The following is a 72,089-nucleotide window of genomic DNA, read 5'->3' as shown; positions in this document are numbered from 1 at the left end:
AGGAACAGCAGTGATGGAGCTTTTCATCAACTTGCCATTGTAGACGTTAAACAAGGTGACACCCAGCAGAGCATTGCCGGACCTCTGTAAGTGCCCTCCAGTAACTACCCATCAGAGTGCACACCCTGACTTATGGGGTGGGGGCACCACAGTTGCCAGTGGGCCACCCACACAACCAGCAGACTGGGGCCAGACACATCCCAGATGGCTGTGGCTCCTGGCATGCAGGAACAGCTGCTGGTGACATTCAGCACCCATCCCCATGCACAGTACAGAGAACCACAGGCATGGGGGAGGGTGTACGAGGTTGGACTGTGCCCAGGGCCTGCCCCACATGTGCAGGGACCTGCTCAGCACTTGCGATCCCCCATGGCTGCCGTCCCATTGGATGGGAGCTGGTGCCCACAGGAGGGTAGGGGGCATATGGCCCTTGGTCCAGTACTAAGGGACTGAGGTCTCTCCCTCTCCATCCTTGCAGCCATGCCACAAGAGGGCAGGGAGGCAGCGACCTGTCTGTGGTCCTGGACAGCCTAGTGGAGGCAGGGGAGAGGGCCCAGTCATTCCCCCCCAACTCCCTCCAGCAGCACGATGGGGCAACACCAGTAGGGCATGGCAGTGGACTGCAGATGAGGAAGACATTTGCCACCAGTTGGTGGCAGCAGATTGGTATCTCTGTCTAGAGGAGGCAGATGTGGCAAGGTTGAGGGCAGCCTGGGAGGATCTCGTGGCAAATCAGTGGGACATCGCATCAGTCCTAAGGGAGCACCTGTCCCACTTGTAGCATAGAAGTAGCTATAGTGTCTAATGAATAGATTTAAGGTGTAACATGTTAATCATTTTAAAATGTTATGTATAAATTATTTTTTTCAAATATTTATTTTAGATTTGTAAATGATTTAAAATATTTCAAACTAATTTGGTCTGTATCCAGACACATTAGTATCTGAGGGGTTGCCACTTTAATCTGTATCCACACTGGTATGTGGCAAGTAATTCTGGAGATATTTAGCTAAATTTTCTTTCCAGTTCTGAATTACAGGTATTTTAATACCAGTTTAAATACAAGTTTGATTGATACACCTTTAAAGAAATGAGCAAACGCAAATTGTTTCGAGTGTTATGCCATGTTCTATTTTCATTGGTAATTAGTTACATGTATTTTTTGTTCAGAGATCTTACAGAACAGCTTCCAATTTGATGAACCCTCAGGCACAAAAACATCAGGCAAATATTGGATGTTAACTGAAGAGAAAACATAATTTTCATTTATCTTTTTAGTAGCTTAAAAATACTCCCCCCCCACCCCAAAAAAAAAAAAAGTCCCCATTGTTTTTCAAGTACTGTGTATACCAAAGCTTATAGTGCACAAGAATAAATAGCTTCAGGAGACGATGAAAAATGCTGCACAGTAAAATGAAATGGTTTGGTCTTAACAGGTCACTAAAGTAAGCAATACCAATGCATGTGATATTTTGAGTGAAAATAAAATAGGTCTTAGTATTTATGAAGATTTCACTAGTTTTCAGGCGTAAGGTTCGTGGAAGGAGGAACTAATATACATGAATGTGCTGTTAGTTTTTAGAAGCAGTTTCATGTTCAGAAGTATTCTGTGGCTAATTTTAATACAAAACCCAAACAATCTCATTGTCCAACATGTTGGAGATCTCATTTACTTTTCTTATTTTATAATATGTTTCACAGATAAATACTTCTTTATTGAGGAGTATTTGACTATTACATGTGAAGGAGAGACAAAACTCCATTAAATTAGAAGACAACTGTTCATACAACAAATGCTGTCTTGCAGAGTACACATTCTTTTTTTTGTGCTTAATTCCTAAGTACCTTGAGGAATCAGTCATTTCCTTTCCCCTTTTTAATTCAGTCTCCACCCTGCAAGACTGCACAACTTTTTTGTTTTCAGCTGCCATGTCATCAGAAGGAGAGGACGTCTGTTTTGATTACAAGCCTCATAAGTCTGTTGGCTTTCTTGTAAACTTTTTTAAAAAATATTACACTCCGTATACATAAGTATGCAGATACTGTATACAGGATGCAGAATTTGTCTAATTATCCAGGCCTCTTCTGGAGAAAGTATAAGGCAGTTAATGGATCCAAGTATGTGAAACCAACTTAATCTGTTATTTTACTACTTGTCAGCAGGTGGTGCTGGAATGCAGTTTTGAAGCCAAGAGACTGACACACATAAGTGGCATGAACAAAGAAAGTCTGAGTGAGAGAACTCTGTTTTCCTTTTCTTGCATTTTAGAATTTTCTTTTGTTCATCAGAGCACCTTTTAGTTAGAATTTAAAGAACAAATCAATTAATAATTATCCCTCTCTTGAGCAGTAGCAGACGATAAAACCTGTAGGGCAGATTTATGTTGAAGGAGACTTCAGTGATGTGAAACTAAATACACCATACATATATATAATTTTTTTTTTTAGTTGTTAGTTAGTGAGCCAATGTTAGTCGTAGAGCCAAGAGGGCCGTGAACATTGTGGAGTCAACCTCTCCTTCCAGTGTCTTAACCCATATAGCAATGCATAGTTCTCTGTGCGAAACTCTGCAACAATTGATCAGTTAGGAGGATAAATGCAGTAAACAAAGAATATACAATAAGCAAACTGCCACCAGCTTGCCCAGCTAACTCAAGAGATCTACATCAGAAACGCATCAGATTTTCTTCCCAGGCTAAAAACTTTTTTTCCCCTACACAAAAACTATTTACAACTTTGTGAATCATCAAAGGCTCTTAAGCAAAGTCATGGAATAAGAAGGGAAGGTCATTTCAACCTCGCTACAAGTATACACATTTTTAGTATATAAGGCAACACTTCCTCCCTTTTTTTTTTCCCTGCCTCTCCTTCCTTGCCAAACTATCGCTTTATGTACCAACTTTCCAATCAATGCAAGTCCCCTGTGGACTTAGCTTAAAGCTTTCCTCATGAAGTTAACCAGTCTGTGTCCAAATACTTCTTTACCTGTCCTAGATAGGTGAATCCCATCTCCGCTTAGCAAGTGATATGTCAGTCTTTCAATGTGGAGAGAGAAAACAAGGTTATAGTAATCAAGATCAAAGGGCATTTTATACGTATCCAAAGACTTTTACTGTGGGCATGTTGAAAATATGGACTTTGGTGGATTTTTATAACCAAACAGTGAGATGCTGGGTAGAGAGCAGGGCATAAGAAAAAAGTGACATATTGCCTTTGGATTCCAGGTCTAGAATACAGGAAAGATGCAGGAGCTGTGAATTGAAATAGAGAAGACCAGGGAAGAGGTAGAAGGGATAGCTATGCATGGAATAAGAATTAACAACATGAGGTTTGCGGACAATATAGTTATCATTGAGGAAGATGAGGACAGGCTAGTGAAAATGGTGCAGGTGCACTGAAGGAGAACTCAGAAACAAGGAGAGTACACAGCTGTAGTAGTCCCATTTTGAGCGAAAGTAGAAAAGTAAGGGATCAGTAAAGCTGAAGGTGTCAGAAATCTCTGACAGTACAGGTAGGTATTCGCTGCATTAAATGCAAGCTTAGCTGGTTAAAAAATCTATTATTCTGTACCCACTAGATTTAATGTTCTTCAAAAGCATAGCTAATTAAAGTGCAATGGATGTTGCCTCAAAATACAGCCTCATCAAAGAGTAGCAGGCCAAGTAGTTTTGTAACTTACTAGCTACCCAGAGTGCATGCTGTTCTTCTCGATAAGATACTCAAGAGGTTGATTAAAAATATTCTCCCATTATTGCATGAAATCAGCTAAGGGAAGAAAGAATTGTGTACTTGTGAAATTACCTATAATCTAAACATCATATATCCTGCTGTATTTTATAAATATTAGGGACATAATGAACTTGATTGAAGCAGTTTAATCACAGTGTGTAGTTTGTTGTGCAGCTACTACCTACCATTAAACATAATAGTTCAGTGAACAGGTAGTAGGTCCCTAGTGAACTGCAGACATCAAAGTTTGAAAACTTCTTCATTTTAATGAGCTGCATTTTTAGAGACCAGACCTCTCCCTGTTGGAATGGCTGTGGGAGGTAAAAATGAAAGTAGTAACCTCCCTCCCCCCTGCAGTTGAGACATTGGCTGCTAAATGCTGTGAATTTCAAAACTACAATGATTGCATAGAATTACTAGAAGGTTTCTAGTCTCAGAGGAGTAACCATGTTAGTCTGTAGCTTCACCAAAAACAAGCAGTCCTATAGCACCTAAGATGAACGAATTTATGTAATTTAGGTAATATATTAGGCTCCTTTTTCTGTACTTGCCTTTTGGCAGAAAATTATTTAAAAAATAGTTCATGAAGTATACCTAGTCTCAGGTAGAAAACAGTTTCTCCTTCTGCATATACAATCCAATCTAGTCATAAGACAAGTCCAGAACCATGCTTTTAAAATATTTGTAATGTAGAGTGTTACTGTATCATTCAATTTACAAGAAACATTCAATGGTTGAATTCTCAAGCATTTAGCCATGTACAATGGAGATTTTAATCCATCCCACCTTTTTCAATAAGAGTTGGACCACTGATATCCCATGGCTCAATATTTTTTTTTCAAAAGGGATCAATAATTCTGCTGATTGCACAGAATAAAACACACGTAAAAGATGTATGCCATTTGCATACGTTATAGTCATTAAAATCCATGAGGTGAAGCTTGTAAAAATTCATTTTGCTTCACTGTAGTAGGAAACATTACACTTTCTTGTTTCAGTGAATGGAAGATCATATCATTTAATCAGCCCTTTGTGAAACTCTATTTGAAACACTTGTCAAATTGCATCACAAATACTTGCCTTGATTACAAATGTTAATATGTTATAGCACTGAGCTACAGACATCGCACACAATCTTGTCATGGAAATTCTAAAGCATAACAAATATTCAAGCAGCAACATTGACAAAAAGTATACTTTTTTGTTATCTCAGATCTTTTCTCAGACAGTGCTTCTGAATTTGATCTGAAGCAATTCCTGCAGAATATCTTCACTCCCATCATGACAGTCTACATACCAAATATTCCAGAAATCACAAAGTTGCACAGCTGAACAGTTGTAAAAATCACACACAAATCCCCACACAGAACACAAATTAAGTGCAGCTCCCTAAAGCTCTATCTGGCTTGGACTGCTGCTGTTTTATTTTAACTTTTACTATTAATTCCTAGCATACTCTTCTTCGTACATTGTTAAAAATGCTGTTGTATAATTCCTTCACAGGGACATCAGATTCTTGCTGCTCGTAAGCACAAGATCCCATCCTTTTTCCCCGGCTGTCTCTATTGGGCTGCATTTGTGCCCTCGGCTACATCAACACTGGGAAATGAAGTCGAGCTTAAGGTCAATTTTTTAGCACCCAATTTTGTAAAGTTGAGTGTGTATGTCAGCACTGGTACATGAAGTTGATGGTGGATGTTCCCATTAGGGTGGGTAGCTTCAACTTTTGTCAGCAGTGCTCTGTGCGCACCTATCCCCCAAGTTCCTGCTGCCCCCTTGCGTTGTGAGTTAAGCTGTCAGTGTCTCACAAAATAAAAAAGTCCCATGGGTGGTTCTAGGTGTGTGTTGCCAGCCTCCCATAGTGCACTTATCTCCTCCCACTTTCTTTGGAATGCAATGGAAAAAGTGTTTTCATGCTTTTCTTTCTCACTGGAAATCAGTGCAGATGCAAGGCTAACATGGAACCCATCCAGCTTCAAACTGTTGTGGCAAGTATTGTAAACACCCCTTTCACATTGTACTGCAGTAAGGGCAGACCTGAAGTATCCTTCAGAGTAGTGAAGACTCCAAGGAGGATGCAGACGTATACGAAAGGGAGACACGAGAGAAGAGGAATTGGGAGATGCTGGCTGCGCTCAATGCTTTGCATTCAGTGGAGCACCAGTTGTGGTGCCGTGAAACAAACTCAGACTGGTGGGACTGTGTTGTTCTGCAGGTATGAGATGATCAGCAGGGGCTACGAAGCTTCCACGTGCATTTGGTTGCATTCATAGAACTTTGTGAATTACTTTTCCTTCCACACTAAAGTGCTATGATACCAAAATGAGACTTGCTCTGACTGTTCACAAGCAAGTGACAATAACTCTGTGGATGCTTGCAGCACCAGACAGCTTACACTTTAGAGAGACCAAAACCTTCATGCAATGAGGCCATCAGAGCAGTTAAGTCCCCTTCCAGTTAGCTGAAGGGGACAGAAAGAAACATAATTCCCACAGCAAGCAAACCCACATTCTGGGCATACGTTTCCTCAGACTCTGCCAAAAGGTAGAGTCCACAGTCCAAATTAAGTTCTTCCGACACATGGACAAAAGCCAGTCACTGAGTACATAAGTACTGTCTGAGAAAGCAGCCTGTTCCAGTGACCCCTGCAGCCACAAGTCAGATGACAAACCATGCTGCTCAGGTGCTCTGAGCACAAGTGTTCATGGCTCTTAGAGTTCTTTAAAAATGACTGATCTTGCCGTGACCATAAACCTGAGTCACCAACCTTGAGCTGTTACCAAAGTACAGAGCACTCGATCAGTACTTCTGTGGACAGCTCCCTGGCTGTCACGGTGATTGAGGTCCACTTGAGACTCCGAGTATCCTCCACCCATCTCCTTGTTCCGTTTCAAGGTCTGACAGGGAATACAGGACTCATCCCTATAAGCATAGGCTCATGAAATCTTATTTTCTGGTAATGTAAAGCTACCTACCTGGTCCATGAGGTTCTCTCTAAGATTATACCACTGAATCTGGGTAGTCAAAATAGCCCTGTACTGTGGCCTAGTTGGGTCAAAACACTTTAATTCATTTATACATGTAATTTCTGAGAATTGTAGTCTCTTTGAAGAGTTGTGGAATCTATTAATAGTCTAGCAAAATTCATCTGCACTTTAGAGTTTGCATATATACGCCTGTGGGATTAAAACACCAGTAATGATTGATCAAAAGGGATAGACTAACATACTCATAAAATACACTCCATGCTAAAATATTTCCTTGTAATATAGTTCATTCTGACTTTTATTTCAAAGAATAAGAGGGAAAAATTCTGTAATTTTACACCTAAGCAATATGTCTTCTGAATCTTCTATTTGCTAATTCTCTCTTCCATAATCATGCTTATGATTCTCATTCTTTTAATACCTTGTTCTCCATTTCCCATTTTTGTTCTCTTTTCTTTTATTTCATTAGTATGCAGTTTAGTCACATCTCAGTATGACTGGAATATGAATAAATGGAAGAGCCTGAGGCTACCCCAGGTACAATCTGAATATTCTGTATGCTATTACCATATAGTTTGAGTTGCTGTTCTATGCCACCAAGATTGTGAGTAGCCATCATGTTGGGTATCCAGGTAAGGCTACATGAAGAGTCCTATTTTCCCCTTCCTCCTCACCATATGTAGTCAGTGCAAAGTCTGTCACAGTCCCTGAGAACAGGCACTGCTCATCTCTTTTCTCCATGCAACAAAGTCAGATTTGGTAGCTGTGAGGAGCTCTGCATCCATACAAAAGGTGCTCTGGGAATTTATATTGAAACCAAGGTGGAATGTACAGCAGACAGACAGTGCCAGGTGTTGGACTAGAAGGGATCAAAGTGTCCACTTTTATGGACATAGGTTATGCCTGTTAGTATGTACCTGTACCAATGTACAAATCCTCTTTTATTTTAAAGATTTGGCCCCAAAAGAGGTTGTGCACCAATTTCCAGCCATATTATTCATCTTTTACTATGTTACAACACTCAGGACTTCAGATGATCCCCTGGTGTTCTATAAAAGAAGAGAGAGTGCCAGTTGTAAAAACCTGGAAGATTTACCCAGCGTTGCTCAGGCCCTTCAAGGCAGGGAACTGTGGATGGTGAGAGGGCAGGGATAAGGGCAAGAAGGTTGACATCCAGGAGTCAGTGCAGGAGTTGGGGGATGCAGGAGGTGGTGGGGTGACTCAGAACCAGGGGTTACGGTATTCAAGGTGGGAGGTCGGGGGTGGGGAGACTTATCGTGACTGCCCGTGGGGCTGCTTTGATGGCACCTAGTTCCAGAGGTCCGTAATGTCTTGGTGGCTCCCAGTACAGCAGGAGTGGCCAATAATTTTGGTGTGGGGGGAGCACTCCAAGAATTGTATAAGTAGTTAAAGGCCCCACTCTTATGCCTTAATGGAAGAGTTGCGAGTTTGGGGATGGAGGTTGGGTGCAGAAGGGAGCTCAGATAGAATATTGGGGTGTAGAATTGGTGTGGACTCTGCGAGGGAGTTTGAGTGGATGAGGGAGCTGTGACCTGGCTCAGGGGATTAGGGTGCAAGGTCCAGGAGGGGGTATGGGTTCAGGAGAGCATTCAGAGGTTGGGGTGTGTGTAGGAGGGAGTACAGGGTCCATGAGGGAGTTGTGACTAGGGATAGGGGTACAGGATTGGGTTCAGAGGGTATGGATTGTGACCTGAACAGGGGTGTGTGTTGTGGGGCACGGTGCTGGAGATTGGATTGTGACCTGAGACACGGGTGCAGGAGGATATGGAGTACGACTGGAGTCAGGAAGTTAAGGGGGGTGATGTTCCAAGTGCAAGTTTTGCCTGTGAGGTGCTAACTTAGGTCACTCCCAGCCTGCAGCCCAGAAGGACCCTCAGGACCCTTTCTGCCACACCAGCCAAAGCAAGCAGCTCCTGGGCCATGTGCATGTGTTAGTCACATGCCTTTGGGAGATGGGCAGACTTTGCACGCTGTGCAGCCCAGGCAGCTCTCATTGACTAGTTTCTGGCCAATGTGAGCTGAGAGGATTGTGCTGGGATCGGGACACGGAGATGCACACGACCCCAGCAGGCAGCTGCTTTGAGCAGTGTGTGGTGCTACATCAGGCAGGAAGCCTACATGAGTATCCGGCTAAGGTGTGGAACATTGGAGGCTCAGAGTATCCAGGTAAGCTGGATCCAAAGGGTTGGTGGCCTGGGTCTGCCCTGCAGGGTGTATTTTTGCTCTCAGCTAGAGTCTCACTGGCAATACTGTATGTGCATTAGGGAAAGGCAAATTTACCATCATTTAGGTATTTTTCTTACTTTATGGTGTGTTTGGGGGGAGTATCACCTTTAACCAATTTTAACCCCTTTTCAATAACTGTTGTTCATGGATTAAATCTCAGTCCAAGTCCATCCACAAGGGACGTGGTTGGCATATGAATTGCACTCTTCCACGTCCGTAGTGACAGCTGTGCTCTAGAGTAGACTGATCTCACAGGAGAGCTGGTATTGATATCCTTTGAGTCTTAGTTTGGGTTTTGTTGGTATTCTGACAACTGAGGCTTCCTAGGAGATCCCCACAAGTGGCACATGCCTCAACAATCCTATTCTGACCTTCTTCCTTGCTGTACTGGATCACTCTGTACTTAGAACTATTTGTCAAATTTAGAAATAGAGTAAACTACAGTTACTATATAGTAACCCATCAAACAACGTGTACGATTAAGGACTCAATATCCACCACTGGAGGTAATTGCAACATTGGGTACCAGTAATCATCATGGAACAGATAAATGCTAAGCTCATAATACCATGCTGTGCTTCACTGTACTTCTAAGCATAATTCATAAAGTATTTTATTTTTAAAGTGAATTCCCTCTCTTCTTTGAGATGCCCAGTTTCTACAGTTGTAATTTATACAAGGTACAACACTGAGTTTGCATGCACAGTTGGATGTGGCATACCCAATGTCTTTATGAATGCAGTTGCACATTTGAGCTCCTGGAAACTAGATTGTTTCTATGTAGGCAACTGAAGGAGCTCAGTTTAATGGAAAATAATTTTATACTTGTATTCATGATGTTAGAAGCCTTATGTTACCTGAAATGAAAGGCGGGGGGGGGGGGGGTGGAACTTCTGTTTATATCTAAATTTTGTTAACACATTTAATGAATTTTATAAGCAGTTTGTAGGAGACACTTCTATCACCAAAGTCAGTAGAATTTTATTTCTATTCTGTAGCTTACTGCTAAGAATTAGGGCTATTTTAAAAAAAAAAAATCAAAACACTTCCTCCTAAAGGATTTTTTCCAATGGAAATTGGCTTTGGAGGAAACACTTTCAAACAATATTTGCTTTTACAAAAAATGTTTTAATTGAAAACCCAAAATCCCAAACCTTAAACATTTTAATTTTATTCTTTGGGGATTTGCATGTAGGGGGAATGCTTGCCACCATGCCTCCCTTCAAAGAATCCAACATTTTCAGTGAAAATGAGGAAAACTGTAGGAAAGAAAAATGATTTATTGACCAGTTTCATCAATAACTTAAAAAAAAGCTAGCTGAATTATTATACATATTATTTGATATTTCACTACTGAGAAACAGTTTTCTTTGTAGTCACTTGATGCTGCAAAATTATGGTCCAGTTCTAATCAGGAGAGCACCTGCTAGTCATTCATTTCAATGAATGGCATAGCAGCATAAAGACATTTTCAAGAAAGAAAAGGAAAAAATTGTGTTAAATTTGCTAATTTAAAGACCCTTTGAATAACGTTGCCATTTTTCCTGCAATCTGTCACTGAATGTAATTGTTTTGCTAGCTAACTGGCAAATTCTAACTGCAAGAAACTCATTATTTAAAAGGCTTTTAAATTTCACATTTTATCTCATTTGACAGTCATCTTTTGAAGAACCTTCCTTTATTCTGTTAATGTCACTAACCTAGATGACTGATTGAACAAATCATTTGAATTGCCATTAGACATTTAAAAAAGCTGTAGTCCAGCCTGCTTTTTAATTTGTTTTGCAAGTCTTCTAAGTGGGAAGTTTTTGAAGACAGTTACTGAAAATTATTTCAGAGATTCAATGGGAGGTGATGTTCCTTACTGCCTCTTTTTTTTTTAAATGTCTATTTATATAGGTACCTAATTACTGGATTTCATATGAACTTTCAGCACTTGGAATAATCTGATTACCATCGGCATATGTTATCCAACACTCATTTTTGTGGAGAGGAAGTGAGTTCTGTATTCATCTAGAAAAGTGGTTCTTAACATATGGTCTACAGACCACTTGGTCCATGACCATCTTGCAGGTGGGCCGAGGCTCAGGGCTTGTCTCGTCTCCCGCCCATTGCAGGGACCTCTTCTGGGCTATCCAACCCTGTGCCACTGCCCTTTTAAACTACACCTTTTTAGGTGTTTATGTTCCAGTAAACTAATATGAATAATTTTGTATCTAAAATATTTAGAGACAAGCAAATGCATTTTGTCATTCTTGGAAGTTGGCTAGTGGTCCATGAAAAGGTTGGCATTCAGTAGGATGGGTTGTGGCCATAAAGTTTGAGAACCACTGATCTAGAATATTTTTTTAAACATAAGGCATATGTATTGGGTGTGGAGCTTAGGAAATGAGCCTGTAACCCACTCTGGGAGAGTTTAATGGAACTAGAAAACTACTGGTGCATGTCATTGCCCCTATAGGGTGGGCCCAGTTGAAGATTAAGCACAGGTCAGGTAAATCCTTGCTGAAAGGAGTAGGGGCTGTAAGTGAAGGACTATAGGGCCAGCAGAAGGAAGAGGGTAGGCCACGACAACCTTTCCAAAGAAAGGAGCTTTTACAAAAGATGAGAGAAATACTGGGAAAACACAGGAATAACATAAGAGCCTGCAGTTATCCTTGACAAAAGGGTCAGAAGTAGGGTTCCCATAGTTGCATTTTCAAAAAAGTAGCACTAATAACTGCCAGTGTCAAATCTTGGGTACATCTGTTCGAATGTTTTCCCCACGGTATGAATGTACCACTGATCTATCAACATCTGTGTCTCATAATTTCTACTGATTTGGGGATTGTTATAATCATTTTGTTTCAGAAATTTTGTGACTTATGGGTTTAGACTGAATAATTTCTAGTTACATTATAAATTATTTAACTTATTTAATGTCTGGTAATGATTCTAAATTGCCACTCTCGACTGCTGAGGGAAGCTAACTTTCCAGTTATTAGTGTTAAATTGTTTAGGTAATATAGTTCTGATTTTCTTCCATGCATATCTTACTTAGCAGCAGTTAAATAACTTCATATGGCTATAGCTCTAATGGGACTACTTAGAACACTGTAAAGAGAGTAAAGTTTTTTGCCCAAAGTCTCAGTTGCGTGCCCAGTTCATATGTGCCAGAATGCCCCAGATGCTCTAATTTTAAGAGTGGTCTTAAAATTCTTTCATCTCAGAAGGGAGTTGTCCCCCAGGGAGCTCACTGTTTGTTTTTCAAAGAGATTCTCCTAGTATATGACTTAAAATTGTCAGGATTGAGAACGCTATAAAGTCACTCTCTAATATTTAGTTGAATATTCATCTGATAATTTTTGCACTTCAAAGCATGAAGAACTTTCGTTCACTAAAACCTTATTTCACACTCAGTAATTATGTTGCAAGAGTATACATGAAAGAATTGAAAAAAGAGAAAATAAATCACCAGAAAAATTATTCCTAACTTGAAATTCATTGTCATTCATATAAAATGATTAAAAGACATTTTGAAAAACCTTGTGTGCAAGTTAAAACTGTTCAGAAACAGATCAAACAATTTCAAGTTGTTTGTGCAGAATTAATTTTTGTGTTATCTGTTAAACAGATACTTACCATGAAAACTTATATCCCTGAATCTCATAACTGATCATATCCCTTCACCTGTCCTTGGTGATCATTTCTTAAACACGGTCTATAAATAACCAATGAGTAATTTGAATCTTAACATTCTAGTTATGTTACGAATGAAATAAGTATCTTCTAATATTTATGTTCATTTTATTGTAGACAGATGCTTGCACACACACACACACAATACACTTCCTCTTGGTAAACTGATAGCATTAGAATTGTTAGAAGTTTAGCTTTCTTGAAAGCTGTCCCTAAAGTCAGTAGCTCTCCTTGGTGACATGTATGCTTGTTTGCTGTATGTGTTCTGGATGTACACTGTTTTCAGTGATCTTGAGGATGCCAAAGATAGTAAAGTAAAGTAGTGCTGTCTATCAGCCTCATACAATCACTGACAATGGGAGTTATACAAATGTACCACAAGAACCATTCACCTCTCATATATACTCAGGCTATGTCTTTATTATGAGGTTTCAATTTAAGGTAGCTAGCTCGATCTTACAGTGTGATTGTCTTCACTGTAAATACCATTAACTCGATTTAGGGAGCCCTAATAGTGATATAACATCACCAAAACCAGCTGGGTATAATGTCAAGTTGAATCTAAAAGTTAGAATGAAAGCTAGTGTGGAAGTGCCATGTCTTTAAATTGAATTTATTAGCCTCCAGAGGTGTCCCATATGTACCCCACAATGCCCTGCTCTGGCTGATTGCACCTCTGCTGCTCTCCACCTGCACAAGAATTCGGTAATGGGAAGACCATGAATTTCAATTCGGGACCAGAAAATGCATAGTTGTGGTGTTATACTTGTATGAGAGGCTGAGAAACATTTTTCTTTCTTTGCTATTAGTGCTGTGAGCACATCTATCCATTACAAATAGCCCGAGCATGGAGTTTGTGGCTCTCTCTCTCTCTCTCTCTCTTTCTGCCTCTGCTAGCTGAACACTTGCATTTTTTTTTCTGCTGTGCTTGGTGCCAGCCACTGCCCCACCACAGACATGGCAGTTGTGGGGGTCACGCTTATATGAGAAACTTCTCATCAGTTTACATTTCTGCAGGCCCCCATTTTCTTCCCCCATAAGTGCCACACAGTTGGGGTCTTTTCTGTACCCAACCACATCACGTGACTAGTCACTGACCCTATAAAAGGACATGCTTGCTGTTCAGTGCTGACCATGCTGACACATGCTGAGGGCTCCAAGGAGGGAAAGATTTTTGGGGGCTTGCAGCCACTTGGGGGAAGTCTGCCCTGGCAGCTACGAATTCCGCTCTCCCATGTCCTGCATCAGAACAAGGAAACTGGGGGCTAGCTGTCATGGGATGAGTGAAGTCTCTCCCCGGCACCTATGAATTGCAGGGCCTGGCTTCTGCCTTTAGCAAACAGTTCAAGTGGCCCTCCAGCCAGGGACCCCACACGCCACCACCCAAAAATATTTTTGAGGGCCATATCAACTGGCCATTCAACCTCCTAAATACCAACCCCCGCCATGCGCACACACAATGACAATGAAATTTGGTGGGTACAATCCCCCCCATCCCACATGTTGGCCACAAATCTTTTTTCCTAACCTTTTATATTGTCTTTCTTCTAACTTTGGATCTCTTCATGCAGGGTAGAGTTGGGTGGAGGCCAATTGAGAAGAGGCAGACTGCTGGGAGATCCCAAGGCATTGAAGCTGTATAATGAACTGGGAAGCCATAAATCCTCCCTCACCAAACCTTTTTTGTTTTTCTTCAAAACCTTTACTATCTACTCTTTCTTCAGGCTTTGCATTATTTTCGGGGATTAGATGTAATCAAGGGGTGGGGGGACAGTGGGTGCAGGGCCACTTGAGAAGACTCAAACACCTGCTGCTTTTTATAAAATCTTTGGTAATTCAGTTATAGCTATCATTTTAAGAAGCAATTTAGTTATAGAAGCAAAAGATTTCTGTTAATTTGGCCTACTTTTACTTCATTCCACATGGAAAAAATGGATGTTTGCTTACCAAGGGAGGACAAAGAGAGCAAAGTAGGAAGATATCAAATACCTACAACCACTTGCAGGGCATTTTTTCCAATGCTGCACCAGTGGAAATACTCAGAATTCTAGGGGAAAGTGGGAACTGTGGTATAGGTTCCCACAATGTACTGCTGCAACAGTTGGCCTATGTCTACACTTGCATTTCTCTTTTGAAAGAGGCAAGCAAATAAGGGAAATCAAAAATTCAAATGAGGTGCAGATTTACATATCTGGAGCCTCATTTGGATATTCTCCTTTTGAAAAAGCTTCTTTCAAAAGAAGAAAGCAGTGTAGACACAGCTATTTCAAAAGTAAATCCCGTGTTCAAAAGAACCCTTTTTTCTGAAACACAGTAGGAAGAATGGTTCTTTCAAAAATGGGATTTATTTTCAAAAGAGCTGCATCTACACTGCTTTTTCTTTTCTTTTGAAAGAAGCTCTTTCAAAAGAAGAATATGCAAGTGAGGTGCTAGATATGTAAATCTGGCACATCATTTGCATTGTCAGTTTCCCTCATCTGCATGCCTCTTTCAAAAGAGGAAAGCAAATGTAGACACAGCCTCAAAGCTTGCTGCTTTGAGTGTGGCAGCAAAAACTCAACTTTCTGGGAAGCACATAGGGAGGTGAGGATACTCAAATTCAAATTTATAAAACCCAGGCTACAAAATTTATTTTAATGAATTCAAATTTTATCTTGTAGTGTAGACATAGCCTTAGCTGTTAGGACCAGCTCTGTGTAAGGTCTATTCCCCAGCTATGACACAACAGTGTGAGCTCTGGGAAGTTAATGCAGCAGTCAGAATTCTATCAATACTTCCTACTTGCTCTGGTAAGGAAGCAGATTATATGACCTCTTTTCAGCATATGGATGGCTTTTCACTTTTAAGCCTGTCTTGTTCCTTTAACTCACTCCCTGCCGACTTATTTCTCCCAGTTGAGTATTGAGCACACAACCCTTACTTTCATTCCCACTCCAAGTAATCACCATGAGGGAGCTTGTGAGGAGCCCCAGTCCCTGTTACTCTCCTGTGTAAGTTTGTCATAGTCTGAAATCTAGCCCTTCATAGTAACAGCTGAAGTGTTATAAATTCAGCTGACCACAGTATTTTGAAGGGGTGAGGTTTTTTGTCAAAACAATTGAACAATTTTTCCCATAATTTTATTAACTTTTTTTTACCATACTCCTAACATATATTGAGGCAAAACACAGAAGATTTTTCAGGTTTTGATGGGTGAGGTGGATGTTTTTCAGTTTGACATGTTTGCAGTTAGTCTAAAATGTAACTTCAGATAGTGTCTACCTGCTGTAGTTGGTAAAGAAATAGCTGCCCACTTTTTAAAATAGGCATGTGATTAAAACTGGGGAAACTATACCTGTTGTATGTCTGCAGGTCTCAAGTAATAATGTCTTCCTAGTTCTACTTTATGGGATCATATGCATCTAATTTGGTTCCCTGCCTAATCCTAATTCAGCATTAACAACTCAGTTCCAGTGTGAAAGGGTTAGCTGGCCAAGAGCGATAGCATAGTGTATGCTGTAGGGATAGTACAGTTCACTAATTAGGTAGTGAGTGTTTTCTATAGTTAAAGAAGTTCAGTAACTATACCTAAAATATGCCTTAGCTTTTAAAATTAACAAATAGTAAAACAATGCCATTTGCTCATTAAAAATTGAAACAAAAGCAGTTATTCTCCCTTTGTGTGGGCCAGCACAGTGAGTTTTTCCTTTCAAGTTAGTGTAATGAAGGCATTTTAAAAATTCTATTTGAAATACTACCTTGAAATCAGAAAAAAAGAAAGTTTCCTTTTGTTATTTAGTACTTCAACAGAAATTACTTGATCTTATGCATTGCATTCTTTTTCAGTATAAATATTCAAATTAATTGTTTGTTATCCTGAGATGCAGCCTGAAAACAAGCTGCTTCCAACCCTCACTTGTTTGTCAAATGTATCCAGAGATTAGGTTGACATTTCATCATTCCCTGAAAAACTATGATACATAACTAGTGAAGTCCATCAGAATAACATAGGATCTGATATGACTTTGTTTTTTTGAACACTTGCTAGATGACCATGATAAATTTGCCTTCAGTGATTGTAGCTTTGGTACGTAATGCACTTGGAAAAGTGAAATCTGCAAAGAAATTCCATAGTGTTTTTCCTTCTGATGAGGGAGGGGAGGAAAAAAAACCTTAAATCTTGTGGGATTAAGTATTATTCAACTGATATTTTTAAAAAAAAATTCTGTATGTCTGCATGATGCTCATTGAACTAAACGAGAACCATATGTACTGCACATCACGGAAAAATCAGACCAATGTGTACATACAGCGGAATAACCCACCTGTTTTGTCAAGAGATCATTAAAGTTGTGGTAAGTATTTAAATATAAACACTAAAATCTCTGTCCTTCTGTTGCTGCAAAGCTGTTTACCATGGCTTCCAGTCTGTTTGATTAATACATAAAGGTGTGTTTATATAAAGGAGCATATTTCAGGCTTTTTTATTATAAATGTGCATGCACATTGAATATTCATAATGTTCTGTTTTATTACCCCATAAATGTTCAACAACCTTTCTCTACTTAAGAAATAATGAAAATAACTTTGAATTGTGTTGAGTCAACATACTCAATTGCCCTTTTCCGCAGCTATGTGTCTACTAAAAACAACTTATCAGAAGTGAGGCTTTCTCACATTTTGGATCAGAAACATTTGTCTTTACAAGCAGAGAGACATTTTTGTGGTGCCAAGTTTTTTTGGGAGACAGGGAATTGATTAATGCATTGCAAATCTGTTTATTGGGCTCAATAACAACTGTGATCAGTTTCCTAGAGACAGTCTAGTGTCCCCAGTTTGAACATTTTTTTTTTAATTTCTGCATCTGAGGTCTGAGTTTTAATTCTTATGTAGAATGGCAGGGCTCCTGTCATGCCCTGTTGGTTCCAGGCCTCCTGGCAGCTTCTCTCACATGCCTTGGAGGCTCATGGCTACCCTTTCATTGCTTCAGGTCTTTCCAGAGGCAAGGATCAATGCTTACGGAGATACTCCCCTCACAGGCAAGTCACTAATGTGGGGCAGTACCCCCCTCCAATGGTCTGGTGCCCATCATCTTATTGGGGCAGCTCTCTAGGAAAAGGATGCGGGGAGCCCAGGCCTGCCCACTATTCTGGACTCCAGCCCCAGGGACCCTAAACAGTTGATGGCGGGGGGGGCTTTTCCAATGTCCCAGTCACATCAGCCTTTCCCTGGGCAGCTACTTCCCCCTCTCACCCTTTCTCCCTGGTACCCAGCTGAATCTCCCCTTTCCTCCAAAGCTTGGTTCTCCAGCATCACTTCCTGGACCATTCATCTTCTCCTTCCACAATTATACCTGATAGGACCCTTTTAAAGGTGATCCTGTTAGCCTTACCTGGCTGCAGGTGTCTAGTTATCTTGCTGCAGGCCAGCTCTTAATGAACCACAAGGACTTTTTTATGAGGGGAACAGAAACCCATTCACCCAGTATATCTGCCCTAATAAGGTTCCTACAGCTCATAGTCACTGTGGCAGACTGAAAACAATATGCAAACTGGTACTTTCTTCACCAGCTTCATGAAACAAAGGACTTCTGTTTTTGGAAGAAAAAAAGTGTTTTTGATTTTGATTTTTCCTTAATACTAAGTGTGCTCTGACGAATAAAAAAAAAAAAAGCTTCCTTATCAGACCCTTTTCCCCCCACATGTGCAACGGTGACACCCTCTTGATGAATGTAGACCCCTGCATGGTGCATGCTGCTTCATTTGCAAAAGGTTACTTGAACAAAAAGCTGTGGTTAAAGCTTTATCTCTGTGTAAGAATATGTGCATGCATTCTGAGCAGCTACTGAAACAAAAAAGAAATCTCAGATCACTACTGCATCTCTTGGTCTCTTGTTTGATAGTGTAATATTCTCTTGTCTGGACTTGCTTAAGAGCTGATGACTTAGTCCAGTGTTTCTTAACTAGGAGTACATGTACACTTGGGGATACAGTGAAGTCACCTGGGGGAAGGATAAATCAACTGACCTAGATATTTTGCCTAGTTTTACAACAGGCTCCATAAAAACACTAGTAAAGTCAGTACAGTCCATAAGTTCATTCAGTCATTGGTTTATTTCTACAGCTTCATATGCCTTAGGTTGAAATGTAAATACAATATTTCTATTTCAATTCATTAATTTGGTAATAAGGTGGTAGAAAGCAAATTTTCAGTAGCAGTCTTCTGTGGTATTTTTGCATGTTTTTTGTAAGTGAGTAGTTTTTAAGTGAGGTGTAGCATGGTGGTATAGAAAACAAACCTGATGCCTGAAAAGGGTACAGTAATCTGAAAAGGTTGAATGGCACTTCTTTCAAGACCTCAGATTACCTTAGGACCATATTTCTCATCCGGTGGTATGGCTACCCTTAGGGGTACATGAAGGGTACGTGATGTCTTGGGGTACTATATAAAAAGAGGTTGAGAAACGTTGACTTAGTCTACAAGCGAGCACTCACATCTTTATTCAGAAATAACTCACTTTTTGTTTTGATGGTCCCTCTTATCAAGTGCATGTGAATTCAACTGCACCATTAAAAAGTCTGAGTTCTGTGACAGGACAAGAATGATTGATGCAAACACAGATTGTGTTTTCTGGTCTGCCTTTTCTGTGTCGGGTATGAGAGTTACATATTTAAGCTGGACGCGTGTACTTTACACCGTGTGCCTCTATAACCAAATCAATTGGTTGGTTGCTAACTGTTCAGTCAGTGATTTTTGGCTGTGATGGAAACTATAGCAGGTATTAGTGTTGGTATGGGGGTGTCTTTCTTCCAGGCTTACACAACAGGGTAAAGTCAACCAAAGTTATGTAATTGTAGGTATGTGAATAACCTAGCTGGACTCGATATAGGTTAGGTCAAATTATTGCAGTGCACTGTGCTGGCTTGATGGAAGAAACTCTCCTATTGACTTACCTTTATGCTTCTCATTTTGGTGGAGTACTGGAGTCAACAGGAGAACAATCAGAAGGTTTTCACTAGGCCTGCTAAATCAATCACCTGTGGATTGATCGCCACATTTTTGATTTCCTAGTGGTGGCTAACAGGGCTACAAATACATACACATATTGTGTGGTATGATAGCAATTGGTAGGCTTCTGAAAATTCGTTTCTGTGTCAGGCTTTAAAATGCTATTGCATAATCATGCCTGTTTTCTCAGTAGGAGAAGAAACACTGATCCTCCTTCATGTAGGCAAGCTTCAGAAATGCCTTGTCTCAGATTGTTTCTTAATGCAGGTGCTCTTATTAACACCATGATTTGAATTGAGAATGAGATGCCTGACAACAACATAATCACTGTTTTACTAACAATACAAACGTGATTGTTGGGTTTTTTTGTACAATTAGCTTGACAGAGAACCTAAATTGTTCTGAAACCCTAGGAATGCTCTCCTCTGTGCCAAGAATAAACAATCTGTTCTGTGCCAGAGGAAAAAAAGACTAATTTTCTTTTTAATCTTCACAGTACTGGGGGTGGGGGGTGGACTTTTATCAAAACACGTAAAGGGAAGTCTGTTTAAAATGCTGATTTGCTCTAACGGATGCAAAAATAAATTTTTGCTTGGTGGAGAATCAAAAAGTCATGCAAATTTGAAGGGCCCTTCAAAGGGAAGTGGGATGTAGTACTGGCAACTTCTACTTCCCCTTCACTAGGGTCCCTTTAAGACCTCTCAAAGTTTGTAGTCACCTTCGTGGCTCAAAAGCATTTAATTCACTTTTCACCAAGCTGTCAACGAGAGCAACAATGGAACAACAAAAAAGGCCCCCAAACACTGTCTTATCAGTTCTTGTTCACCATAGTCTCCACAGATGGGCATCCCTAGTTTACTGCAAGGTATCCAGTGTCTGAGAGTATTGGTTATTTCTTTTAAGTAACTGATCTACTATTACTGCCCACTACTGCAACTTCCTGTTGCATTTTATGTTTGAATTTTCTGATTCCACACAGGCAGGCCTCATCCTGTGACCAGGGCAAGGTTATTCCCAAGCTTTCCAGCCAATCAGCAAATCGTCCTGACAGAGTAAGCTAAAGCATGGAATGGAAACCTGAAAGTATATTAACAAGCTTAGTTTAAAACCATGAATTTAGTCTATTTTTGTATCTTCTGTTGTTGGCTTATAAAGGGTGTTTCAATGTGTACAAACTACCAGTGGCAATGGGCATATGACACGTCTTATCTTATCTCACTACCTTTGAAAGAGAGCCACTTTTGCCAGAGTTATCTGCTCTGACTTCAAGAGTTTATTTTTCAAGCGAGTTTGGAAATAAAAAACATTCTGAACAACGTGTAATTTAATTAGATTCTAAATGCTCAAAGATACATTTCTGATCTTCTGGAGCCCATCTTACACGTGATGTCTTACATTGTTTAAGATCCAGTCACAGTACACAAAGAACCAGGAAACCTGTAGCAGAATGAGCTTCAGTATAACCTCTTCAAGGTGACTTTCTTTCATGCTTTGGTGCCTTTTGCATTTCCCTTTCTCGGTATACCATATCTCACTTCATATCCAGCAAGATTACACACAAACATTGATCACGATTGTAAGTTAGGCCCAGACCTCCCAGGAGCTCTTCTTCTTTTTATGAAAGTAGAGATCTTTAAAGTGGTGACTAAGTTCTTAGACTATAGACAAAGTGGATAATTACCTGAAGGATAGTAAATATGTCTAAAACAAGATACAAATAGGCACCACACCTCACTGGTTTGGTTTTTGTCTTTGATATGATTTAGTATTCTTGACATAACGTTTTTTTTTTTTTTAGATATAATTCCTTCTGAAACAAAGAATATAATCTAGGTAAATTTCCTTACTTTACTTCATGTGTGTTTCGCATTTAAGCATTACTGATTCAGTAACTTGGAACATATGTATTTCCCACAAAAGATTTTAGTGTTGCTTAACATTTAGAAACAAATTAAAACACTTTTAACTCAACCCCATGGCAGTGCGGGATTGCATAGCCCTGCTTAACTCTATAGCTCTGCGTACAAGTGCATGAAATATGTGGCCATCTTTCGAAAGAACGGGTGGAGTGTCCACACGTGGAATATCATCTACCAAAAGAATGGGGCACAGACATCAAAATCCAAACCTTGATCCTGTATAGGGAAGATTGCCCCTTTTTGAAAAACTAAATAGAGTACACATGTAGATGCTCCACAGCCTGCTTTTTTGAAAGAGGGGTCTGCCATGGTGCCACTCAGCTGGAGTGCGGGGCTGCTCTAGCTGATGGCCGCAGGGCTCTATGATCCCTGCATCTGGCCGCCTTAAAGCAGTACACATGCAGGAGCCCCATAACAGGATACAGAGCGTGCTAGGAGCAGCCCCAGCATGAGCTCCAGCAGCACACCCTCAGTGAAGCCTGGGAGCAGCAGCAGGCCACAATAGCAAGCACCCATCCCCTCCAGCCTCCCCAAGCCCTTTTAGGGATCCCAGGATTCCAGGGGTAAGAAGAAAAAAAAAGGGCCCCCTGCTGGACCAAGAGGGAGCTGAGGGACCACCTCGGGTTGTGGAAGGAGGAGGAGGTCATGCACAAAATGGGAGTGAATTGGCAGAACGCTGCAGCATTCACCCTCCTGGCCGAGTGGCCCCTTGTGAGGAGGCCCTGGAAGTGTACTGCTGAGCAAGTATGCTCCAAAGTGAAGGAACTTCACCAGGGCTGTGCTTGGGCTCAGGACCAGGCCAGCTGATCCAGGTCAGCCCCAGCTACCTGCCCATAGTTCTGGGAGCTCCACAGCATCCTGGAGTCCCAGGCCATCTCCCCACCCCCAGCAGTCCTTGATTCATCAGTGGACAAGCTGCAGCTAGAGGCTGAGGAGCAACCCAGACCGGGAACCCAGGAGGCCAAAGTGACCACAAAGTGGTCGAGTGAGGAGGGGGACCTGACCATCTACATCCCCTCCCCGTCATCTAGCCAGGTGACCAGGAGCCAGGCATCCCTGGACTTTGCTGATGGACCCTCTGATATGTACCTTCCTGAATCAGACCAGAGTTGATCTACTGTTCCTAATGAAGAACTCAAGATCTAATGCACATATTTGTATGAATAGTAATACAAGATATGAAAAAAATGCACATGATCAGTTTAATACTAAGTATATTGGTTGTTAACATTTTATAGAGAATTTTGAACTTATTTAGGCTATGATGCTGAAAGCTTCGACACACATCCTAATGTTTGGTGCATAACAAGTATCTATTCGCTTCAAGGGAGCTATTTGCCAATTTTAAATTTAAGTATAATTGTCTTTTGGATCAGAACCCCAGAACTTTTTTTCATGGGGAGGGTTTTTCTGTGAATAATTTTTCTTTAATTTTTACATAGGTAATTTTTAGTTTTTATTCACTTGACTCGAAATTTGTAAATGAACCTGCAACCATAGAACTGTCTATTTTTTTGCCTTGGATCCTAAGGCGTTTTTATGTTTGTATCTTTACCCATGATGGAGCTCAGTTGTTGACTTGTTAATTCTGTCCAAATAACATACAGAGCTGTTTATTTTATAAAGTGGCTTTCAAATAGTTTTCAAATAAAAGATGTTGAGGAAGGAGATAATCTGTATTTAGTATGATGGTCAGAAATTATATTTATTAATACCTTTTCGTAATCACTAGAAATTCCCCATGAAGAAGCTTATATTAATTGCTGCTCATTATCAGGAACTCTCTATTGGATATTTTGTTCTTTGTCACAAATGACAAAGAACTAAATTGTGTATTCTGTACCCACATTGATCAGCTATTAGCCACATAGGAGTTATTAGTGTGTGTAAAGTTGTCACATTTGTGCTCCAAATCATTAGACCAATATATTAAGAATGAATGGCTTCAAAGAAGTACTAGATATCAGTGCCCCATATAACACAGTATTCTGACAGTCACGAATGTCAGGTGTTTGAAGAAAAAATGAACACAACTGGGTAATTAAGGTGGTCCAAACCTTGTCATACAGTCCAAGCAGCTGGAAGTCAGAGGCTAGGAACACCTAAGGGTTGGGGTTGTGTCACTTGGTGAGTTGGTTTATAGAATTGATGGACCTATTCTCCATGGACCTATCTAGTACTTCTTTCTAAGCCAGATCTATTTTTGACCTTCATGGCATGGCAATGAGTTGTTCTAAAGTTAATTATGTGAAGAAGTCAGTTTTTGTTTTTAAATTTTGCTGCCTTTTAATATAATTGGCCCCTCTTTGGCCTTATTATGGGCAGGAATAAATAACACTTCGCTTTCTAGTTCCTTCACACCATTCACAACTACGTAGACTCCCTTAGTCTTCTTTTCCAAGCTGAACTTCCCACATTTATTAATCTTTCATCATATGGAAGCTGTTCCAACACCTAATCACTTTTGTTGGAATTCTCTGTACCTTTCCATTCCAAAGTGTCTTCTTTTCAAAGATAGGGCTGCCATAACTCCATGCAGTATTAAAGGTGTGCGCCCATCATTACGATATGTAGTCTCAGAAAGATAGCTGTGTTAATCTGTGGCTTGACAAAAAAGAAGCAGTCCTGTAGCACCATAAATACTACTGATTTTATTTATTAGGTAATGAGCTTTTGCGGGTAAGACCCACTTTATTAATGCATGTGTGCATTTTTGGATGCTCCTGCACACTGATCAGATATTTTAAGAGAGCTCTCCAGTGACTTCAAGATCTTTGAGTGATAACAGCTAATTTAGACCCCGTCATATTGTGAGTATAATTGGGATTGTGACTGGCAGTGTGCATTACAACAGTGCTGATTTTCATGTGTCGTGCTGTTGCTTCGTCACCCAGCTTTTAAGCTCCCTTTGCAACTCATTGCAGTTAGCTTTGGACTTAAGTGGCTTGAGTAATCTTGTATCAACTGCAGTCTCTGCCACCTTTCCAGATCATTTATAAATATGTTGACCAGCTCTGCTCCCACTGTGGATTGTATTGTTACTTGTCCCTCACTACAGTAAAAGTTTGCCATTTATTTGTTCTCTTTATTTCCTGCCATTTAATCCAAAAGAGGACATTCTCTTTGGCCTGGGACTGCTTCTTTTGCTTAAGATCCTTTGGCAAGGGACCTTGAGAAAGGGTTTCTGAAATTAAGTGCATTGTATATGCACTGGACCACCTTTGTCCACATGTTTAACTCTCTTAATGTATTTTAATAATTTGATGAGGCATGATTTCCCTTTACAAAGATATTTGTTTTTCCCAAACAAATCAGATTCATCTTTGTTTCTGATAATTCTGTTCTTTACTGTATTTTCAACCAGTTTGTATGGCACTGAAGTTATGGTTGCTGGCCTTTGATGTCCAGAGGCTATGTTGGCACTTTTTTTTTTCTTAGACGTTAGCTTCACTTCAGTCATTTGGGATACAGAGCTCTTAAATAGTACTGCCATTTTATAAGAGTTCCTTCACAACTTTGTGATGACAGTGTAGACACTGTCCTACTGATTTATTACTGCTTATCAGCTTTTTACCAAACCACCTTCTCAGATTTCTTTGTCTCCTAAAAAGAATGACCCATGTATGGGAGGATCATTATAAATTCAGTGAAAACAGTATTCATTGAATTCACTTAACAGTACAGATCACTGATGCACACTGAGATCTCTGAAAATATATCCAATATTTCACTCATCTTTCTTAGAATGAGGGTCCTTCATGGTAAGATGTAATGTATTGGACTACATACTTACATTAACACAGCCCTGGCGGTTGACTTCATATTGATTTGTGGCCGACTGGTATCAATCTGTAGTCACCAACTTCTAGACTGTGACTGACATACACTTCCCTGTCAAGAGGTCAGCTCTCCATTCTCTGGGTGGTGTATTGCAGGCCTGGAGTCATCTCCGTGCACAGCTCCAGGAAGAGGGGTTGCATCTGAAAGTTCTGTAGCCACTTCTCTTCATCCCTGTCCTACATGACACATTGCTGTTTTCCCTCACCCAAAGTGATGGTTTATCCTATGTAGCTGCTCTGTCAATGCCAGAAGCAATGTAAAGGTGCTGTTATCCTACAATATGGATATGAAAAATGTTGGGCACCTGCAAGTCTTCCTCTGTCAGTAATTTCACAATTAATGGCGCTGTAATATGCAGTGTCCTCATGACACTTACCGGAGCATAGAAAAGAAGTGTAGGATTCTTCCCTTCTCAGTACAAATGCCAGGATGCACAGAAAGAATCCCTGGGGGACGGGGCGGGAAAAAGGCACAGAAAAGAGCCAAAAGCCAATGGAGGGCTGGGACAAAAAGCAGTTGTTGCTTGGGACATTTATCATGGTCACAAAATTCACCAGGATCCACTCTGTTTTTGCCCACCTCACCTTAGCAACAGATGTTTTCACCCTGCAATGTGGGGAACATTGAATTGAATTGCTCACACTGTCAGTGATGCCCCTGATGTAGATGTGATCTGTCACCAGCGGATGGTAGTGTGAGCAATTTTTTTTTTTTTTTATTATATCAAGTTTTGGATGTCAGCATGAGTTTGGTTGACAGAACTTGATAACACAGGCAGAGCCTAATGATATCTATATTTTTTATATTTGCATCCTGTCCAGAGGTGGTGTGTATACTTAACATGGGCAAAGTTGCAATCCCTCACAATTGCGTTCTTTTGTATAGCCTTTTAAAATCTTTGGGCATTTAATATGTAAACTAGTTGGTTGTATATTCCTACTGCTGTGCATCTATTATTCAAGTACAGAAATTCTGCCTCGAGAAAGCCTTTGGAAAGTTACATTTCAGATTACAATATTTGACTAAGTGCTTCCCTTTCACATATTCAAATACTTCTTCCACAGTTCAGGATCTAAAGGTAAGCCCCTTTTTCAAAAAATGATGATACTGGACTTGTTAGCACAAGGAGAAGGATACTGATTTCTCTTAGTGTAGTCATGTAATACACAGATGATGAGCCTGATCATAGAGCCAGCTGATTTAGAATGGCCAAAAGAAACTACAAACATTAAAATAAAGTTTTGTTGCTGTCAAAATTGGAAAAAATCATTAAATTTGACGTCATATAGACATTTTTGATGATGTTGCTTATGTGGCTAATGATGTCATTCCTAAAAGCACTCAATAGACTATATTTGTAGCTAATTAGCACTAAAACTCTAGGAATATGATGTATTAATACAAAAAGAAATTATTCAAATTGTGGCAAAAAAATCCAAAAAGCATCCTACTCTGACTTGCTTTTATGTTCACTTGCCCTCTTACAAATGATCAGTGGACACCTCTACAGCACCTGGAATAGTTGTTTATAGACTCTGCTCATTTCTCTGTAAAATTCTTGGGTGTGAGAACCATACTGACTGCCAAAATTGACGGCAAGATGTATTATTCCTCATGGATCTCCATCACACAATGTGAATGTACAGGCTTGATTTCTGTGCCTGCCATGTGGGAATCTTTTATATAGCATTTATCATTAATGCGCCTGAGAAGAAGGAAAGATGTGATAAGATAGGAGAAATGAAGTTTGTTATCTTTTTAATCCTTATACCTGGGATTTCTTTGAAAGTATGTGCTTGCTCTTATCTCAGTGGTTGTTCCAATATAATGTTCCAGTAAAATTTAATTTTAGAAAAAATATTGCTTGCACGTATTAAAAATTGAGTATTTTACATAGAATATAAAAAATTATTCAATTCCACCTCTAAAGAGAGAAAACTATGAGTTAGGCATAAACGTTAAAAAGGTTGTTTGCAATGGGTTGCCTTCATCGCAGTTTTCATGTTAAAACTTAATATTTGTATTTCATGAGTGATTACCGAGGCTAGAGTAATGTTTCCAACACAGAAAAGGTATCAGCTATCCTGTTAAGAAAATTGAGCCTCTATTGCATTTTTAAATTTTTGTTTTATAAAAAGCATTTACTCCAGTAGGTTATCCGTAAATTACACATCTGTCATGGAAAAGAGTTAGGACCCCGTGATCAGAATTATGTAACCAGGTTCATAGCTTCAGTTAGAGGAAGGCCAGATTCAAGAATCAAAAGTCTATGAGGCACTAAAGTAAAACCTCGCGCATATTTAAAAAAAAAAGCAACTGTTTCTGAAACATCATACAAGCAATAGCAGAATTAGAACACATGCAGGATTAAAGTATGGCTTTTTTTTAAACACTCCAAAATTGGTGACTGAAGAAACTTCTTCACAGCCAGAGTCAAGCTGTGCTGTACTCAGCAGAAGGACATGCTGCTGAATGTGAAGATTTAGGACTATTTCCCTTCCAGAAAGCAACCATTAATGTCATTTTTAAAAGTGGCTGCCAACTTAACACCTTACGTAAGCAAAAATCCAGGCTTCCGCACATTGTCCGCACCAGTTAAAAGCCATGCTATACCATCTTATACATGTAACATTTCAAAGCATAAATGAATTCTTTAAAGGAGTTGGATGAATGTGATTGTGACTTGTTTAATCTTTCTTGTTTCCTGGAGAGAGAGAGACAGATGCCAAGCACCACATGCTCATTTGAAACATATATGAATTAAGAGACGTCCATTCCCTTGAGGTGATTCCCCTCCATCTTGTATAATTCGTGTCAGAGACTATTAACAATGTTACAATTCTCTCTTCTCAAAATCTTGCTTCCTACTATGTAAAATTGACCTTCTATCTCAAAGTTATAAAAGTGTGATCCTATCGGGTTTCGTTTTATAGATATGATGTGTTTGCTAGTTCTTTGTTTAGACTGAATTTCCTATAACCACATGACGGTGTTTTCCCTTCTCATAAGTGTGTATTGTGTCTTACCCCGGATACAGGGTTTTTAAATTTCCTCGATTTATGTGCAGATATTGACCTATGAGCACAGTGAACTCTCTCTCTCTCACTTGAAGAGTAAATTGTTTTTCTTTAAGAAGTATCCTATGGAAAAACTATTTTCATTTTGTTACCTCAACTAGAAGACTATCCCCACCTGTCTCTCATCAAACAGGAGGATTATAGCATTTGTATTTTCTGTCAGAAGTGAAAACTAGATAAGAACTAAGAATTAAGTGCAAATCAGAGGAAACTGCCATTCTGTGACACAGGAAAGAGTGTGCAGAAAAACTTAGAATTGCAGTGGAAATAGACACTTTATTAGGTATTACCTAACAGTGACCAAAGTTGTCAGCACTGCTTCCTGGTATTAACTACAATTTAAATCCTTTCCAGCACATCTTCCTACTTGAACATAATTTAAAAATACTGGATTTGTGTGTGTGTGTGTGTGTGTATATATATATATATATATATATATATATATATATATATATATATATATATAGCTGGAGTATAATGGTGATTTAAATTTGAGCTTGCTGGTTCTTTTGTGGATTGATGGGAGTGCCACTTGTATTTGAGTTAATAGTGCTACTGGCTATTACTTAAGTTTAGCACTGGTTATCAGCTGCTAATGCAGACATTTTATGCAACTCAAGTGTCATTTCTCAATGTGACTGTTCTCATTCAGAACTGCAGTAACTCTTAAGCTAAATATTGCAACAAAGACAAGCCCTTAATGTAAATTCTATGGCTCCTGTTTTAATGGAATGTTTTATGCTATGAGAAGCAGTCATGACTTTCAACACAGAAAAGGCTCTGAGCCTTTCATCTAGTCAATTGGTTCTGCCTCCATTTTTGTTCGTGATGAGCTGTTGCTAAAGCTGACATGAAAATGTCTCAAATATTTTTGACTTCCACATCCATTTTGGTTCTTGAAATTACCATAGGAATGATTCTGCTGGGCAAAAAAAAAAAAATCAGTTATTTCACCAGTATACTCTGCGGGGCAGCTGACAGGCAATGAGAGCTCAGTAGTTGGAGCATTGTTCTGCTAAACCCATGGTTCTGAGTTCAATCCTTGAGAAGACAATTTAGGGTCTGGGGCAAACAGATTAACAAAAATATCTGTGAGGGATGGTGTTTAGTCCTGCCAAGATGGCAGGGAACTGGACTCAGTGACCTCCTAAGGTCTCTTCCAGCTCTTTGTTATAGTTATAATGATCGTAGTTAGGAGGGCCATAGTTTAAAAGAACAAAGTGTGGAAAAAATTCTTTATTCTGGCACATTGCTTGACAAAGTGCTCGTGATCAGAGGTTACATCTGAAGATATGGAATGCAGGTGGAGTAATATTCCTTTGAACAAGTTAAATTTTATTGGTACTTTGGGGCATCTTAAGTCTGTCAGGGATTTTTTTTATCCCTAGGACATTATCGCCCCCGTGTGTGAGGGGAAACAAGCCCCTGGCACTGTAAAATCAATGCAGGTGCATGGAAAATCTAAAGTCTCATATGCTGCCATTTAGCAGCCCCCCCCAATGATCACTCTGAGGCAGTTGGTTTCCTCGGTAACCTGAACTCATTAATAATTCATGAAGCCAGGTTTGAAATGGAGTCCTCCGATTGGCTGAGGGTGAAGGGTTTTCAGAACCTTCAGCCGAAAGGAGGACCTGTTTGAAAACCTTGGTATAGAATCATGGATATTATAATGAGCTAATGAATAATCATGAGGACTCTCTATAAATTCTGGGCTGTCAGCTCAGTCTGCAGCCCTTGGGTGCTGGGACAAGGACTCCTTAGACTCAACACAGGAAAGTGTTGGCCGCCAAGGCGTCCGCTGTTCCTGAGGCCAGCTCATTAGAGCGAAGAGCTGAATTCACTGCAGCACCCGCTCTTTAGGCGGCGCCGGTCCTGAGCTGAAACACCACGGCTGCTGCTCGCCTCAGGGGCAGTCAGCCAGCACAGAAGCGGCGCCTTCACTCTAGCGCCTCACTGCACTCGAGCGCCACGTTTGCATCTAGGAGCGGCAAGTGGGCTTCTTGGCGTGCTCACTGGGTGGCGAACTGGCCCGTGGTTCCGGCCACGGGTACTGCATACCCAGTGAGGAAACCAGAAGCCCACCAACACCACCTCACCGCTCCTCTGGCCACTTCATTGCCCGCGCACTGCTGTTGTGCTAAAACGACCACTCACCAAATTGGACAACCTACCTGGACTGGACCATAACCTGGACTGGGCGTCAACCATCATCGAGACAAGTAAACCTTACTAGGCCCGTGGCAAAGCCCAAGGCCTCATACACCAAACTAGATACACACACTTTATTTAAAGACATTTTACATTTCTGTGGGCACCAGGACCCCTAACAGGGGAACAGAGGGTCGCAACCTCTGTTCTGCCGTCCTTCGGCAGCGGGAGGGCAGAGCCTGGGGATCTGACCCTTTAGGCCTGGGCCTAAAAACCCTACAAAACCTCAAATTAGACACACTTGATTAAATTTGTTAGTTGTAGTTAGTTTGTAATGGTAGTATTAGTAATTAGTTAGAAATAGTTATACTCATAAGGAAAAGTAATTAATGAAAGAGTATTAAGATAAGACTTTAATCTGGTACCGTAAAGGTGTCAGTACGGTTACCCTATTCCTATTCCCCTCCCCTTTATATTTTCTCCCGAGTGGGTCAGGGACCCCGGGAAAGGGCTGGGGTTTAAAGGGGCTGACCGTGGGCAAAATCCTCGGCAGTTCCTACCACCAGCCATTTAGGCCGGGTGTAGCGCCCCGGCCCAGATTCCCCCTACCTTCCCCTTTTTCCCTTCCCACTAACAGAACTTTTCCTTTCTGGCAAAATAAAGATGATCGTACAGGAAAGCGTCATGAAATATAATTCAATAATTGTGAGTTAAGTTTAGTTGCGTTAATAATAATAATAATAATAATAATAATAATAGTGTAGATTTGTTCATGTTTGTTTTTCTATTGTGGTTTAATAAATGGTCTATTAGCTTTACCTCTGTGCCTGGGTCTCTCTCTCTCTCTGTCCTGACCTCTACCTGTCAGGGAAGTAAGGTGGGACCTTAGGTGTACTTGCATTGCCCCAGAAGTGACTGCGTTTCTCCTCCTGCTGGGTGGGTTGGTGGGATTCCCCCCGGGGACCCTGGCTTCTGGCACTGGCTCACCCGCATTGTTTTGGCCATCTGTCGTGGGGAGTAACCACCAGACGCTCTCAAAGTCTAATTTTATTTTTAAGCTTTTGTCTTGGTTCTTTTTTTCTCTGTTAAAAAGCTGTTTGCATTTAAAAGCTGGCCTTTTCTTTATAATGTAATAATACATGGAGATATACATATCTCTAGGGTGACCATATCTCCCTGTCCTAAATATGGGACAGGGAGATGTGGGGGAATGGTGGCTTCTCCTGACTCTTCCAAGCCCCAGGGAGTCAGGAAGGAACTGGCAGCCACTGGTCCTCCCCGGCAGCCACCAGGAAGCAGCAACCGCTGGCCTGCCCCAGGGAAACGCAGCCACCAGCACTACCAGTGAGCCCCAGGGAAGTGGCAAGTACATGGCTGCCACCCATGCTCTTCTGCTTCCCTGAGGCTCATAGGAGCTGGTGGAAAAGGTCAGCATCATTGGACCCAAATAATGGGACAATTAGCCCCTTTTAAAAAAACAAGTAGGGACACCTTTTTGGTGTCCCAGATACAGGACCATCCTGCCTAATACAGGGTGAACGGTCACCCTTCATATTTGATAGAACTGGAAGGGATGTGGAGTGGTCAGTGAGTCCAGTCCCTGGCCCTTCCACCACCCCTGACAGATTTTTTTCAATCTATTTGGCCCAGATCTCTAAGGTTGTGCCCACACTTGGCCAAAACTTCAAAATTTTGAAGATTACTAATGAGATGCTGAATTGAATATTCAGCGCCTCATTAGCATTAGGACACTTCCGGCCGTGGCACTTCGAAAGCACTACTTTCAAATGCTTGCGGCTCGGCACAGCTGTACAGGGATCCTTTTCGAATGGACCCCACACATTTCAACATCCCCTTATTCCCCTCCACTGAGGTCCATTTTGAAGTTTTGTACAAGTGTGGCCACAACCTAAATGGCCAGCTCATGGATTGAACTCACAACCCTGGATTTACAAAGGCGAATGTGCCAAACACTGAGCTGTCCCACTCCCCAACCCTAATATGCTATACTTCCTGGGCCAAACTTATCAACACAAAAGTCATGAAGAGCTTTTTCGATTGACTGCGATAGGGTGAAATTTTGGTCTACAGGAATTACTCCAAAAAACACATTACAATGTTGTAATAAAGAAGGAGAGAATAGACTGAGAAACTGCAAAATACAAAGCTCTAATAGGGTAAAGATTATAAAGAGTTGTATTTTAAATCAATGTTTAGGTGTTTTTTACAGTGTCAGGGTGAAGGGGACTAGTGTGTGTGCACACATTTGGAAGCTTTATTTCAGAAAAAGGAAGTAGTAGGAGTTTGATCATACATTCACTATTTTCATGACTCAGGGAAAAGTTGAATATAAATGTTTTTGTTAAGTCTTCAATTTTTAAAGATTATTATATTGTTTCTATAAATGTGACAATGTTATGCTTGTTATTTTAAGAGCACACAAAGACATCCTGTCAGTTGAGTTAACGGCAATCCCGTTGTAATTCCTGATTAGTCGGTAAAGGAACTACTATGCATGTGCTGTGTACTATTTCAAGGAAAAGAGAAACAAACTGGCTTTTGAAACAAAGAATTTTTTCTAGATATAGTTACTAGATTTCCAGTCTTGGAGTACTATTTCAGTTGTGTTACGTAGCTGAATATGTTACTATCTTGTACATTCTGTGAATCAAGCTTGCCACTTGAATAAAAGTGCAGAAAAGCACTGTGAGCAGTGAATTTAGCCTTTAAATTTTAATGATACTTTACTGCTACAGGATTGTTTATTTCCATTTCACTTTGGACCTGCACTATGAGAGAACTTTGAATTTATTTATACGATTTTCTAATTCTGAAATTTATACGTTTGATTTTGACCATCCTCACATCACACCCTGCTCCCCACTAAGTCGAGTCATTGCTGCCACACACATGTTGGCTAACATCAGCTGTTGCAGTAGTGCATTGTGGGAAACGATCCCACAGTTTCCTTATCCCCATAGCATTCTGGGTATTCTTGCTGATGTTGATATCGTTCCCCATTGCATTTTCATCATTCGCCTCCCAATCCCTGAAAATATGTTGGTCCATTGGAAATAATGCAGAAGTAACTCAAAATTAGAATTTTTGGTTTCCCCCTACACTATATTGCCAACATGGGTGTGGCCACTGTATTCTCAACTGGCCATCCATCCCACCTCCCATCATTGCCAAAATGTGATCCCTGAGACTAATGCAGGGTCCTGAATGTTAGATTGAGAAGAATGTAAGGGGAAAGAATTATTGATTTCCTCTCCCCCCGCCGCGCACACACTATATTGCCAAGATGGGTTCAGCAACGGTATTTTCAAATGGCCATCTATCCCACGTACCATCATCACATCAAGCCCAGGTATGGGCCAAGGGCAGCGGTATTGCTGGATGACCAATTGAAGTGTTCTCCCTTGTCGTCAGTGAGCCCCTTAGCCACTGGGGAAGACTTTTCCCCAGAGTAAGCAGCAAGCTCAGGTATGGGCCAAGTGGGGGCAGGGGGTGCCACTGGATAATCAATTGAGCTGTTCCTTCCCCATGGCGGCAGCAGCAAAGCACCTGCTATCTTCATCGCTGGAGGGAGACTTCCCCAAGAGGCAGTAAAACCCTCAGTATCTTAACAGCCAGGGAGACTTCCCCATGGCAGCAGCAAAACCCTCTCTTTCCCACACAACTGGCAGCATTGCCTGCCCTGAACGGCAGGCACATCCTTTTATTGGGTTGGGTTGGGAGATACCCGCATCATGTGCCTGAGTGATGGAAAGACCCAGACTACGTGGTGCCTGGCGGGAGGGAAGGGGATTTGTACACAAATGTAAACCACCGAGAAGAAGTTTCTCAGTGTGTTATGCAAGCAGGACTGCAGGATCCCAGCACAGCCTTGTTAACACATTGTACAGCAGGGCAGTGGCTAGTGCCAGGCACCGCAGAAAGAAAATAGCAAGTGTACAGAGAGTTGCAAACTCCCTGCTGGGCTATTTGAATGGGTAGATGTACACACCCCACTAACAGCATAGAAAGAAAGAAGCCATTTCTCAGGCTGTCATAAACTAATGTGAGCCCACAGCTAAAGGCTCGCTGCTCTCACTTGGAAAATCAGGCTCTTCCTCTTACTGGAGAGCAGCGGCCAGCATGTAGCAGTGAGAGGGGCATTGTGGGTTACATACGGGATACCTCTGGAGGCTAATAAATTTGATTTTAAGATGTGGCGCTTCCACACTGGCCTGTAATCGAACTTCTGAATTTGAGCTTGATGCTATACCCATCAGGTAACTGCGATTTTGTAATGGAAAGTACTTAGTTGATTTCACTGGGCTTTGAGTCAGGACCTACAAACTTTCAAAATCTTGATAATTTTCACATTTCCTGCTGATAGAGGCATTTCAGTGATTTATCCTTAGCAGAAAATAGTGAGGTTGTAATGTATGAGGTATGTTCTCTTTGACAGCTTTTTGCATAAGTCTTGTGAAGAAGCTTTTGGACTTACTGTCTTTTTTTAAGGTCCTGATTTCTAGTTTCTTCCTATTTATAGTTAGTAGTAACATTTATTTAGAACGATTGATCACAATACTATTTTTAAATTCTAGATTTGTGCTTTTAAAGATATAATAGTCTACAGTGAATAAATACTTTTTTCTATAAACTATTTGCAGAATATACCAGCTGGTACAACAGTTTATTCTATTGTTTTCCACATATACTGATGGGTAAAACACTCTTTCTGTTGGAGTATGAATTATTTACTAAATTTTAAATCTATTACTAATTAGTATTTAAATGTATTTGGATAGTACCAACAAAGCACTATGTACTTTGTAAGCAAATAGGAAGACCCAGCCTAGAAGAGCTCACAATCTTAGCAACTAAAAATTGTTTCACAATTCCACACAGAAACAGATCTGGAATATCACATTGTGATCACAGGAAAATTTGTTGTAATATTTTGACTCCCGTTTGTCTTCATTTCCCCCTGTACTTTCCATTCCTACTTAGTGGGGAGAGGTGGGAGTGATTGCTGACTCTCAGGGCAGACCCAGAAACTTTCTGTGTGCGTGCGCGCGCAAGTCATCTGAGCTGACTGACTGGATCCTAAAAATACTGGATAGTCTTTCTAGTGATGTCAATGGAAAAATCCAAGAAGAAAATGTAAAACTAGTCACCATCTCAGACACCTACAATGAATGATCTAGAGGGAGGAAGGTTTCTCCACCACTCAGCAGGGAAGCTGAGAAGAAAACTTCCCCCTTCTTATCTTTTCCCTGCAGAACAAAGGATTAGGAACTATTAGGTCTGTGAAATAAGTGTGGGCTCTGGAAGAGACTTGGGCTCTCATCTTGGAACTGACTATGGAAGTTAGTCAGAGGTACAGCCAGTAAATGGAGTTCACTGCAGCTTGACTAGTGATTTGTGGTTTGAACAAAATAGGCTGCTTTATTTCTCAATGAACGAAGAACATCTTGCTTTATACTACATAACTAATAAATCCTAATCCATGATCTAAATTCTCCGTGGAATGTCATTGCGAATACTGGGTGGACTGCATTGGACTCTCAGAGCAGAACTTGGAATATGAATCAGGAAAGAGGGAGTCCAGTAGCTCAATCTAGGAGTCCATGGCTACGTCTACACGTGAAGCCAACATCGAAATAGCTTATTTCGATGTAGCAACATCGAAATAGGCTATTTCGATGAATAACGTCTACACGTCCTCCAGGGCTGGCAATGTCAATGTTCAACTTCGACGTTGTGCGGCACCACATCGAAATAGGCGCTGCGAGGGAACGTCTACACGCCAAAGTAGCACACATCAAAATAAGGGTGCCAGGCACAGCTGCAGACAGGATCACAGGGCGGACTCAACAGCAAGCCGCTCCCTTAAAGGGCCCCTTCCAGACGCAGTTGCACTAAACAACACAAGATACACAGAGCCGACAACTGGTTGCAGACCCTGCGCCTGCAGCATGGATCCCCAGCTGCCGCAGCAGCAGCCAGAAGCCCTGGGCTAAGGGCTGCTGCCCACGGTGACCATAGAGCCCCGCAGGGGCTGGAGAGAGAGCATCTCTCAACCCCCCAGCTGATGGCCGCCATGGAGGACCCAGCAATTTCGACGTTGCGGGACGCGGATCATCTACACAGTCCCTACTTCGATGTTGAACGTCGAAGTAGGGCGCTATTCCGATCCCCTCATGAGGTTAGCGACTTCGACGTCTCGCCGCCTAATGTCGAAGTTAACTTCGAAATAGTGCCGGACGCGTGTAGCCGTGAGGGGCGCTATTTTGAAGTTAGTGCCGCTACTTCGAAGTAGCGTGCACGTGTAGACACAGCTCATGAGTGTTTGTGTGGCCTACACAGAACAAAGAATGAGACTTGTTGGAGGTCTCGAATGATGAAGGAATTTTTCCAAGAGAATATTTTAAAAAGCTGGGGCATATGACAGATGCTCTAGATCCATGACACTAGTTCATTTATGTTCTTAATTAGCATTCTTTGATTGATTGTTCCATTTGTGGTAGAGATGGTGATGTATGATTATATAAGTGGTCCCATACTGCAAATACTACTGAGAGTGGGACTCTATCTGGAACATATAGTTTTGACCTAAATTTTTCAATGCATAGGAGAGAAAGTTGGCTGGACTAATTTTGAAAACCTTAACTGAGAATTTCTTTGCTTTTGAGCTTAACTTCTATGTGATATTTTTCATTGGACCAGCTTCTGTTTGGTGGAAGAGAAACTTTTGCGATGCATAGAAGATAGTTCAATGAAAGTTATCACAGCCTCTGTGTCTCACGTTAGTATTCTGGGACCAGTGTTGGTTGACCACAACAATATCGCTTTGTAAGGTGAATTTAATATTTATAAAGGTGTTCCAAGGGGTAATTCACATTTTATTTGTGCTAATGGTATCTTTTTTTTCTGATTGAAATACAGGTTGCACCTCTCAAACCCGGGACTCTCTTATCCAGCAACATTTGTGGTCTTGCTGGACTATGGATGTTCCAGGATGAGGGAATCTCAGGGCTGGAGCTGGACCAGCATCCATCACTATGTAAGGACCTGAACATCATGGCACCCCTGCAGCAGCATGGGACCAGAGCTGGAGCCCATGGTTGCTTCCAGGAGTGAAAGGCTGCTTGGTGGCAGATCTCCCTGGTTCAGCAAATTCTCTTGTTCATGACCTGTCAGGTTGTGACTGTACCAGACAAGGGAGGTGTAACCCTGTAATTGTTCTATCCATTTGTTTATCTTATTAGTCCCAATATTCAGGACAAAATGTTGTTACTTTTTCTTTATCTAACCCATCTGGTGTAATAAATTCTAATGAATACAATATCTGAAATACTTTTCATGTCAGCTATTCATTTATTATTGCTACGCCTTATGAAATGAGTGCTTCTCCCATGCTAATTGAATACTTTTGTTCATTTACTGTCAAATTAGTTGGAACAAGTATTTATATAGATGGTTCATGATCTATTTTAAAATATATAACCAATGTCGTCATTGAAATACCCACCTAAAATGTGTTCACTGGATGAATGTGGTTTCCTAAATTTGTGAGAGTGGTTTGTGATGATACGGTAGCAATTTTAGTAACTGTATATTTTTGATGTTGCAGATAGAAGTGACAAAGTGGGATGGAAGAATAATAATGTCAATAACATCTGATCAGTAAGGAGGCTGTGTCTACACTAGCTTCCAACATCAAAGGAAGCCTGGTAAGTAGGGTGTCAGGAGATTATTAATGAAGTGCCACGGCTAACCCACCAGTACTTCGAAGTGCCCAGGCTACTTCAACATCCTTTTACAACTCAAAATTTTGAGGGGCTTTTTTGAGGAGTAAGGAGTCTTGGAAGTAGCCCAGGCATTTCAAAGTACTGGTGGGTGAGCTGTGGCTACATACAAGCCAGCACTTTGAAGTTCAACACTTCGAAGCTACTGTAGGGGGAGTTAGCTTAATGAAGTGCTGCATATGCACTGCAGCACTTTATTAGTAATCTCTGGACACCCTACTTACCATGCTCCCTTCAAAGTTGAGAGCTAGTGTATGCACAGCCAGGCTGATTTATGGCTTGAAGTCAACTGCATGAAACTGGATGAAAATGCTGTTTATAACATAGGAGAGCTGAGGTTGGCCTTTGAATATATTTCTCTAGGTGAGTCCATTTTCTGTCCCTATCCACATAAGCTTTACTTTTGATATCGCTGTGAATCATGTTGTTCCCTGCAACCAGCCGCTCATTTGCTATTAGTTTTTCTGTCTAGTTTCATTCATTTATCCACAGCCGCCTTTGGTCTGCTTCAAGGCTGCCCTGGGGCATCCCACTTCTAGTTTGTATCTAGATGTCTTGACATAGCCTCGAAGCACAAAGTCTTGAGGCATCCTGGAAGCATAACAAAGACAACTGCGGATGACGGACTAAAACAGACAAAAACACGGTGATAGTAAGTGCTGAGTGATCTTTTCTCACAAATGGTGGTGGCTTGGGCAAGTACTGAGTTGGCTGTCCCAATTCCACCTGTGGGCCAGCATTAAAGGAAGATGTTGTAATGTGCTTTTGGTTGGTGAAGGCAATGATATTCTTCCAGTCCAACGGATTCAGAATTCATATTACTGGTTAGGAATAGGACCTTACTTTTCAATTACAATTGCATTGTAAACCTGTATTTCAGAGTGAAATTTTGTCGCCTGGCTTTCAGAGGTTCTGAGCACTTTTTAGCTCCAGTGAGGTGTTCACATACTAAGCAATTTTGTATAAGAGATCATGATGAAAAGTTTGTGAGGGGGTGTTTGTAACCACTGCATAAGAGCAACTGTTCACACTTAGAGTAAAACTTATTCTTCAGAGTCTATTATGAAGAGTCCTTCACAGAGATACACAAATGAAAATGTTTTGTTGGAAACAATTTCACTGAAATATATTCTCTTTGATGAACACCACTTTCTACTCACTGTTGTTTGGTATGTCAATTGCAAACCCCTTTTCTTTCAGAATTCAAATAATTTAGTTCCTATTAATAGGTGATATAAAATTCATGTTACAGACATAAATGCAGATACCAGATCTATGTGTTTCTTTTGTTTTGAGAACCTCTTTTTTTTTTTTAAATGCTCCTCAGAGAAAACGGCACCAAGATGAAAGTGTTTTTTTTTCTTTTCTTTTTGTTGTTGTTAATTCAGTGTTTGCTAATGGAGCAGCACATGAGTTTTTCAGTATGTCACCAATGAGCTGGAACAGTGATAATACATACTCAAATAATAATGCTAGCTATAATTGTAATAGTTACAGTACAGTTATGCAGATGAGCTATTGAGAAATAGCTTGGTCTCTGTATGCCCATAAAGTATTTGTGATGAGGAAAAAGTCTGTAGATAACCATCAAAATGTAATTCTAATCACAGATCTAAAATGTTACCTTTAAAATAATGACCAAGTTGGTTAAATAAGTTAATTTACCATGGATAAATCAGGTGTGAAATATGATAAAATAATCTGTTTCCATAAGAACAGTTGATGATAATCCTAAAATAAAGATTTTTCTTACAGCTGTTTCTATTCCAAATTATTTCAGTTTATAATACAATCTTGAATAGGTATGATGGAACAGGAGAGAATAAAACTATTTGAATATCATAATGAAGTTAAAATTATTTCCCAGCATAAAGGGCAATGTTGACATAAAAATCATGTATAACAAAATGATTGCCTGGAGTAGTTTTTTTACCAGTAACGCCTTAAAATAATCAAGCTTGAGTGATACTAAAAAACCTGACATCTTCACCTTTTTATTATTTGACATTTTTTTATGTCCATTCAGATTTTTTGACACATTAAGTATAGTGTATGTATGATATGTCCTTGTATTTGAGTTATGTGTTTGGGACATGGAACAAACATGTTTTCCTAAAGCTTCCAGAATGAAGTCATGGGTGATGATAAAAATAATTTCAATAAAAGTATTTCTAGATCCCTTGTTGTGGATTTCTTACAAGTTTTTTTCTTGCAAATGCAAGGGATAACAGCCCACTTTACAAGCCAGGCTTATCATTTTGATAACACATCTCTGCATTGTTTTAGGAATATCTTGCAGAAAGTATACCTAACATTCTTTTACACAGCATCTTTCTTAGATTTGTTTTTCTTTACAAAGTGTGTTTTCTTGAGATAACAATTATATCTTTACTGAACTGATATCTTATATGAGGAGAGGTGCCCTAATCTTGATAGCCGTTGTTTTGTTTTAATTGTCTTTTATGCCACTTGGCGTTTATCAGTTGCGGTGTGTTGATAAAAACTCTTATTAAATATTATCTACAAAGAAGCAATCACTACAACCAAGTTTATACCATGTTTTTCAAAACATTTGAGGAAAATATGATCTGAAACATTGATACAGTAAAGTAATAAAAGGCAAAGTTAGAAAAGCTGCATTTTAGAGTTGTGTATACACAGCTGAGAATAAGGAAGAGTTTTATGGCTGGTACAGTTTGTAAATGTTTGAGAGGAGAAGCCTACTGCAAATCCTTTGCCTAACTTGAACATACAACATAACTAATTAATATGTGTGTGTTAGTCTTCATTCATCCTGCCTGTGCATACTTGTAGTTTTATGTTAATATAGGGTAAAAGTACAAACAAGTTTGGAATAACTTATTCTTAGGTTACAAAGAGGTAGTTGTGTTAAGTCTGTAACTTCATGAAACAAACAAGAAGTCCTGTAGCAGTTTAAAGACCAACAAAATAATTTATTAGATGATGAGCTTTCGTGGGTCAGACCCACTTCTGATCTGGAAAATTCTGATAAATTCTGTTTGTCTCAGTTTTCATTAAACAGAAAGATAGGAAAAAATGATGAAATAAAAACTGACAAATCAGCTGCATAAGACAGAAGGGTAGGGGAAAAGAGAAAGAAAATTACTTGCTGCAAGTGTCTGTTAAGTTGAGTGGGCAATCTGGGATCACTGAATATCAAAGATGGGAAAATTGTTCTTGTAATGCGTAAGTCAATTGCTATCTTTGTTGACATCAAGGCGTAAAGTATCAAACTTGAGAATGAACTCCAATTCAGTTGTCTCCCTTTGTAATCTGGTGTTAAAGTCTCTCTTTGTTTTAGGATGCGGTTTTTCAGGTTTTGAATGCTATGGTCTGCTCCATGGAAATGCTCTGACCGGTTTATCTGTATTCAGATTCCTAATGTCTGATTTGTGTCCATTCATTCTTTGGTGAAGTGATTGTCCAGTTTGTCCAATATACATAGCAGAGGAGCATTGCTGGCACATAATGGCATCTATCACGTTGGTGGCGGTTCAGGAATATGAGCCCCTGATTGTGTAACTGATGTGGCTAGGTCCTGTGATGGTGTCTCCGGTATAGATATGTGAACAGAGTTGGCAGCAGGGTTTGTTGCAGGGAATCATAGACTTATAGAACACTAGAACTGGAAGGGACCTCAAGAGATCATCGAGTCCAGTTCTCTGCCATCATGGCAGGATGAAACACCATCTAGACCATCCCCAATACCTGTCTAGCGTGCTCTTAAATCTCTCCAACAATGGAGATTCCACAACCTCCCCAGGTAACTTATGCCAGAGTTTAACCACCCTGACAGTTAGGAAGTTTTTCCTAGTGTCTAATCTAAACCTCGTTTGCTGCACTTTAAGCTCATTGTTCCTTGCCCTATCCTCAGAGGCCAAGGAGAACAGTTTTTCCTCCCTCCTCCTTGTAACTCTCTTTGAGGTACTTCAAAACCGCAATCATGTCCCCTCTAAGTCATCTTTTCTAAACTAAACAACCCCAGTTCTTTCAGTCTTCCCTCATAGCTCATGTTCTCCAGACCTTTAATCATTCTTGTTGCTCTTCTCTGGGCCTTCTCCAATTTCTCCACATCTTTCTTGAAACGGTACGCATAAGTGCACACAGTACTCTAACTGAAGCCTAATGAGTGCTGTGTAGAGTGGAAGAATGACTTCTCATGTCTTGCTCACAACACTCCTGTTAACGCATCCCAGAATCATGTTTCCTTTTTTTTGCAACAGCATCACACAGTTGAGTCATATTTAGCTTGTGGTCCGCTATGACCCCTACATCGCTTTCGCAGTACTTCTTCCTTGACATTTGCTTCCCAATCTATATGTATGAAGCTGATTGTTTCTTCCTAAGTGGAGTACTTTGCATTTATCCTTATTACACATCATGCTCTTTGCCTCAGGCCATTTCTCCAGTTTGTCCAGATCATTTTGAATTATGAGCCAGAATTAGTATTTCTACGGTATGGTGTGTGGTTGCTAGTGAGAATTTTCCTGAGGTTAGGTGGTTGCCTGTAGGAAAGGATTGCCGTGTCTACACGAGCCCCAAACTTCGAAATGGCCACGCAAATGGCCATTTTGAAGCTTACTAATGAAGCGCTGAAATACATATTCAGCGCTTCATTAGCATGCGGGCGGCAGCTGCACTTCAAAATTGATGCAGCTTGCCACCGCGCGTCTCGTCCAGACGGGGCTCCTTTTCGAAAGGACCCCACCTACTTCGAAGTCCCCTTATTATTATTATTTTCGAAAAGGAGCCCCATCTGGACGAGACGCGCGGTGGTGAGCCGCGTCAATTTCGAAGTGTGGCTGCCGCCCGCATGCTAATGAAGCACTGAATATGTATTTCAGTGCTTCATTAGTAAGCTTCAAAATGGCCATTTGCGTGGCCATTTCGAAGTTTGGGGCTCGTGTAGACGTAGCCGATAAGTGTCTTGCCCACAGCCTCTGAGAGTATAACCTCATGTTCCAGTATAGGTTATAGATTGTCAATAATGCGCTGGAGGGGTTTGAGTTGGGGGCTGTAGGTGTTCAGTTATTAACCTTCTTGGGCATATCTATAAGTCTTGGCGGTCACTTGATAACAAATAGGACATCATCTTCATGTCTCCCTCCTATGTGTGGGTCTGTGGAGGGCTGATGAATTCTGGAATCAGGGAGTAGCTAGTTTCTGGGTATTCCTGTAGCAGTTTAAAGACCAAACAAAATAATTTATTAGATGATGGGCATTCATGGGACAGACCCAGTTCTTCAGATCTGGAAATTCTGATGAAAGTAAACTTGCATGATAAAAATGTAATAGAGAGAAAAATAAATGAAATGACAATTGCCAAATGAGCTACATAGTGCGGGGGAGGGGGCAAAGGTAAGGAAGAGGGGGAAGAAAATTACTTACTTCAAGTATCTATTATGTTGTGACTTGCGTGAGATCACTATGAATATCAAAGATAGGGAAGCTGTGTTTTGTAGTGCATAATGTAATTGCTATATCTATTAAGACCAAGCTGCAAAGTGTCAAATTTGAGAATAAACTCCAGTTCAGATATCTTCCCTTGTAATCTGGTGTTAGTCTCTTTGTTTTAGGATGCAGATGTTCAGTTCTTTAAAACTATGGCCGGCTCCATTGAAATGCTCACAGACAGGTTTATGTGTATTCCGATTCCTAATGTCTGATTTGTGTCCATTCATTCTTTGACTAAGTGAATGTCCAGTCTGTGCAGTAGAGGGGCATTGCTGGCACATGGTGATGTATATACAACATTATTGGAGGTAGAATATCACAGTTACTGTAAGGTAAGTGGTAACAGTTCTTTGAGCAGATGCAGTCGTGAATTTCTTATGTACGTGCTCACATCTAGTGCTCTAAAGCCAGAAAACTTTGCCAAGCAGTACCCATAAGGGCAGGTCTTGTTCTCCTTGGCCATGGCACTCCCCTATTTATCAACAGGGTGGTGCCACCCCAACCTCCTCATCTTCTCCTCGCTGCCTCTTAGTAGACTCTGACATCTCTATAGCATGTTTAGCTCATGTAATCAGACACATTTTGAGTTTTTCTTATTTTCCTGTAGATAATAATAATCAGTAGGTTAATTCTTGTTCTTTGTTAAAATAGGTAACTCGCCTGTGTGATGCCTTCACCAGGGTTCAAGAATCATACATTTGTAGGCCTAATCCCCGTGCAAGGAGTTTGTTGTGTCAGTGAAAAAACATTGAAAAATGGTATTCAATCTCTAAGTGCTTCAGAAGAGGACTTCAGTGGTGACAGATTTATGGTTGAAGGAGAATCTTCTAGATCAGGGAGCAAGTTGCAGAGGAGGTACCAGAAATTATTTTGATTAACACAGTTGCATTCAGAATCTAAAAGTGGTGCTGCTTTATTTTTGGGCCTTGATGTTTCCTTCAAAAGGATGAAAACTTCTATTCCCTTTTCTGATGTAATGAGGAAGAGGACCCGTAAGATTAGTTAGAACTTCTCGATAGATTGGGAAGGCTCTTCCTTATCTTCTGAGGTGAGGTCTACACTGAGAGGTAAAATCACTTTTTAAATATGCAAATCCAGCTATGATAATTGTTTAGTTGGAGTAAACCTATCTAAAACTGATTTTTGCTGCCATCCACTCAGCAGGTGGTCAACAGGAGAAACTCTACCACTGACTTTCCTTATGCCTCATGACTGCCAGGAGTACCAGGATCAATGGTGGAGCCATGACAATTTGATTCAGCACTTCCCCCCTAGGCATGCTAAATTGAACCCCAAAAGTTCGACGGTCAGTAGGTCGATCTTCCCCAAGTGAAGACGTAGCCCAAGAGGAAAACTAACTAGCACCATAAATCTTCCAGCGTGTGCAATGGGCAGATTCATTTAATCATTCCCTGGTATTGTCTCAAGATCATCATTACCCTGTACTGCTGACTCCAGTTCCTTCCATGGAGTGTCCTTGACTTCAATACTGATTATGTTGGCATAAGTTTTGACTGTCTCCGTGCTGCTGGTGTATTTGGTATCTTCAGACTTACTGTGCTCCTCAGTCTGACTCTTCCCGTTAATTCTGGAGTTTTCCAGTGCCATAATTTCTACTAATTCATCCTCCATTCTGCTCTTGGTGACTTCTAGCTGTTCTGCAGATTTGCCAAGGTCAACCTGCCATCTTGCAGTGCCCTTGTTTCAGGCAGTGTATTAAAGCCTACAACATATCTGGCACTGAAGGCTCCCTTCACATGAGTGTGCTTTGCAGTCATTGTATGGACAGCAGATTGTGTCATTGAGCTCAGTGCCATCCTTGGCCTGAGTGTTAGTTCTTTCTCTGTCACTTAGGATGGGGGGAGTCTCCCTTGTTCCCAGTACTGATTCCCCATTCCTCTTTGGCACCAATACCATCACCATGTTGGGCCACAGATGAGTTCAGTTACATTTTCACCTCAGTGAGAGCTGGCTCATCCTTAGCTACAGGAGAATCTGATGCTCACCAAGATCCAAGTCAGGGTGATCTTTCCCCTTCATCATTGTCCATTAGGAGCCAGATTATCATTAGCACTGAGATCAGCATTATTCCCACAGTAACCACCAATCTGTGTGCTTTTGCCTTGTGGTTGCTTTTAGAATTTTTGGGATGCTCCTTGGGCTTTTGAGGTCCTGCTCCAGAGGGAGAACACTGGTTCCATTAATGGCTCCCATTCTGTATCACTACAGCTACAAGCTCGCTCTGAGCCTATGCCTTCTGTGGCTCCAGGATTTTTCTGACCAGATGCTAGGAGTTTAAGGACAGGCTGTGTTATTGGTCCAGCAAACCACTTCATCATCCTCTCCAAGTGACTACCATGCTGGGCTCCTCCTTTTTCTCCCTCAGTGCCCGAAGATTTCAAAGGCATATCAGGACCTCCTTAGGTGTATGGCTGCTGCCTTAGGTATCCAGGCTGAATTTCTGTGGGAGAATACTTACAAGCTTCTGGATAGTATACAACCATGAGCTCCCAGAGGAATAGTCTGTCTTGGAACCTGCAAAAATCCCCTGGAATCCTCCCACTTAATTGCCTCTGATGACAAAGTATGTGTAGAAGTCAAACTTCATACCCATGCTGTGTTTTGAGGGTTCTTCCTTTTCTTCTGACCTTGTGATTCAGCATCAGAGTCAAATTCTAAATCCAGCACTCAGATATCTGGATTTCACAGAATGGATTCTCCATGGTAGACCAGGAGGAGAGAGGTTTTTTTTTTCAGATGTGATTGGGCAAATATTGCATAATAATAGAAAGCTCTACACCAGAAAGGACTGTTTGGCCACATGGAAGCAGTTTGTGATGTGACCATTAGCCTGGGGAGTTTAACCAAAGATGGCTTGTATCCAGGACATCTTGTAATATTTATTACATCTTATATTTTATGATCTTGTATGTAGTTCATTGAGAAGACACCTCACAGCAATTTTGGGAGTTGCAATTGTCCTTGAGTAACTATGGGTTTCTATCTGCTTGATAGTGAGGTTTTTGAAAGGCGTCACTCATCTCCCTACAGTATTTTGAAATAAATAATTTCTTTTTGCATCCTTACTATTCTCTTAGTAGCTCTTGTGGAACCTGGGTTCAAGGCAGTGGAAACTTATTTTTCCTTTGTGTCAAAAAAACTGATTGTTTCTGCAAGGACTGAGTGAGAATTGTAGTCTTTGATGTCAGAGCCTCCTTTACATGCAATTTTCCAAAGGCAAAGTAACTTTGTGACATCACCACTAAAGTAACTTTTCATTTTCATTTCAATCAAGCTATGCATCAACTAATATTCTTCCCTAATTTTTACCTGGAGAGTGCTAACCCATTCCATTCTTTGTTCCATCTCTTTGTTTGATCTCTTAACCCCATGAAGAGGTGAGCAGTGTCTTTGCATGTGATTTCTGGGTATATAACTTCCTGTATCACGCAGCATCAAAATAGCTCAGGCTGTCCCTCAAAAGGTAAGAAGTCCTTCTACCATGTCTCTGGCAATGTTAATGGCATTGCTAAACGGGATACCGGTGTTGGACATTTACAGGGCATCTGCATGGTCCTTTACACGTCCATTTACAAGCCATGCTATTACTAGGGTATCCAGATCAGATTCAAATTTTAGGAAGGCAAACCGAAAGTTGATATTGTTAATAGACTCCAAACCCCATCTTCTGAGAGTATTGCCTGTGAGTCACTTCATAGACTGCATGCATAGCTGCATCTATTCAAAGAAGAAAAATTGTTTGATTACCTGCATTGTACCAGTTAATCTTTGAGATGTGATGCAGAAGTGTATTCCCCAGTTTTCAATCTGTCCCTCTGCACAGATGTCTGCACTTGATGTTCCATGGGAAAGACTGACTGCAAGGGGTTGGAGTGGTACCACTCTTATGCAACCAGAACCGCAGGTCCCAAATATCATCCCTACAGATACTGCAAGCAAACAGGCTTTCATGCACTAAGTGATCGCAAACCTGTCTGGAATATGTGTTTGCGTGATATCTAGAAGAATAATAGTTACAATACAGATAGGAAATTGATATTTTTCCTGAATGTGTTTTGAGGCAGCCATGGTCTTTACGGCCTGCCTTGATTTCAGAATTTCGAGATGCTTCAGACAGGTATTTTAGATTCGAGAGGAATACACTCATTCAAATAGTGTGACAACTAGTGGTTTGGAAATATGTATTCCATTTGCATAAAGACCCCTTCTGTATGAACAGTATCTGAAAGAGGCATCGTCTTGGCAACCTCTTACAGAAGTCTCTTTATTGTGTGTAAAACACAGTTGAGAGTATGCTGCTCCCACTGTCTGTGTGGTGAGTGACAAGAGGAAGGGGCGGTGACCTCTGCCTCCTCCATGCCTGGTCATTGTCCCCAAGTAATCCCAAGGCCCTGTTGCCTGTGGGGGAAGGAGATAAGAGAATAAGGTGAGAGGGGGGCAGGAGGAGAGGTTCACTGGGTCCTACCTGGAGCCTGAAGGTTGTGGCTATGTACCTGCGTACATATCCTACACGTCTCCTTATTTGCCCAAGCCATGACTTTGTCTGCACTGCCGTCTTTCTGCATCTCTGCTGCTCAAGTCTTTTTCCCTGGGAAAGATTCTGGAAGGGGGAAAGGCTCTAGCAGTGGGTAGGAAGCAAGGAAATGCTTCAGTAGCTACCTGCAGTTGGATTGCTTCCCCCAGAAACACTGAAGGGCTCCTGCCTCAGGGAGGGGAAACTCCGGCAGCTCCTGGCTGCTGAAGCCCTGCGCCACCAAGAGGAAACAGTAAAATGGCATCCCAGCAAGAAGCTGTCATTTCCTGAACCAACTATGAAACCTATAGGCAAATAATTTTCATTCATTTCATTCAGAGTAAATGGTCCATGTGGTTGTGCTATTGTAAACATTAACCTTGAGTGCAGTTGGCTACCTCGGCAAATTATTTCTTCAGTCTACAAGAAATCTTTTTATCATCTTTATATACATTGTTAATGCTGGATTTTCTGCTAAGGCTGAGTAAACAGGAAAATAGTGTGAAAACAGCTGTAGAAATGATCCCAGTATGAAATATTGCCATAATAATGTCCTAATACTTCATGGTGATCAGAATCGCTGTTTACTTTCAATATGATTGCATGGGTAAGCTCCCTGCCTGAAAATTAAAAGCTAGTCTGTGGAAAACTGTGGCTCTCGAATATGAACTCTTTATTCGGACAGGTAAACAAGGAATGACGAGAATAAAAGCAAAGGCATTTCAGCTGTTCTTAATTCATTTGAATCTTATTTCCTTGGCTATAGCACTCTCTTGGAAAATAAAATTGATTCTATTAATGCACACTGGTGCTTGACATTGGGCCTGATTTTCCAGAGATGCTGAGCATCTGTAGCTTCAATTATCTATAATATGAATTAAAGTGCTCAGCGTTTTTAAGAATCGGGTCAGTAATGGCTGCTTCTCTTCTGTATAGTACAGCGCTATTCATATCTATACTTTTGAAAGCACTTAAAAACTAATAGAAAAAATCTTACATAACATTTTTTCTACTTAAAATACAGTATATGTATATGTGAGTCCTGCAGCTTCAAGGTTTTGGGGAACAGGGTGGACTTTGTTTGGATTAATAGGAAAAAATGGCTTTCAAGGACCCCCGTCTTTGAAGATTGTAACAAAGTGGGATATGCATCTCCTCAGTTGGTAGCTGAGCCATTAGATCTCAGTCATTAGCTGCTGCACACATAGGAAAAGGTATATAAACCCTGACCCAGAATATTTATCTTTCCCAATATGTAATAAAAACAATGGCAATGCTAACTTCTGTAATATTACTTTCCCAGGTTTCATTACCATCTTCTTTTGGGGTTTCTGCTTAGAAAGAGGGTTTTGATTTGTCATGTTGCATCTTCATAGTGTTAAAAAAAAGTAGTTCCTGCTAATAAAGCCAGTTCCAAAAAGCTAACATAACAGAAGCTTGATTTTCATGCTCTTCAGAGGGGGAAAAAGAAGAGCATCTTATCACTGTGTAACAACAGCGTAGAAAATATGTGCTTCAAAAATGAAGTGAAGACGGCTAATGAGTAGTAACTTGGTAAAAAAAAAAGAAATATAATAACCACAGTTCATGTAAGAAATGTGGATGGAATGTTATCATCAAGAAGTGAACAGTGTCCACTGCAGCATGGGAATTCCTGACATTTCCCTATGAACCAAAGAGGAGATGCAGTGACTCTTTGCCCTGCCCCCCCCAGCACCCCACTTTTTTTTTCTTCAGTGTAACACATGCAGCATGGTGGTGATGAATATTTTATGTGGTTAGCTGTGTTTATGGCTTCTAGACATTTTTAGCTACCAAATGTGTTTAGGCTTTGGAGGGTGCTTACTTAAGGCAAAGATTTCTTTTTTTTTGCCTTTTGGCTTTCTACTTTTTTAGGATGTGGTACTTTTCCTCACACTTGTGCATACTCACCCCCTCTAACTCTGTGGTGCCGAGCAACTTTTTCATTAACTCTTAATTTCTTTTCTGTGCCATCTCATGCCTGTGGTTTTTTTTCTGGTCAAGAAATGTTAGGTGAGTCTTCTTCAATTAGTCCCTACACAAAGGATCCTCTAAGTGAGGAGATGATAAATTGGATTATATGGAGTGAAGAGCAGAGTTAAAAAGATTATTTTATTTAAGGCGCTCACTGCACAATGCAGAGGAGATGACGTATGGTCCTAGTCCTTGTGGCTTATGGTCCAAGCAGCTCATATTTAATGCATGGAGAAAACCGGAGGATTAGTGCACGCTTAGGAATAGGGTACAGTTTTAGTAGATATCTTACAAACATGAGTTAATATTTGTGAACTTTGAGCAGATGTTTAGGAAATATTCAATTTGTGCTTGATATGCGTGGTATAGAGAAGGAGTTGCAAATATTGGCTTCTTAACAGAAGACGTTAACAATGAGGGAAGTTAAAGGTAAAGATAGGATTCACTTGTAGGATAAAAGCAAACAGGGATTGTAACACATTGGAACTAAATTGTTGAGGCTGACTTGTGCAAAAACTCAAAAAGTAGGACAGAAGCTTGGTTATGTAGTTAAAGCAGTGCACTGGGATTCAGGAAACATGAACTAAATTCCTAGCTCTGCCGAAGACGCCCTATGTGACCTTAGGAAAGACACTTAATTTCTCTTTGCCCCCGTACTCCAGCCATATGAAAGGCGGGGAATATTTTTTCCCAGTATAAGAATTTGAAGATAAAGCCACATGTTTGTGATGTCTTCAGATATTATGAATGCCTCAAAGTGAGACTACATAAACAAATGGTTTTATTTTAATTCCAAGTTTGGCATTGGTGCAGAAGGGGAAAGCTAATAGAATAATATGAGGATGAGTGTGATGTGGTCTCAGTAGCACTCAATGAACATGATTTCAGACTCACTGCACACACAGGACTAGTAGCGAGCAACAAGGGAAATTAGGATATTAAAGACAAAGTTGTTTTAGTAATATAGTCAGAGATCCTATGAAGCATATTTCTGAAATTTAATATGGAGTTCTTGCCAGCTGATGGTAATTGTGCAATGCTATGTGTGGCATCATCTCTTTAGCAACTTTGGATGATGGAAGTCTTCTGCAAAAGAAGACGTGTCTGTATCTGGGCTCTTTGTTATTGGAATTAGCATCAGGTCTTCAGACTCAGTGATTTTTTTCATTTTAGTGGCTTGTTTCTAAAGTAGTTATAATGATGATATAGACAGGCAAGCTGACAAAGTGAGATACAGATACAGAGTGCAAGCTGCCTGTCTGCAGCCTAAATATTATATTATATCGCAGTGGAGCATTGGACCCATTTCACGCTGAAGTCACAATGGAGTTCAAGATCTACACACGTTTTCTCTTCGGTGTCTGAAAGTGGCCAATCCTCTGCAGATTAATTTTGCTGGTGGTGGTGGTGGTGGTGGTTTGAATATGAATCCCCAAGGGAAAATCCCTGTACACCAAGTCTGTCGCTGCCCTGTTCCACTGGCTGCCTTCGTTGACAAGTATTGGGTCTCACTGAACTTGTTTTAAAGGGTTTTCCTTGAGCCTTGTTTAGGGTAGTGAAGGGAGATGGCTTAGTTTGTGTGCCGCACAGCTGTTAAAGCAACTCAGCCTATGTTTGCTGACGTTCTTCAAATGCTGAATATGTTTGTGAAAAACACTGAACTTCAAATCTCAGGCTTGTTGTGAGACTGAGGGTTGATGCAAGTACTTCATTTTTTCATAAAAAACACCTAAATAAGAATTAAATCACCAAGAAAATTGTGTATGATGATCACTGCAAGATGCAATCGATATTTTGTACAGTACTATAGCACATAACAGAACTGCGATTGTAATACAGAAAAAAAAAACCTATCAAACGACATGCTGAGGACAATTACTTGCCTCCAAAAATGTCCCCTGATACCACAACCTAAATGAGGGCTTTGTGACAAATGTTATAAAATCTTAGAGAGGATCTGATTCATTCTTTTGCATGAGCTCAAATACCAGGCGAAGAGAAGTAGGCATTAGATGAACATAAATAATGGATGAGGAATGAAGATATGTTTAATAATTTACTAATAGCATTTTTAATATTGCTATATTTTCTCTTCTATAAACATTTAAGGGAAAAAATTTAGAAAAGCTTCTGTACCAGCACATAAAAGGCTGATGGAGAGATCTTCCCTCCTGGTCTCAGGATGTCTTTGCGCACATGGACACATTCTACTGGAATATATTTGCCTGTAATAGAGTGCAAGACACCCTAGTGCCACAAGAAGGGAAATGTGGAAGCATGGAGTTACCCTAGTTAGCAGTCCAAGGCTGTCAGACCACAAGGAGCAGCGCTGGAAGATACACACATGGAACCTCCAAAAAACATGTAAGCTTTTTTTCCCCCGTGTGCTCTTCCACCACCTGAATATAAGTTCTGTGGAATAGTGAGACAGACAGGTTTCTGCGAATTACCGCTGATGCACTGCCTCATAGACCTGTGGCTTCTAAAACCACATTAAAGGTTTACTGCCATTTTCTCCCCATCTATCAGTTCTCTCAGTTTTTAATCTGGTGTTTATATTGTTTGCAAATGTTACAGGTTCACACTCTGGGAACATCAGTTGGTGTAAATGGTAACAGAGGAAGCCGTGTAAATGGATATACTTCCTTTTTTTAAGTGAAACTTGCATTCTCTTAGCTAAGGATCTAGCCCGGATCTCATTTTTTTTTTTTCAAAAACTTTGTGTAATGTTGCTGCTGTTATGACACAGTGATGCCAGATTATAATCATTCTTTAGATAAAGACATTTGGCATTTGCTTCTGACTGATTCCAGATATGCATGTCCTTAGCTGGCTGTGTGTGTGTGTGTGTGGCAGGGAGGGGCTAGTTACTGAATGTTCTGTTGATTGCAGCAGAAGAGGCTCCTTCTCTCATTGACTGGCAGAAGCAGGGATTCCTGAAGTGTCACATTCTAGGAGATGGCTGCACTGTTATCTGGTTGTTTATTCTGTTAAAGACCTGAGAATTTGTGTCTTAGAAGAAAGTGACTTTAAAAACAGATTACATAGGAATTGGAGTTCGTATTCAGATTCAACTCATTAACACTTGGTAAGAACAGTGACAGAGAGCTAGTCATGTTGGTCCGCATTCTTTCAAAACAAAAAAAGCACTCATGTAGCACTTTAAAGACTAACAAACTGCTTTGTTAGGTGATGAGCTTTCGTGGGACAGACCCCTTCTTCAGATCATAGCCATACCAGAACAGACTCAATATATAAAGCGCAGAGGTCCAAAAATTATCAAGGTTGACAAATCAGAAGAGCAGAGGGATGGTGGTGGGTGTGGGGGTGAAGTTAAGAGTTAGATAAAACATCAAATTATGTAAAAGAGTCCTTATGATGTGTTGGGTAATTGCTGTCCCCATTCAAACCACGTTAATGTGTCAAATTTGAATATGAATGTTAGTTCTGAGCATTCCCTCTGTAGAGGATTGCTAAAATCCTTTTTCAGTAGAACACAAACTTTCAGGTCTTTAACAGAATGGCCCACTCCATTAAAGTGTTGACTGACAAGTTTGTGTATCTGGAGATTTTTGACATCTGTTCTATGTCCATTCATTCTTTGTCAAGGAGTGTTTGCAGTCTGTCCTGTATACACGGTGTATGGGCATTGTTGGCACATGATGGCACATGATGTTAGTTGAGGAAGAGGAGAATGTGCCTGTGATTCTGTAATTAACGTGGTTGAGTCCAGTGATGGTATCTCCAGAAGAGATATATATGGACAAAATTGGCAACGGGGCTGGGGGCAAGGAAAAGTTCCAGGATTAGTATTATTGTGGTATAGCCTGTGGTTGCTAGTGAGAATCCTCATAAGATTGGGAAGTTGTCTATAGGAAAGAACAGTCCTGTCACCTAGTGTCTTCTGGAGTGTGGCATCATGATTTAGGATAGGTTGTGGGTCTTCAATGATGCAGTGGTTTGACTTGGGGGCTGTAGTGAATAAGCGTGTCCTATTAGTGTCTTTTTTGGGACTATCTTAGAGTAGTTAGTTTCTGGTTATTCGTCTGGCCCTGTCAATTTTTTTTTTTTTTACTTCTCTTGGTGGGTAATTCAGGCTTATGAATGTTTGGTAGAGATCATGTAGTCTTTCACTCTGTCAGTAGGATCAGAGCCATCTCCTAGAATGTGACACTTCAGGAATCCCTGCTTCTGCCAGTCAATGAGAGAAGGAGCCTCTTCTGCTGCAATCAACAGAACATTCAGTAACTAGCCCCTCCCTGCCACAAAACAAAAACCACACACACACACACACACACCAAACAAATAGCTAAGGACATGCATATCTGGAATCAGTCAGAAGCAAATGCCAAATGTCTTTATCTAAAGAATGATTATAATCTGACATCATTGTGTCATAACAGCAGCAACATTACACAAAGTTTTTGAAAAAAAATTATGAGATCCAGGCTAGATCCTTAGCTAAGAGAATCCAAGTTTCACTTAAAAAAAGGAAGTATATCCATTTACACGGCTTCCTCTCTGTTACCATTTACACCAACTGATGTTCCCAGAGTGTGAACCCGTATCTCAGGGCTTCACTGTAAATGATGGATCATTTCATGTGTGCAGGATGAAAGCTAGAAGTGTATAAATAAGTGTAGTGGTCAGTGGGTTTCCAGTAGAGAGTGGTATTGATCAGGCCATCAGCGATTTGTACTGTAGTGTCCAGAAAACGTATCTCTCGTATGGAGTGGTCAAGGCATAAATTGATGATGGGGTGCAGATTAGAAAAATTCCACAGAGATTTTAACAGAGTTTCTTTAACATGGGTCCAAATGATTGATAGACATCATCAACGTATCATAAGTAAAGAAAGGGTAATAGGGGATGAGAGCTGAGAAAGCATTGTTCCAAGTCAGCCATAAATATATTAGCCTGTTGTGTGGCCATGTGGGTGCCCATAGCAGTGCTACTAATTTGGATGTATAAGGTGTCCCCAGCTTGGAAATAATTGTGGGTTTGAATAAAGCTACAGAGGTCAGACACCACATTAGCTGTGGTAGTGTCAGGGATGATATTCTAGATCTCTTGTAGTCCATCCTCATGTGGAATATTAGTGCAGAGATCCTCTACATCCTTGGTGGCAAGAATGGTGTTGTCAGGAATTTTTCCAATGTTTTGTAATTTCCTCAGGAAGTCAGTGGTATCTTGGAGATAGCTGGGAGTGTTTGTGGTGTGGGGTTTGAGGATAGTCCAGTAGTAAGGGTGCCAACACCCTAAATGATAGGCCATCTGGGGTTTCCAGGTTTGTGGATTTTGAGAAGTAAATAGAATAGTCCAGGTTGGGGCTCAGGTGGTGTATCGGAGTGAATAAGGTCCTGAGTAGAAGCAGGTAGTTCCTTAAGTAGTTGATGTAGTTTCTTTTGGAATTCCAAAGTGGGATTACAGGAGAAAGGTCTGTAAAATATGATGTTCAGGAGTAATCTGGCTGCCTCCTTTTCATAGTCTGACTTTTTCATGATGACAACAGCACCCCCTTTGCCAACTGGCTTGATTATAGTGTCTGGGTTTTCAAGACTCTGGAGAGTATAGCGTTCTGTGTAGCTGAGATTGTCTCTCATTGGGTGTTTGCATATAATGTCAGTCTGTGTATGGTTGCAGAAGCATTGAATGTAGAAATCCAGACTTTCACTATGGCCATCGAGGGAGTCCACAAAGAGTTGTTCTTCTTTTGGTATTGGTAGAGGGGGTTGAGCGAGTCAGACTGATGTTCATAGGTGTGTTGGACGAATTCCTTTAGATTGAGATGGCAAAATAAGGCTTCAGGGTTGCCACAGCATTGTATTAAGTTTGTGGAGGAAGTGGGGCAGAAAGGTTGATCCTGGGATAACAGAGACTCTTCTGCTGGGCTGAGTTTGTAGCTGGAAAGGTTAACAGTATTGTTCATTGAACTGTGGTGGTGGTGGTTGCAGTACCCTGAGGTATGAAGTAATTTAGATAGTTTATTGTCCTTTCTTTTTTCTAGGGAGTGAAAGTGTGTTTTATAGATTTCTTGTCTAGTATAGGTAAAGTCTCGTTCTGTGGGATCTTATGTGAATGCCTGGTTATTGATGGGAGTTTCAAGTTCAGAGAGTTCATTCTTAATCTGTTCTTGTTTTTGTAAAGGATTTTGATGAAGAGGTTCCTCAGTTTCTTAGAGTGTGTGGCATAGATTCTCACTGTAGTCAGTGTACTACATTGATTGCGATGGGTTTTTCACTGTCAGTCCCTTGGGTATGATGTCCATTTTCTTGCATTTGGAGGGAAAGATGTCTGTCTGCATCTGGGCAAGTTTTTTGGTGTAGTTGATAGATCTCCATTCCACACAGCTTAATGTCGTGCCTTGTATGTTGAATAGCAACAGAGAGGTAGCCGAGTTATCCTGTATTCTATAAAAACAAAAAAGGAGTCAGGTAGCACTGTAAAGACTAACAAAATAATTCATTAGGTGATGAGCTTTCGTGATGAGACCAACTTCTTCAGGTCTATACCTTTGCCTGAACAGACTCAATATATAAAGCACAAAGGTCCAAAAATAATCAAGGTTGACCTCTGTAACTTTCTTCTCACCCACAATTATTTCTGATTTGGGGACAACTTATACCTCCAGATAAATGGCACTGCTGTGGGCACTCGCATGGTCTCACGATATGCTAATATATTTATGGCTGAATTGGAACAATGATTCCTCAGCTCTCGTCCCCTATTACCTCTCCTTTACTTATGATACATCAATGACATCTTTATCATTTGGACCCATGGTAAAGCAGCTCTAGAAAAATTGCACAGAGACTTTAACAATCTGCACCCCACCATCAACTTGTGCCTTGACCACTCCACACAAGAGACACATTTCCTGGACACTGCAGTACAAATCACTGACATCCTGATCAATACCTCTCTCTATTGGAAACCCACTGACTGCTACACCTACCTATATGCTTCTAGCTTCCATCCTGCATGCATGCATATGATCCATTGTTTACGGTAAAGCCTTAAGATACAATCACATCTGCTCTGATCCTGCTGACAGAGACCAAAAACTACAAGATCTCTACCAAACATTCATAAACCTGAATTATCCACCGAGAGAAGTGAAAAAACAAATTGACAGGGCCAGATGAATACACAGAAACCAACTACTCCAAGATAGGCCCAAAAAAGCCAATAACAGAACACCACTTGTTATTACTGACCCATTATAAGGACTCTTTTACATACTTTGATGTTTTATCTAACTCTTACCTTCACCCTATCACCGTCCCTCTGCTCTTCTGCTTTGCCAACCTCTATAACCATTTTTGAATGTCTGTGCTTTATATTTTGAGTCTGTTCTGGTAAGGCTATAGATCTGAAGAAGCGGTTCTGTCCCACGAAAGCTCATCACCTAATAAATTATTTTGTTAATCTTTAAAGTGCTACATGACTGCTTTTTTTTGTTTTGGTATGAACAGAAACAATTACCTCACATATTAAAAAGACTGCTTCCCTTCCTTTGACGCTTGCAATTATCTCCGGCAAGACACTTAACATCTCCCACCTTTTATCCTCCTCCTTCAGTCCTATGTACTTGATATGTCAGCTTTTACTGCAATTTTTTTTTGGACCTCTGTACTTATAGATGTCAGTCTGTACTGGAAATGCGATTGATCTGATGAAGTGGGTCTGTCCCACAAAAGCTTATCACCGAATATATCATTTTGTTTGTCTTTAAAGTGATACATTTCTGCAGTTTTGTTTTGTTAGAATGCAGAGTAATGTGAGAACTTCGCTGTTACTACTCTGGTGGGTTTACCTGGGGCTACTCAGAACAATAGGTCTAGGAGTTGGTATTCCATTGAGATTAAACTGGACAGTTCATGTTTTCGAGCTATTCTTCTCAGTTATCTGCAGACTCAGGAACACACCCCTGAATAGGTAACATTTTCAAATGTAAGTCTCCCACACAGACCGCAAATGGAAATATCCATTAACCTAAAAGAATGAAAGAATTTTCTAAAACTTAGAAATCTCTTGAAGTTTAGTTAAATGCTCTTGCTTTTGAAAACCCAGTTTGTATCTGTAGTTTTTAATATTGCTGCTTTGTTCAACAATCCTTTAAAGCAAACAAGGGCTGACTGTTCTTTTCATAGACAACTCTATTTATTGGAAACATGACTTGCATGAAACTCCCACCAAATATACATATATATAAAGAAATGATCATTAATATATAAAACACTGAACTAAAAGTATTATTTACTATATAAGGAACATCCACAAAATTGAATGTGATTTGAAGAAATTAATCATGTATTCTAGGTAATATTTAATTTTTATATTTAAAGTGGCAAACTGCAGAGATCCAAACAAATCTAACTATAAATCTCAGTATATTATATTGGAATAAGCATATTTGGTCATAAGATCATTGTCAGCTTTTATTAACCATTTCACTGTTTAGCCATCTTTTAAATATAACTTTTAGATAAACCTAATAATCTTAATTTCATGCTCTAGTTTTTAAATCAGGACTTAGCTCCTGGGCACTTTGTGTGCTTGTACCACATATGCATTGCCCTATGTGTTGATAACTGATATCTGAAGATAACTGGTTAAAAATTTAAACTACAAAACAACATAGAGTGATGGAAAACCAATTACGTGCTCTCCAGCCCATGGATAGCTGGCTGCACCTTGTGACTCCTGCATCAGTCTACCCGCTTGTCTGGAAAACATTCAAAGGAAATCTAGATGAATGTTGGTGTTTAATTTTCCCCATGCTAAGATTCAGACTTGTTCACGTGGAGGTTCAGCTGCTGGGAGTTACAAGGGAATATTGGATTTCTGATTGTCTGTGCCAGAGAACAGAGGCCACAGAATTCCGTTTAATGACCCTTTTGAACCTTCATCTCACTAAAGGTGCACAAATGCTCCCTTGTGACTGAAATGCACTTATCATTATGTGTAGAGTTGATCTGAAAGCTTTTTAAAAAAAACAAGTGGAGACAAGGTTGTTGTCCAGTTATATTTTATTTCAAATTAATTCATCTGTTTTGGAGAAAGTCCAGTGCCAGTTAAGTATCTTCATACAAATTATATTAAACTGAGCAGATAGAAACTTCTGCACAGCATCAATACCTTGAGTTGCAGATAAATGAGCAGGTTGTAGGTACCAAACCTACAAGCTGTTACCTGGGGCGGACACTCCATTGGCTTCAGGATAGCAACCTGCTTGCCAGCACAGAGCAGCTTGAAGGATCAGTGTCGCTTCTATTTTTAACTCTGGCTTGTGAGATCTTTACTACTTTTTTCCCGATTGAGTGTAATTAGTTCTTATAACCTTCGCCTTTGGGGTAATGTTTTAATTCCCCTCAAACTGTGCAGTATTTTAAGTCTAACTGTCCTCTGACCTAGTTATCTACCATGTCAACAACAATGATACAATGAGGTGTAAAAGGGTGTAATAGTGGGGATTTTGTTCAACATTGTCTAATCCCTTCAAAGGAAGCAAACTATTTGCATTGTCTTTTACAACTGGTTCTATAAATGAAGCTTAAGACTTAGGTTATTTATCCACTGTATTCCAATGTCAAAAGTAGGTTTCAACCTCAAAAATTCTAATCATGAAAGTGCCTGTTCAGTTGGCTAACATTCCATTTGGACCATTTGCTGATCACTTTGCATCTTTTTCTAAAGAGAAGGATAGTTTGTTTGTTTTTCCAGAGTTTGCACTTGGTAAGTTAAAAACGCAGGATCCTTGAGCATCCTCCACTGGATCCCAAATAACAGGCACTGTGGTAATCCTCCTCACAAGCTAGAATCTGCCTGAGCCACAAGAGGTTCCATATTGCATGTAGACGTGGTTTAAAAATAGCATAGAATGTAGACATTTATCACAGTGGTGTGACGGAGCATGGACTGAAAACTACAATATAGAAAAGTACAGTAATTTAAGAATTTCAATCTCCTTGGAGAAACTGCTAAATGTTATATAAAATTAATGATTATATTAAAAAATCTCATGTAGTCAATTTTAAAAATAAAATAAATGTTTAAGCAAGCCTCTCTGAAATTGCTATTGCTATTTCATCAATATTTAAAAAAAACATTGAACAGAAGCAAGACTAGATTTCCAAATGCGATGCCCACTTTATAAACCTATATAATCTGTTCGCTGATCTCTCCGAATGTTATAAGTAGAGTTCTTTTCTGACTTTTAGATAGTTGCTTAATAGTAGTTATCTTGTCAGCCACTTAATGCAGCTTTCAATATATAACTGAAATATTTAGGATATCATTTAAAATATTGTCTACATTATATTTGTATCTCTAAGGAGTAGCACAGATTGCTTCGAGAGCAGAAGCAGCTTCTGAAGGAGTACATATCCCCCATACTCCAATTTAGAATAGAATCATAAAACAAACTTACAATTTTTCCCTGCAGGAATCCCATTCTGATTCAAACTGTTCTTTTATTATTGTCAGTAGGAACGATTAATATTTTAGCACATAATAATCATTGGTTCCTTTTTCTTATAGCTTATCATATTTAAGGTATTTTAAACATGAATGCATTGTTCTTTAAATTCTGTTTTTCACATTGCCTTCTCTGTGTCAAATCTCTATTACTGTTCTGGCTTCCTCATACTGACAATCTGCCCACTGCTCTAGATACTAAGGAGTGCTGCTTTGTAGGCCAAGGCTAAAGGTACACACAAAGTAGAAATCAAACTGCTTAAGTGCAGCATTCTGTTATAAACTGTTATTGTAAGTCTGTTCATTTACTTTAATTAAAAATTTACAAAGCCTTTGTGAGCAATTTAGGTCACCAATAAAGGTATACAGGAGTGCTTCTGTGAGTGGATCAAGTTTGATATAGAAGACTCTTATAACCTATATGCAGCCTTTACAAGGACAGATTAAAACTGTCGTCATAGCCTACAAATTACAGTATAGATACGTTTGCTACAGAGCTATTAAGGGGAATGGGGGTTTTGGGCTTCAATCCAGGATCTAAGAGGCTGTGGTGAAGCTGTTCTGAAAATATCAGAAATGAGATGTCATATTGTGACAATTCAGAGCTGGCAAGTGGTTAACTATGGAGCTGGTGTAAATAGTACTCCCTATTTTTTTCCCCTCCTATGAGACACTCTAAGACAACAGAACATTTTTTGCTACAGTGAATCCTCTAAGGTTAAGAGATTATTTTTGCAATCTGTTCATACATAACACATAAGACAACTCTATTCAATATATTTCAAGCTGGAAGGACTTGTCATGCAGAAAATATTATGGAGGAAAACACCATCCTGCTTGCTATGAAATATCCCGAGTTGCTTCTGAATGTTTCGTTACATTTTATTTAAATAATTAGAACCATCTGTTCTGCTATGTAATGTTCCAAACACTGTGCCAGACAATAAGACTGCAAATCATTAAGCATCATTGTGCAAAAATACATATTTCCAAAGTTAACGCTGGAAAAAGTCTTTATTCTAGCTTAAATATTTAAATTATTGACATGGTAAAGATACTGTATTTAACTCTGAGCAAGTACCAAATGAGTATTAAGGTGAGAAGTCAATATCCTTGCTTTGTTGATAGTGTGGTTCTTTGATAATGACTTTTTCCCCTAATTTTATCATACTTAAAAAAAATGCCTATTTCCTTTTTGCTGTTTTGTTTAATCCACTTCAAATTGTACTAGTTTATTCTTCACTACAGTCTTTATAGCAAGCCCTTAGACTGCAATTCTTAAAGAGCTCCACAAATTCATCAGGCATATATATCAGCACACATGATTTAAAATTAGAACACAAGGTTTTTAAGTTTTCTTCAGACATGGATGCAGAAAATTTCAAATAATTTATTAATTGTTTTCTATATTAACATATTGTTCATCTTAATACTTGGAAATGATGTATGGTATATCACCAGAACATCAAAGCAGGATTCTATTGGTTTGGAATGTTAATTGCAATAGAAACCAGTAGTTATTAAAGGCAATTAGCAGTTCCTTGCAGCAAAACCTTTCTGTGATAGACAGCATGTAAACAAACTGCATAAAAGCAAGATAAACTTTACTAAATCAAATTAAAATTTTGTTGAATTAGGTTTAATACCTTTGCTAAACATCACATTAAAATGCAGTTGTTTATATATTGTGGAATTCTCACCCATGCAGAGGTATTTCTAATGCTAGCTCAAAATAAATTCTCCAGAACACCAACCTCCACGCTTCAGAGGAGGGAGGGACAAAAAAAAAAAGGATTTTTGGTTAAGGAGCTTGGGTTACATAGGCTCAGACCTTCTTCCTGATCCAGCAAGCAAACCAAAAGGAACCCTGGTCAAAAGACAGCCTAATTTTTAGGGAAGAGTAGGAAGAACAGGGCTTGCTGAGGTGCTCTGTAAAATTGCACTTATTCTGTGTGGGAGCGGTGTTGAACTTGAAATTGCTAGGAAGCCATTTCATTGAGGTGTTGAAGAATTGCCCCTCCCAGGGCCCATGTTCGGGCTGGGGAGTCTTCTGATAAGCTTGTTAGCATTCATGTAGATACTTCTATTGTTGTAATGTTTGCTTTGTACTGCTTTTACCTTAAAATAGCATAGGCTTGCATTTAAAAAGAACTTAGAAGTCTAATTGTGAATATTCTCACTGTTAATCATCTCTGAAGAGAGAGCAGACAGGTGTGCTTGGGTAGCCTGCCCCTTCTGGGGCTAGCATGGTGAAGGCAGAAAACTGTGCAGCTCAGCCATACCCCTGTGAAAATGGGCTGAGTTGTGACTCTGTGCTAAAGAAAGATGCAAAGGCTGGGGACCAGGAAGCCAGAGAGTAAGTGGACCACTAAGGAGAAATGCAAGAGCACTTATTTATTCTGACAAAGCACCCAACAAACAGGAAAGATAGCTGATTTGACTAAAGGTCTTCTGTAAACCTGCATAAAAAGTGAGCTCTTAAAATGAGATGCGTGACTCAGCAGGCTTATTGTAGAAAGATGCCATGAGAAGGCAGTAATAATGCGTCCCTCTCTGGAGCTGAGTCCATATCATCTAATCTAACCCAATGATATAGAGAGGGGAGGGAGTAACACAGAAAGCTATTTTTTACCTGAGGGGAGAATTGATGAGAAGTTGGTTCTACTGTGCATGAGAGCTAATAGATCTTAATTGTTAACCCTCTTTTAAACATGGAAAACGTTTACATATCTGTATCTGGATACCTACAGCACAGGCAAGTGTAAGAAACTTTGAATCAAAGTGAAATGTGGCCATACATGGGAATCCTTATGTAAATTGTCTGACTGAATCTTGATCCTAATCATGCTAAAACGTATTTTTTTTAAAACGTCAGTGTATCTATTCAGAAACATTTCTATGGTGGATGAGATAATTCTGTCTGGTTCCAAAGAAGAACGTTTGCAACTGTGAACAGGATTAATTATACTTTCAAGCTGATGGTTATCTATTTACTTAAGTAGTCACTAGTACAGCTGTGACAGTGAGCTTTCCCTAACTCTCTGTAAAAATGTTCTTATTGTCAGCTTACAATGTCATTAACAGGGTCTCTAGGGTGCACAAAAATATGCAGTACTGGCTTGCGCATGCAGAAGGGAGTCAGTATTTTTATTACAGGACATTTAACACAACTTCAGCCATGTTTATCAAAACATAGAACTGAATCATCCTTGTTTTGAAAAGCAGTACTAGCAAGTATTTTGGATTACTCTGAATATCTGTCTCTCTCCATTTGTATAGCATAGCATAGATTTCAATTATACTGTGTGCATTCAATGTAGGTCACTTATTGGAAATTGCCACTCATTTTCACCTCTCCTAGTCAAAATTAAAGTCTGTGAAAAGTATACATAGTTGATGGTGTCTCTGGCATTATTTTCTAATAAACTAATATAAATCAACCTATGTGGGGAAAATAGATATTAATATGCCTAATTCATGACATGTATTACATTCTTTTGAGAGTGATAACTGAAGATAAAAAAACCATGGAAAAAAAAATTTCACAAATGAATGGCTATTGACTTGAACCAGTTCCAGTTGAGCTTAGCTTCATCTGCGGCTCTATCTAAAGTTTCTGAACTATCTTGCAATTTTTTTTAAATTTGCATACTGTTTACCTATTGTGAAACAACCACATAGTTTGAAGGATGAAAATAAGAGTTGCAAATTGTTTTTTCCCCCCTGTATTTAGCAGTAACTTGGGAAGTGATTATCGTGAACATTACTACTTCTCGGTTGCCCCAGGAGTCTAATGAATAAAAGTATCTCTGAGGAGACATTTTGGAGCCAATTATTATTTTTCCATCTTTATCAACTTGCTACTTCTACAGGCTGAAGTAAGCCTAATGCACCTCAAAGAAATAGCTTTCCATCTTCAAGGGGTGATTACTTTCTTATTTTATCCCTCTTTATTACAGTACCATTCTTTTCATCTGACTGACTATCAGCATGAAAGCTTGGTTTGGCTAATTTAAAAAACAGCTAGTGCTAATATTACCACACATGTGACTTCACCTACAAAACTATCTTTCAACAATCTTCTGACTGATGTATTTTGAGCACTGAAAATGTTCAGATTAATCATGTAAGCCTCTGGGTTATTTCCATGCTGCATTTGTCTCCTGAAATTATTCCCAAATTTGGGGAACTTGTTTTTAGATTTTGGCCCATTCGGAAAGTCTTATGCTTGTCCAAAATAAAATGTACTACTAGGAAAACAAATTAATAGAGATTGTCAACCCCAGAACTACACTGTGGCAGGTCTAGGCATACTTGCTGTGCAGTTCCTTCAAATGTGTTTATGGTTAGGAAGAGTCATTATCAGTGATCAAGACTGCACCATTAGACCACAATCCTGCAAAGATTTCTGCACTTCCATGATTTTACACAATACTGTCAATACTCATACCCATTAAATAAAGGGAAGAAGGATTCTTTCGAAGACAGGGTTTATTTTCGAAAGAACAATGTCTACACTGGTTTTCTTCTTTCGAAAGAAGCTCTTTTGAAAGAATATGCAACTATGCACTTCAGTTGCATTCTCAATTCCCTTCATTTGCATACCTCTTTCAAAAGAGGAATGCAAGTGTAGATGCACCCATAGTGCATTACCTTCAAACTCAAGGAGACTGAATGCTATTTTTGGCAGTTTATTACTGATATGAGTAGCATTTATTACTGCAGAGCTGAGAAATAGCAGGTACCAGTTATACCATTGTTTCACCTGAAGGGTACTCTCTGCTTCAGTTCAATCTCCTGGGATCTTTACATTCCTACCACATTTAAATCCTTTTGATGGCTTGTTAATTGTCACCTTAGTGGTTTCCAAATAACATTTTTTATTTGTCTTCATTTCCTTTAATATTTTGTAGCCTTTGCTGAATGATGATTTGGAAAAGCACTGCATAATATATTGTAGGTCAAGAATAAGCAAGAGTTAGTAATTTTTTATTATTTATTGCTCTGCACAAAATATTTTTAAAAGTAAAGGTATTAGTGGGCCAACAGTACTAAATTAGAATTGCTTTGGTTAGAAGCCAAAACTGTTGTTCATGGCAATGATTTTTTACTGAGAATAATCCACACAAATGTGCAGTCAGTATCAGTTGTGCCTAGCTACAAAAAATATGTACTCAGCTCATCAGTCAGTACTTGATCTTACAAGATTATGAGTTCCCCCTGCTACTATTGAAACCAGATTTACAGAACTGTTCACACAGTGAACTTATGATAATTATGCTCACTTGGGTGTGTGTTCTTAGTGCGAGGCTCATTGTGAGGATTTTATTTTTAATTTTTGGCTTCAACTTTAGGGCGGCACATGAATTCAGTTCATTCATTTTTCCCTTCAATAATAAGGCATTAGCTGATTGGAAAACGGGAATGTCATGGAGATCATCACACTGTTCCATGTTGTTCTTTGTAACAACCATGTGACCCAAAGTTGCCCAATAAGCTTTTGAAAGAAGAGTGAAGAAAATAAAGTATTTAATATTGCCTTTGAAAAGTGTGTGCAAACATACAAGTGGACACAGAGGGGTGTTTGCAGCAATCCAGTCTCTGCAGCTGCTAATTTTCAGGTTGGTCCAGCTTTGCAGTGTGTCATGACTATTTAGAGATGTGGGTGACTGCAGTCCAAGAAAAGAGTGAGCTTGGAAGTTTGAGAACATTAATAAGACTTGTGGGATGTGTCTACACTAGTTCCTTACTTCAAAGGGAGCATGGTAAGTAAGGTGTCAAGAGATTATTAATGAAGTGCTGTGGTGCATATGCGGCACTTCATTAAGCTAATTCTCCCCCACTGTAAATTTGAAGTGTTAAACCATGTAGTCTCAAAATTTTGAGGAGTAAAGGGACTTCAAAGTTGCCCAGGCACTTCAAAGTACCAGCAGGTTAGCCATGGCTACATGCGAGCAGGCACTTCAAAGTTGCCACCGGAGGAGAATTAGCTTAATGAAGTGCTGCATATGCACTGCAGCGCTTCACTAATAATCTCCCGACACCCTACTTACCATGCTCCCTTCGAAGTAGGGAGCTAGTGTAGACACAGCTGTAGAGAATTTCCAGTCTGCATGCCCCTCTTTTTTACACTGATGCTTGACAATTTTGGAAAGGCGGACATAAAACATGAGTTTGAAACACTAATTAGCACGTTTAGATCTTCAAAGTACTGTGAGAACATTGATTCCTACTTCTTTGTTAAATGAATAAGGAAATATTTTAAACCCCATTTAAAGGTGAGGAACGTAGGTGAAAGTGGAAAAATAACTTGCCAAAGGCCCTTTAACAAGTCAGAGGTAAAGCCACAATTAGAATGGAGAAGTAAGTATCTAGACTCCAAACATTTACTCTGCTCATTGAACATGATGCCTCTGTTTGGTTTGGATTTAAGAGATCTGTCAGTTTTTAAGTCATATATCTTATTCACACATTCTTAGAAACACAGAGATGAAGTGCCCCTCTCCATAAAGCATGGTTTCCCTGTGGGGGTGTGAAGAAATTCCAGAGGGGCATGAGGTGACCCAGCACCCCATTATGTTTTAAATAACATTTTAATAATATTTTTATATTAAGTTTTTGTGTTTGTTTTAAATTACAAATTGATTTTCTTGTTAAAGGAGGGTTGGCTGATGGTAAAGAAGAGGTGGGGGGAGCATGATGGTTTCTGAAAAATCAAAAGGAGGGTGTGACTCTGAAAAGTTTGGGAACCACTGCCTTGAAGGGTGTACAGCGTGTGGAGGAGATGTAAGGTGTCAGCATGACACCTGGTCCCCCTTCATTTTGCACCCGATTTGTAGTGAACATGAAATTCATAATTTAACATACCTTAACGTGGGAGACTGGGAAGGATTAAAAAAAATGAAAGTGGATCTTGAATATGTGATTTACTTGTGCCAGTTAATTTTTGTGAAATTAAAAACTTATACAATTTGCAGATGAACATAAACAGCAGAACAATATTCAGATTCCTATATAAATGTAGAAGCAAAAGTGTGTTGTAAAGCGAATCTGCTAGAGAGGAATAATGGCCATCCCACTATCTATGAAACAATGAATCTTTGCCTAAAGCAGTACAGTAAGGCTTTTCGTAACTTTTGCATGCACAGTAAAGACTAAGTTGTAGCATCCACAGAGGTTTAAATTAATTTCAGAAAGAAAATTATGACATTAATTTTGTTTTCTTCACACATAATTTGGAATTAGTATTCAGGAAGCATTTTCCCATTTGCCTTAATGAAATGACAGAGGTGGGCTTGTGGGGAGAGCCTTAATTGTTCAGCATTCCATTTCTGTTGGACTCATTTTGGAGCTTGGCCATTAGTCTGAAATAGCTGAAGTAAACTGCTGTTTGTAAGCTGGAGCACCTGACTCCAGGCTGTGACTTGGGCATATTCAGAAGGCCAATAAATAATCAAAAGTCCGAGAAGATTCCAATTATTGTCAGAAGTGTGGTCGTCTGTAAAGCTCCTGTGGAAATATAATTTCATTTAGTATACGGTCATGTATTCACTGTTTAAGGTGACATTTGTAATGCTTCTGACCCCAAGTGATCTCTGTTAATATAAAACAGTATGTTGCAGCACTGTGGTATTATGATTGAGTTACTAGTAATGGCTGTTAATATTTTTTGCAAAGTATTTCTTGATTATGTTGTTTAAAACATGCTGGGCTGATGGTACATATCACAGTAAATGAGGAATGATCAAGTGACTGCCACAAAGCAAGACTCACCTTGGGATCATTATAAACCATGATTTTTCATTAGTGAATTGCTACAGCAGTATCTGGTTATTTAGGCTACCAACAGGGTGGCACATTTAATTCTTCATCCATTTAGAAGTTGTTGGAATATCAATCTCTGTTGTGCATCTTCAAATGGAACAGATTTTTTTGTGTGTGATTAGAAAAAGAGGTGGGGAATTAAAAACTAAACATAACACCAGTGCACAGAATAGATTTTCAAAGACCTAAAGAGACATGTTTACAGCTTTCAGTAACAGCACTTGCAGCTGAGGATTCAATCTAGCTTTAATTACTGACACAAAGCTTACTTCTGGCATTATCATTTCCTTAATCATTCTTCCTGGTAGTATACTTACAAACTTAATAGAAGCCTCCTTCCCACAATGGTGCATCGAGAAAATTTAGTAAATATTTTATCCAGCAGATATTTTGATAAAATTCTTTTATTTTATAGCTGACATGATTGCACAGAAAGGGCACAGGAATTACATTCCTGTATGAACTAGACTTGAGTACTCCATGTCTTTGTGTGCTGTGTCTCCCGAAATTTCAATGTAGAACCTCAGTATTTATCTGTATTACAAAATCCCATATATTACTAATGTAAATAATAGGAGAGCCTGTTTGTCATAGGGACATTATCTTTCAAAATTTTCCTTCCTTTAGATTTTTGGCAAAGTATAACTAATATAAGGAAATACTCTGCATACTTAGCATGAGATATATTAATAACATTACTACGTTAAAAAAGTAAACAAGAAAATAAAAAACTTTTTCAGGATGCCTCCTTCATAAGGGGCTTGTCTATACTAGAAAGTTTAACTGGCAAAATTCTGCTGGCATACCTATTTTAGAAGACAGTTTTAACCTTTTGGCTTCCACTCTGGTGCAACACATCAGATCACCTGGTTGAATCAGCAAAACACATGAAGCTGGAAAACAGTGTTGCTTGTGTCACCATTCAGTGCCCTGTTATATGTAGTGCATTGTGGAACACTAATACTCATCTCAGGAAATTGCGGGAGTTAGAACATAAGATCTGGACCAAAGGTCCATCTTGCCCAGTATCCTGTCTTCCAGCAGTGATCAATGCTGTGTGTCCCAGAGTGAATGAACAGAACAGGTAGTCATCAAGTGATTCCTCTCCTGTCACCCATTTCCAGCTTCAGACAGAGTACAAATACCATTCCTACCTATCCTGGCTCATAGCCATTATCACGAGCCTTCCCGAATTTATCTAATACTTTTTTGAACCCTGTTAAAGTCCTGATCTTCACAACATCCTCTGGCCAGGAGTTCCACAGGTTGACTGTGTTGTGAGGAAACTTCCTTTTTATTTGTTTTAAACCTGCTACCTATTAACTTCATTGGGTGACACAAATGAAAGTTGGAAGTCAAGTTCCCATAAGTCCCTATTTCCATCCAATAATATTCTCTTTTCAGTGTTCATAAAAATTTCCAGAGCTAGAGTTGCTAATTTCCTAATAGTGCAGAACTGTACATCTGCCCCTGGCTTCTTTTTTCAGGTTCCACCCCGGCTCATTCTATCCTCCCCCTTCATTGGCCTCCCCCTCTCCCCAGGCTGCCCATTTTCATCTGGCTTATGGTGTAGGGGTTGGGGAGGGAACTGTCTGGAGGAGTAGGCTCCGCAATAGGGCCAGAAATGAAGGGTTCAGGATGTGGAATGGGGCTGTAGGCTGAAGTAAGGGCTTGGGGTTCAAACTCTGGAATGGGACTGGGGATGAGGAGTTTGGAGCACAAGACAGTGTTTTGGGCTGGATGATGGAGCCTAGAGATAGTGTGAGACTTGGCTCCGAGTTGATGCAGGGGGTGGAGTGTGTGGGGGGAAGTATGAAGTCTTGGTTGGGGGTGTGGATTCTGAGGTGGGACCAGAAATGATGGAGTTAAGAGCTCAGGGGAACCTGCAGGATGGGGCAAAGGGCTAAGGTGCAGTAGTGTGTGTGGGAGAAAATATTCTACCCAAATTACAACAGTAACTCTTCAGTATTCTCTCTCTTCTATGTAGAACATTGGATCTACACATCTGCTTTTTGCCTTCGCTTGTCTCCAGTTTTACTCTTAGGCTGTGTCTAGACTGCAGGCTTCTGTCAAGAAAACTTTTGTCAACACAAGTTTTGTTGACAGAGCATGCAACCAGACTACAAATCTTTCAGCAGAGATCTGCCAGTGGGGAGCATTCTGTCAGCATCTGTGTACATCTCGTTCCATGAGGAAGAAGGGATGTCTTGACAGAGGGCTTTTCTCCTGACATTGACCCAATGTGAATGTTAGCCAAATGTTAGCAAAGCCTGTCCTGACAGAACTGTTGGCAAAAGACATGCAAGAGCGTTGCACAATTTGTGTATCTTTTTAAACAGAGATGGATTTATTTGGGATTTTGATCTCCTTGGTTTCCAGGCCTCTGTTTACTAAAACTGCATACTTTCACAGCAGAAATAATTGGGTGTCTGCTTTGTTCTGCAAGAGGGCAGCCAGAGAATGTGGCCTAGCAGAACAGGACAGTGGGAAGCCCTAGAGTGCAAGAAGGCAGGTGTCAGTGGCATGATTACCACACTGAAGAAAAATTCCAAGGGGTCTTCCGTGACTATACCCCATCATATGTAGATTCTTTTTTAAAACCTAAGAAGCTCCTGAGACACTGAATTTTAACCGTGGGCTGAAAACAACATGAATTAGTTTCTTACTTTCCTTGACATCCAAAATGAGTTGTGATGTTATGTACACAGACCAGCTCATATGTGGGACGTGCAAGTGATTAGTAAACTACTACTTCTCTGAGGCAATCGTTGTCTTTATGTAGCAAATTATTTTACGGGTTCAGTCATTTGCCAGCAACTCCCTTTCAAATTTGTGTTTCAACTCTGCTTAGCACAATGAAAGGAAAATAAAAGGGAAATATGGGGTGTGTCTACACTAGCTGCCTACTTTGAAGGGAGAATGGTAAGCAGGGTGTCAGGAGATTATTAATGAAGTGCTGCGGTGTACAAGCAGCACTTCATAAAGCTAAATCTCCCCCGTGGCAATGCCAAAGTGTGAAATTTTGAGGAGTAAAGGGACTTCAAAGTTGCTCAGACACTTTGAAGTACCCATGGATTAGCCGCGGCTACACGTGAGCCGGCACTTTGACATTTAACATGTTGAAGTTGCCCCGGGGAGAATTAGCTTAATGAAGTGATGCGTATGCACTGCAGTGCTTCATTAATGATCTCCCAACATCCTACTTACTGTGCTCCCTTCGAAGTAGGGAGCTAGTATAGATACAGCCATAGGGTAACAACCTCTGGATGGGATAAACTGGTTAATCTTCTAAATTTAGTTCAGGCTGTGTATGGGCAGGGGTGAGAGAGAGAGAGCATAGAAAAAGTTGTAATGTTGAAGTAAGACTG

This window comes from Carettochelys insculpta, chromosome 4 (assembly GCF_033958435.1).
Source record: "Carettochelys insculpta isolate YL-2023 chromosome 4, ASM3395843v1, whole genome shotgun sequence".
Lineage (NCBI taxonomy): Eukaryota > Metazoa > Chordata > Testudines > Carettochelyidae > Carettochelys > Carettochelys insculpta.
Note: the sequence above shows the minus strand (reverse complement) of the source record.